Below are 72089 nucleotides of genomic sequence, written 5' to 3' on the forward strand. Positions count from 1 at the left end.
CTGATGGAATAAGGGTGATGTAGTGACAGCAATGGTGTTCCCATGGCAGTCAGTGTGAATGATGGGAGAACCAGACCTCTAGTGCAAAATCAGTTGTTCACCAGCATAATGATACTGTGCAGTACTTTATCTAAACAAAAATTGTGGCCAGTGATCTTCAGCCCTGCTGCTCTGTCTCTGCTGGGACTCTGTAGAGAACGTGATAGAGCTGAGCACCTTTAGCACCCCTGTGTGCAGAGGACACAGCACCGCTGAGGGATGAAGCCTTATTGTGCAGACCTGGGAAGGACTTGCTGAGCTTGATTCTGTGGGATGAAGGAAAAAACACAAAAAAATTGAAGGAAACAGATTATAAATGACCCGTTTGTAGCCCCGCTCCTACTGGGTGTGACTTCTCTCCCAGCCCTAAGCCTTCCTGAGAACGTGGCTGAGCCTTAGACATGCATCCCCACTCTGTAGTAGGTGAAAAAGATCTTAGAGAAGAGCTTGACTGCAGGCTAGAACTTCCCCTGGCTGAAGTTTAAAATATAAATGAACTCCTTCTCCGATTCATATATGTCATGGCTCAATTAAGAGCGAACAGTCTAGATAGATTGGTGAGGGGAAAACTTTCTGAGTAGCTTGCTGGAAATTAAACTGTCTTTAACATATTTGTTTATTTTGTTGTTTTTTTTTTGTTTTTTTTTTTTAACAATATAGTGCTTTTATACTTCCCCATAACTCTGTCACAACTTTGTAAGGCACTGTCGTAAGTGAGGAGTTTGTTAATTAGATTATTTTTTATATTCTGGAGTTAGATACTCAGTGGTGAGATGCTGCAAAATTATTTACTTGAATATAATAATTTCTTCCCATTACTGCAGATTTTTTTTGCTCAGTGTGTTTTGATGACTTATATTCATGATCTGCAGACTGCTGAAAGGGAGGATTTCAGTTTTGCCTGTCTCTAATCACTGTAGTACATAATAACAGATGGCAGCCTTCCTAAACTGCCTTGTTAACCAAATGGTATGAGATAGATATTTCAATGATTTCATCATCCTGATTAATAATAATTATTATTATCAATAATTGAGAATGAATCTTCAATTTCATATGATATAAACCTCTTGACCTACATATTTGGGATTCCTAGGAATTCTGGTTGCCTCCATTTTTGAGCTGACAGAAGACAGACTATAAAGACTCCTGAGTTTCAGACCAAACTGAGCAACATGTATTTGAAGATTAGGCTGCTTTAAAGGATATTATGTTAGTCCAGAAAAATAACTAGTTGCTTTTTAACATATTTGCTCTCCTTACATAGTTTGCCTTTTGTTCAGTTCAGGTATTGGTGCTTTTTTTTCCTTATAGTTAATAGAGTTAATAAAAATTTGCATTGTGTTTCAAAAGAGCAAATCTGTCCATGCTTTTATCATGGCATATATGAACTAGTTATGCTTAAAATGAAGGAGCTCCTTTTCCCCACTCTCTGAAGAAACAACCAAGCAGAGCAGCAGTGACAGACAAGAGGGAACGCTTCCTCTCTGTGCTGACTCTTTTATCTTACTACAGTAATATACTGTATTGCTGACCTGAAGAGACTTTGGGGGTCCAAAGGTTATTGGACTGCAATCAGTATTGGATTTGAGGTCTCCTTCCAGCTAAAAAAATCAGGATTCAATAAAAGTTGAGCTGAGACCAGGTCTCTACTACAGCCTCATGGTCTGGCAGAGCAATTATTCTAGTTTCAATTGCAAAGCACTCTCCTATTCTAATATTGATACATTTTGTGAAAGATAAGAGTTTGCACATTGTCTTTGTTCAGAATAACCTTTAAAATATAAAACAAAGGAATTACTTTAAAAACATTCTTATTCATGAGCTATTTCTCAAATCATTATCTTGCGGCCTGACAGTGCTAATGAGACCCAACATTCAATTATTTCAAGGTCTTGAAGACAGTGTCCTCATGTATCCCAGAAGGAAATAATCTCTTGTTTAAAAATTAATAAAGAAAAATTACCTTAACTGCTACAGGTGCTGTATCAAAGTCCTTATCTAACTTTCAAGAATTTTAAAGCCAATCCTTTAAAATTTTATTTTAACAAGTTTTCACCACTGTTAATAGTAGAAGGAAACCAGTTATACCAGTGTAAGGAAAAAAAAAAAAATGGCTCAACAATGCTTCAAAAGCATTTTAAACCAAGGTTTTGATCAATATTTCTTAAAGATTCTGCATCCTCCTGTAACAGGCTAAGACAAGTAAGAACAGGTGAAAGGGTGGCATAGCTGGCTGTAAACAACTGTTTGTGATTAAAAGGCTTAAAGGACATTGACTGCGCTGAATGTAAACATTGAGTAAGATGCTGAAAAAGATTCAGGCATTATTCATTTCCTGAAGACTTATAATTAAGACAGTCTACCAAATTAAGAAAGTCATGGAGCTGCCATGAATGCTGCATTAGGAATCATTCACGTTGGTCTTCTTACATATACGTATAAGCAAAAGGAACAGGAGTACCCAAATAATGAAATTTTTTTTGTCTAATTTTTCTAATGTAAATTTGCTTGACTTAAAATGCTCTATCATTGATTTTTGTTTTACTCTTTTTTCTCCAGTTAAACTGACTTTCAGGACTTATCATCTTCTTCCCATGAAAATTCATGTACAATAAAATCAACCCACTCTGAGTCTTGCTTTCAATAAGCTAGTCAGAACCATGGGTCTTGCAGAGCAGATGTTGCCATTTGAATTCCTTGTTCTAATTGCTATTTATTATTCCACTAATCTTTGTGGAAAACTTTATCACTAGTGTATGTATATTTAGGATCACTGGCAAAGTTATTCTATAGAACCAGTTCTATAGAACTGATCCTGGCAGAACTCTTCCAGTTAACTCTCTCTTTGATGATGGGTCACCACAGAGAGCTACTTTTTCAAATGCTATAGAACAGAATTATTGAATCATTAAGGTTGGGAAAGTCCTCCAAGATTATCAAATCCAACCTTTGAACAAACACTAGCTTACCAACTAAACCACAGAACTAAGAGTCATATGCAGTTGTTTCTTCATTTTCAGGGATGGTGACTCTGCCACCACCCAGGGCGGCCCATTCCAATGCTTAACTACTCATTCAGTGAAGAAATTCTTCCTGATGTCCAGCATGAACTTGCCCTGGCACAACTTGAGGCCATTTCCTCTTGTCCTGTCACTGGTTGACTGGGAGAAGAGACCAACCCACACCTGGGTACAACCTCCTTTCAGGTAATTGTAGAGAGCATTAAGGTCACCCCTGAACCTTTTCTCCAGGCTAAACACTCCCAGCTCCATCAGCCACTCTTCATAGGACTCATGCTCCAGACCCTTCACCAGCTCCGTTGCCCTTCTCGGGACATGCTCAAGACCCACAATGACTTTCTCATAGCCAGAACTGGGCACAGGATTTGAGGTGGCTTCACCAGTGCAAAGTACAGGGTGACAATCCCTGCCCTGGTCCTGATGGCCACAGTATTTTTGATAGAACCCAGGACGCTGTTGACGTTCTTGGGCACACAGTGGCTCATGTTGAAGCGACTGTCGACCATCACCTCCAGGTCTTTTTCCACTGAGCAGCTTTCCAGCCATTCTGCTCCCAGCCTGGAGCACTGTCTGGGGCATTGTGCCGCGAGGGCAGGAGCCAGCACTTGGCCTTATTGAACCTCACACAGGTGGTCTCAGTCCATTGGTCCAGCCTGTCCAGATCAAATGTCAATGTGTTGATGTCCAATTGACATTAAGTGTTCACCAATTATGAATTCATTTCCATGTGCTTTCTTGACATAATGCATTGCTTTATTCCTTTTACCGCAGGAAGTAAAATCCTGGCATAACTCTAAGAATGTTGCATCTACATAGGTTCTTTGTCAATCAAACTTGAACTCTTGTCAAAAAATTAATTCATATGTTTATGACAAGAGCTATTTTCTATTAGATCCTGTTGTCTGGCATTATATTCTGATCCTTTGATTATTTTTCAATTAAATTCCATACAACCCTTTCTATTATTCTCCTCTCACTGATATCAGAAAAGAGACAAATAGACACCTGGGCTATCCCACTTGCTGTCTTTGATAAAATACTTTTTTTTTTTTTTTATGAGAAACATTTTGATATTTCTTCATTGATACTCTTGACAATTTTTCCTTCAATTTCAAGCTATTTAAACTCACTTTCTCTTTCCTAAATCCTTAGTTGAAATCTGTTCAGCAATACAAATGAAAATATAGTAAAAAATATTACATCATATGTGGCATAAAAGCCACAAGAACCTGAAAACAGTGCTTGACTTGCAAAGCAAAATACAAGGTCTCAAGGTTGACCTGTATTGTCAGCAAACACTAAAAAAACTCTTGACAATACATTCCTACTTTTCTCACTTTGTAATGAATCCCCCAAAGAGGTCAATTTTGTACTGTCTAGCTTTATTGCAAATGCTTCACACAACTCTACTGTTAATTCTCTACATGTTATATCCATACTGCAAAGGATTTTCCAGACTATAGATGGTGACCTCCATCAAACCTCCATTTCTCAAAATAGGAAATCCATTTAGATTTGGTCTACATGAAAAATTTGCTATTACAGTAATTTTAATCAAGAATAATTATTAAGTTCACAATGCAGAGCAGAATAAAAATTATTTACTCCAGAAGAGAGTCCTGTCCAAGACTAGTAGGAGTGGGACTTCCCTACAAGAGCAGAGGGACCAGGAGCCTGGCAGGACAGTGAGGTTACCTGTGTAGGGTATTAATTGACTCAGACCCCATGTCAGACCCTCAAACAAGATAAACAGAAATGGTCTATCACAGTAACTCTGGTCAGCTGAGAGCGCAGTGACATCCAGGCACATCTGTAGTGGCAGAACTTAGTAGCTAGCAGACATTCTTGTAGGAATTCCACCATGCTTTCAATGAAGCAGTCTCAGTGGAGAAGATGATTGTGTAGGTCAGTGTCTGTAGCTGTCTAATGCAAGAAGGATTTAATGTGTCTAACTTTTGCTTGTGTAACATGCAGCCATGTTGCTGGATTTCAGTGAAGCAACAAACTGTACCAGAGTCCTGAGCATCTCAGCTTGTAGTTTACTGTAACTGATGTTATAAGGGAAAGTCTTGGTTGGGGCTGTGAAATTTTACCAAATGTTTAAAATCTGTTTTCTTAAGCATTCTCAGGAGTTCCGCTTTCATATGAAACAGAAAAAGCAGTACTTACCATGCTTCCATCAATAGGTAGAAATCTCTTCCTTCTTTTTCACTGGTTGAAGATTAGAATTTCAGGAACATAATTCTGTGCTGAAAAAAACATGTAATTTTGTAGCAGAAAAGGATTTGTTAGAGACATCACCATTCTAAGCAATCCAGTTGTAAGAACTTAGTTACCGCTTGTCAAACAAGATGCTATAATGGCTCATCTGCATGTTTCACCTTCTTGCAAAAACAAAGTGAAACCAAAGAGGAGGTTTCTGCTAATAGATTTTATTTTACAACTGCAGCAGGCACAAGGCAAGCAGCTCACATAGACTCATATACTGTGGATGTCTGATAAGCAATAATTTGCCAACTGTGATAACTGAACTGTTTGTAATTGTAAGACTATATCCTATTATAGTCTTTTTAATTTTGTCAGTATATTGTTGTAGCATACTTATTTCAAACTCAGGAGATTTTGAGAAAATCTAATTATTCAAAAAATTCTGGATATGAGGAGGCAAAAGTGCTTCAATATTGCTCCCAATTCACATTCTACTGGGGTTAAAGTTCTCATAAGCAGATAGTTCACTAACTTGAGATTCAGGGACGTGTAAAGATTTATGGTCCCAAACTCAGGTGACTTCTCAAAAAAGTGGTATTTTCTTGTGTCAATAGTAAATATTTTTAAGAAGTAAAGTAGTTTTAACTCCATCAACCTTAGGCTATCTCCTTCAATGGTAGTGGCTTTCTAAATGTTTTTAGTAAAAAGATATACAAACATCTATTAAAATCCTTCAAAAAGGCTCTAAATACATATGAATTGTCCATTGGACAATTTTCCAAGGCCCTGTGGTTTTGCTTAAATGGACTAGGTATTGGCTTGTTTGCTTACTTAGAGACATGCCAAAATCTTCAAATTTGAATCTTTCAAGGTGAGAGCTTCTAAACACCAATGAAGCAACCTTGCAGCAGGTTGCTTTCATGGTTCATGTAGCTCCAGGCAAGAGAAGCAGGACACTTTTGCAGCACACTGGTCATTGAAGACCAGAAAACATTTCTAGAAAACAAATGTTTTGCACTTGTTTGTACTGGGACACTAAGAGTCAGTAGCTTTGTTTCCTGGTTCCACTGAGAAATAGGTACAGTTTGTCATATTTTAAAAATATCATGCAGTTTGTCATTCCTAAACAGCATCCACTTGCATCTGCCTTTTTTTTCCTTTTTTTTTTTCTATTTGGAAAACCTGGTGCTATTATAATACAATAATAATGTTCCTAATTATACTGTTCCTGGCTGTAACAGATAAGTGGTGAGCTAACCAGTTTAAAACAGCTGTGTTGTATCACTGAAGCTGTCAAGTCTGATTCTTAAATATATTTAAGAAGTCTGAGCTTAAATATATATGTCTTTCTTGTTGTATGCATATATATACATACCCACAAACATATATGAGTCAACATATGGGGAGATACCATGCTCTGTATATCTTTATCAAAAATATATTACATGGGCACACAAATGGAATGATATGTGTAATGAATAGATATAGTCCTTCTACACACATAGAGCTTTACTGGAAGGGTAAAAATATTAAGAGCTTACCTCAACACCAGTGCAAACTCACAAATAAATAATCACTTAAAACATTCACAGCTCATTTGTTCTCTGCTTATCCTTTTTTCTTTTCCCTTTCACTGCCAATGTCACTGATGTATTTGGCTTGACCCCACCTCAAAATTTTGCCCTCATGACTGTGAAAGACAGAAAGGTGATATTCATATTCTTAATATTTTTTTTTTACTAATGTAAGCCATAGACAATTCTCAATTTTCAATATCTCTTTTCCAATGAAGATAGTAAGAGCTAAGTGGTTTGTAAGCGCTAAATGATCATACTTTGTTTAATGCGATTCTTCCATTAAGATGTCTATTAGCAGCACCATCTTCAGTCGTACAAATAAGTATAAAAGAGGACAAATCTCCATAGCCAAAGATGCACCTGTAAAAACTGCAGCTAAATTGTGATTATAACTCCATATGTCACATCACACTAGTTTTTTCTTTTGAGGTTGATGTCTTTTTCTTTTTGCTAGTTTGTTTTGGTTTTTTTTTTTTTTTTTAATTTGTGAGTTGGTTTTGGTTTTGGGTGGCTTTTTTGTTTCTTTTTTGTGGACTTGTTTGGTTGGCTGGTTTTGGGTTTGGTTTTGGATTTTTTGGGTTTTTTTCTGTTGTTGTTGTTGTTGTTGTTGTTTGGGTTGGTTTTTGTTAGGTTGGGTTTTGGTGATTTGGGTTTTTTTGCCTGGTTGCTTGCGCTTGCTTGGTTGATTGGTTGCTTGGTTAGTTTTTTGGGTTTTTTGAGATTCTGGGGATTTTTGGTTTTGGGATTTTGTTTGTTTGTGGAGTTTTTTTGACTGTGTAAGAATGAATAGCTGTATAAATACCTCTATGTCAATGGAGTAAAAGAAAAATAAGTATCAGTAACACATTAGGTCTTCATATATCTAATAAATTGTTCACATAAAACCAAACATATCAGCATCTGGCTATTTTCTTTGACAAGGGAACACCATTTTTATTTGACTATGGATTTTAAACTTGTTTGAGACTTCCTGGAGTCTAACACAGTCTGGAAAGCATACTTATAGCAGAGGAACCTGGGTTCTTTGGGAAAGAAAATAATACAGCTTTTCCCTCTCTCACAGTAACCAGCATATAACACTAATTCAGCTAAGAAACAAGAGAGTACTACTGCCTGAGCTTTGCTGAATCTCATTTCTATGATTTCTTCATAGGATAATGTTATTTTAAAATCCCTGACATAGATAATGTATTCACTTTTTTCTTTTCCTGTATTGAATAAATACACTCATATAGAGCACTGTTCTCCACTCCAAGCAGCAATTTGTGAAAGCAACTGCATCCATGTTATTGACAAGTCCTACGATTTCTAGTCATTATGCATTTGTAGTGATTGAATGTGACTGTTGGGAGAAAGGCATAAGTTAATATTCACAGAAAAGAAGCTTGATGGACCCAAGGGATACAGCCTACATGTGCAATAGGACTCAGAACAAGCGGACAGACCAGTTTATTCTCTCAGTGTTTGCATCTTGCTCCGATGAACAGAAACCATGAGTTAGCTGGGTTTTCTTATAAGTACTGTGTTAGGCTACAGACACATGTATGCAAGCTAATGGAGAGCAGACTAGACCTACTGGTCTCGTTCTTCAAGGAAGATGAGTTACAGTTACATCAGCCAAAGGTTTTCATGTACAAAATATTAAATCCACACAGACATTGTAGGCTACTCAGAATTCCAGTGAAACATCCACTTAAGAGTACACACCACACTGAGGGAAAAGAAACCTTAAGTAGGGATGTAAATATTTTTTTAATCTAAGCAAAATATTTCCTAAGCAAGAGACTTCTTGAGTTAATAATTTACTATAAATATTCTGTCTCTGAAATCTTTGTCTTCCTCCTTGTATCATCTCCCTCCAGCCCTGCTCCTGAAACACAGTCAGCAGCACAGGCTACAGCACAGCTGAACTTCTGCACTTCCTTTTAATAAGGACAGATATGCAGGGAACCAGAAACCAGAGTAATCAGTTTACCCAGCTAGAGACAGGCACTCTTCTCATCTGAGAAAAGCATGTTACTTGCTGAGGTAGATATGGTATATCATTGCTAACATTATTTTAGGCACAATTTTTCTACTTCCTTGATGTTTCTATTTCTCATCTATTTCACATAACAAAACAGTTATAAACTTTACATCCTACGTTGAAATATTTTCTACACATTGTACTTCTTAATGTTTTAAAATCATGTGGTCTGACTTTAGTGTAAAAATCACCAATGTTGAGTCACCTTGACTTGGAAGTAGCATTTTAAACAATTTTCTAAGCCCAATGATGAAACAAATATACAAATATTGCATTACTTCCATTAAGGATTTCATAATGGCCACCTCCATGAAAAAAGTGATTAAGGCAATTTGAGTTCACTAGCTCTATTTATGTTGTCTATTTCTTTAATATTGCAAGAAAAATGCATGGTGTAGATGTTTATCTTTACACCAAGAGTCAAGCCCCAGGCATTCCTTTGAGACTTTTTCTGGTATCCTGAGAAGACAGCACAGAAGGGTGTATCTGTGGCAGCAGTTTGAAATTTGCACCCTCTGGCAGATCTCTTTCCATCCACCCACACTGGAATGATCATTTCCCAAAGTAGACATGCCACCATACAAAGTATAATAAAGACACAGCAGCAAGACCAACAGTGGGGGTGGAGAGTGGGGGAAGATGAGGAGAGAAAGAAAACCCACACTACATTCTCTGCCAGTCACCATAAGAAATGTTGTCTGGGAAATCAATTGCTCAAATGCCACAAATGTTCATTCCTTGGTATTAAGGTGTGGCCTGAGCTATTTCTTATAAAAAGAACAGCAGCATAGTCTGCTCTCAGATAAGCTCATGCATATTCTTTGGTGGGAGGAAATTTGGGCTTAGATTTCTCTTGGTTTATATTGACAAAGGCCAAGCTTATTGAAGCAGGAAATTACATATGAGGACATTATACTTCTGTTTTCACATCTTGCCAAAGAAAAGTCAAACTTTGTCTAAGTTTCTGGAGCTCAGTTTACCATCCCATGAAATGTCACCATTTCACCTTATTTCTACACCATAAAATGGACAAAGCTTGAGATGCCCAGATGGAGAATGCTGCAGAACTGAGAAGTTATTTTCTGACATTCCAATGGCAGCTGTGAAAACAAAAGGAGTTCAGAGTTTCCAAACTGAAAGTTATCAACCATTCTAGGAGAATTTTCATTTACTCTCTTTTATCTATACTTTATGTATGGTCAAAAGTTGTCTCAAGTAATCTATTTTCTCTCCATGATCCAAAGGTGGCCATTTTCCTCTATGAACTTATTTATCTGTCAAGAAACAAATCCTCCAGATCTGGTTATTGAACAAGTATTGAAGAGTAATACTCAGGTTTTACCTGCCAAATTAGATCTCCTCACAGACAAATACCTGCAAAGTTTGCAAGCTGGGATATTGGTAAGAGGAGCAGAAGCAGCACTCCTTTAGCTAATTCTAAGCACACAAGTTTCATTGAGATTCTAGAACTGGTATGTAAAATTAGAAGAGATTTGCTTTTGTGAGAATCTGCAAAAAAAGTTTGAAATTACTTCCATGCTGAATTTTCATTATTTATTTCCACTTGTTTCATTTAACATAATTTATTTTCATCACATGTAGGAAAAAAAAATGCTCTCTTAGGCCTGCTTATATACTTATTCATGACTGAGAGATGACTTTTTTAGGAATTTTTAGACTATTTTGCTTTGTTCTATTTAATCTCCCACTGAGATCAGTCAGAGTTATATACCACATCCTTAAAAAGAAGTACAGATATAATTCTAGTTTAAAATGTCTGATAACTCATTAGTGTGGGTGCCCATGCTTATAACTTCAGGGAAAGAAATAATGGTTTGTCATGGGCATACCACATATCTTTTCAAGAGGCTTCCAGTGACTGCAGCTTGCAACTATTGCTGTAAATATAGCACACTAATTTAAGCAGTATGTGTGCTTCTCTGTTGACCCTTACTCTGAGATAGACTATTAATACCTTATCTGGAGTTTCCTGCAGGCTACTGCAATGCAGTGGGTGGGCAGCAGGTGGGAAGGGGTTGGGCATGTGGGAATGCAGCCTACTTCCCTAAAGCCCACACAGCCCAGTCCAGTGCAGCCCAGCACGTTCTGCCAGGACAAAGCCAAGTAGGAGTGATGAGGGCAGCACCAGGCAGCAACACAGAAATGGGAAGTCCCCTTCCCGTGCTGGAGTTGCAGCTGCTCTCATTGCTTCTAGGAAGCAGGGCTCATTTCTGTAGGTGCATCAAGCATGATTTGGTACTAAATTTGTGAGAGCACAGGAGATGAAATTATGAAATTAATATGTTAATACAGGCTGAAAACTTTACTTCCTTAAACTTCCCTCTTCTGTCCCAGAGAAAGGTGGTTGTATGGATCAAATCACAGATGGATTTTTTGTGGTTATGGAGGGTCCTTGCTGAAGCTGAGTAGTAGAGTTAAAATGTACCTCTGGAAAGCCAAGAACTGACTCTCCTTAAGACTTGAGTGCCTGACAAGCCTGTATAGCAGAATGCACATGGTTTAACTTACAAGTTGTCTTTCTGGTTCTCCAAAATGAGGTTTTTAAAAATAATGAGAGAAGAGACAGTATTGTGTTCCCTATTATTCTAGCCAAATTACCAAGCTTTTTTACTTAAAAGTAATATTTTCACAATACCTTCAGTTAGTGTGTTACCATGCCAAAGCAGAGGAGCTCAGAGTGGCTGGTAGCATTTCTTGTTCCAGCTCCCTCTTTGGCTCAGCATAGCTGTGAAGATGAAATCTCACTTTTCTAGGGAGCTGCAGCCCATTGCAGCACACTGGGAATGCCTGCCAGTCGCTACCCTTGGCTAGAGGCATGTGTTACAAATGTTCTTGTATGTGACTTACAGCGGGATGTACAGAGAAGGAGTGTACAGGAGGGGTACAGAGGTTCACTGAACACATTCTGTCTGTTGGATTTTACTTTTGTTGGTATTGCCTTTTTTTCAAATGTTTTCATTAATAAGGGAGGGAGAAGAGCAAGGAGGTCCTGATCAGACATCTGGAGCCTTGTTTTATGTGTATAAAAAGGGTATATGCTTTAGACAACACAACCAGTTACACTAAGAATCAAACAAAAGACACCAGAGAGAGGGAAGGCAAAATTTCAATATGATCAAATACTATCAATGATTTTCCTGTATTTAGGTCATCACGGTATCATTACTGAAAATTAGTAATGGTCAGGATGTCTTTCGTGAGGTCTCTAATAGTTGTTTTATGTGGATATGGAAAATAGCAAACAATGACATTTTCCCCTTGACCACTTCTGTTTGCAAGAGTCAAAACTATAAATATATTTCAACTCAATGGCTTGCACCAGAAATGCTGGAGGATTCATAGGCTCCGGATGGGCTCCCAGCTGGCCAGCTGTGTGATCTTGAGAAAGGCACTTTGCATCTGTTTTCTTCCCCCATTTCCTTTGCTTATCTAAGCACTGGTCTCATTGAATGTAATAGGGTGCCTCCCTTTTGGCCTCCAGTTGTTGAAACAGAACGAATTTCAGCTTCTTCTCCCCAGTCTCTCGCTTTCATTTTTATCTTTGTTTTCATCTCTAAGAAAATGTGCCTCCTGGATCCCCAAGGGTGTTTCTGACTGAAACACCCATGTGAAGCTTGTCAGCAGAATGGTAGGTCTCTTAATGACATGTAAACCTTGTACAAACAGGCACCCCAGAATACAGCTCCACCCGGACAGCCCCAGTGATATCCAGCAACGCTGCCAGTGGTGGGCCAGCTGGAGCTGTGTACCCTGTGGTGTGTGCAAAGGCTCAGGCATAAAGGGACTCCTTGTAAATGTCCTGCAGATCTCTCACATCCATCATATCACTGCTTGCACTGCTTGCAAGTCCAGGGGGATGTACTCTAACCTCAAGCCAGTGAGTTTCCTCCTCTTATCCCTATCTACTCGTGCCGGAGAACTTGAGTAAGATGAAAGCACTTCAGAGGAACAAGACAGACTAAAGTTTCCATTAATGCCTTGTATCCTTGCAATAACAAGGTATCCATTAGAGAGCCTGTAGCAAATACCCATCAGTCCTTTCTCTTCAGTATTTCCCACAGGCTGCACATTTTCTTTCAGAAGCTGGATTAATGTGTTTTACAGCTGCATTTAAACTGGTGAATTCACCATCCTCATGTGAAGAAAAACCAGGTTCTGATCTTTAGCTAACTTTCTCTATTAAGAAATATCTTCTTATTTTGAGATTTAATTTGTTTAACTTCAGCTTCCAATCACTGGATAGTTTCTGACTTACATAAGGAACAGCTTCCAGACACTGGCTGAAAGTTGAGGTTAGATAAATATACATTTGTCAGAAAGGCTGAAATGTCCTTGCCTAATTATTTTCAGCTTCCAAACCTAACTGTGTACATACTGTGAACAAGTTACTTTTCATCCTTCTCTTCATCTAGCCAAACAGGGTTGGTTTATTTACCTGTTTATTTTCTAATCTCTAATTTATTTGTCCATCTGTTGTGGAATTCACTACAGTATTTCCAGTGGACACCATATTTGAGTACTGATGAGATGCAGTAGCTACAACCCTAAGTGTAATGATCTATTTACACAAAATAATGTTGCATTATTGTAACAACTTTAAGGTCAATAATTAGCCTTAAAATGTTTAAAACATATTCCCTATGCCTTATCACCTGTTTCCTTTTTCTGTCAAGAAGAGACAGGACTGATTTTGGAGAAAGACTTTCAGTTCTTGAGCCTGGAAATCCTTCTACTAAGGGTTAATTTTTTTTTTTTTTTTTTTTTTTTTTTTTTTTTTTTTTTTTTTTTTTTTTTACTTTCCATTAAAGAAAATGTTTAAGCATTTTTACATATATATATATATTTTTTTTGTGAGACTGGTTTTATGAAGAATTCTACTACTGAAGTGGTTGTGTGCCACATAGTTTGACCTTTTCATGGCAGTTGGATTCATGTGCCTAAATGTAACTCTGATAAGCTGCTAAAATGGTTCCTTTATATGGTACAGTCTTATAAACAACTCCAGGTCCTCTTTCTTCTTTTGTTGGTAGTAGAAGATTCAGTCAATTATAGCAGATTCCTAGGCCTCAGCTACACAGTGAGTTTTTGTAACAGAATTTTGGTTTCTAAAGCATTTGTCGCTTTTTTTGTTTGCTATTTTATAGTAGAAATGCTGTAAATTTAGACTTTTACCAGTTAAAGTATCAATATTGGTATCCTCAATTCATTAGAGGTGAAAGTAAATGCAGACATTAAAAGAAAAGATATATAGTCCCAAATGTATTATAAATTCTATAAACTGAGCATGAGAGATTAGTTTGGCAAAGCTCAGTGAATGTTTTCAGTGAACACTGCATTTACTGCCTTTCTACACCTTATTCTAATTAGTTAGTGCATGCAACAATTCTGCTAAAACAATATAGGAGAAATAATACCAGTCACTGTATAGGTGGCAAAAATTCCAGGTGGCCTCTGTTACTTTAATTCCACACTTTTTTTCTGAATCTCACATCATGGAATATTTGATTACATGATCGAGTCCCTGAAAAATTTAAAAATATTTAGGTGCGCTGGCCTAAAAGGTGAACCAGATCCTAGTTCAGAGCTCCACTTACAGAACTGGGCTATTTTTCTTATCTCCTGTGTAATTTACTGTTAATTAGCAAAATATTTTTTTCATGAACTAAAGGTTCTGCTTAGCACAGACTATACTGAGTGGAAACTAGGCTGAAGACTCACTTTATGGTTAGCTTTTTCTGCAAATTCTCTCTGTATTCTTTGTCCATTGTAATTTATCCTTTTTAAAGAGTCTTTTGGGTTGGATTCACCGCACCTATCTTTAGTCACCTAAAAATTAGTCTCCTAGTCTGGGTTTGAGGTCTAATTTTTTTTGACACACTATTGTTAAATGCTTAAAATCAATTTTCAGTAAGGTGAGCAAATACCCACACTTCAAAGCCACCAGCAGAACCTTTTCAAATCGAGGAGTAACTTCAAGGAGGTCCTTTGTCTTCTCTTGGTCTCCATTACTGAGATGACTCTCTAAGAGTCAAGTTAGACCCCTGCACACATGAAAAATTCCAGTGATTTGAGAACTGGAAACATCAAACTCTATTCAGAAATAACAAAAGAAAAAATCAGTAGCAGGGAAGCAAGTTTGTAATGCAAACACTTAACAGTTCTGCACAGCACAAAATACAAAGTTTCTGATGCCACATGAGCATGTCTTTGGACAGCAAATTCTCCAGCATGTGCTCTCTAGACTGTTTGGGGTAGTATTTGCTGTGTAAAGTAAAGATGAATCATGGCAGTGAGTGAATTCATGTATGTTGCTATTTAAGAGATAGGGCACTGCAAATGTGTTGCTACGTACAAAGTTGATTCATCAAGTAGTTAAATCATTTTCTTCCCCTTATTTAGTGCCTCTTACACACAAGAGAGCTCTTGCTCCTTCACCTTATCCCCATACAGAACTTATTATGCACACATAGGCCCCTCATTCACTCCATATGCTCCATAGTGCTTTCCAAGAGAATTATAATAATGTGGTTCCAACTATCATGCCAGTATAATTAACCCTTGGTCTTTTTACTGTATTTTGATACACTTGAAATATTACCTACATTTTCAAATCTCTGCACATTAAACAGGCCTTTCCTACAATCATTTTTCCTTTCAATTTCTCTAGTTCATTTCAAAATAATCACCAACTTATCAATATGCTCAATTTGCAGAGTTAATGGAATCTCCAAGGACTCTTGAGAATCATCCCTTTCATTATTTTTCATCAAATAAATAAATCAAGGCGACACATCAGAATGTCCTAGCACCTGCCCAGTGTGCCCATGCTGGGGAAGAGGGAGGAAATAAGCTTCTCCTAACACAGCTCTGCAGTTCAAGAGGCTCCTCACTGGGTTTCTGGACACCTCTGCTCATAAATCTCCTGAAACTGAATTTCCTGCTGCTGCTTGCAGTCTGCTCTTTTCTCCTCTAATGCACTTCCAGAGTGCCATGATACTTGTCCCCTCCATGGGTGGATCAGAGGGTCATCCCCCCTCTCACTGCAAGGACTTAAGCAGTGTAACAGGTCAGTGTTGATTTCTCTTATTTTGCTCAGCTTTTGCTTCCATTGTCACCTCAGTCAGTCCTGTACTCTGATAAATTACGCATCTGCTGGAAGGGTACTCAATGGGGCGTGCTATTGGCACCTCTGCAAGTGGCAGCTTGGTGCCTACCACCAAGCAGTGGTAAGAAAAACGATGGCTCTTTTAATTGCACTAAATAAAGCTCTGCTAAGTGCATATTTGCTATGTTAGGATCTCATTTTCTCTTACTGTTTTTTCAGAAAAGCTTCTATGCTGATAAAATTAAGTAATGTAACACAAGGATTCCCACACAATGATTAGCAAAAATATAATAATAAATTAATTTTAAAAAAAGAAATAAACATATTTCACTAGAGAAAATAAAACAGTGAAAAATAAGAAAAATCGTTTAACAACTCCACTGATTAATTAAAGCAATAAATATTTCATTTCTTTAAGTGAACTAAAATTATGCCAGATTTCTTTATTCCAGTTGAAACAGCATTTAAAAGCACCAGTGAAAAAGAGAATTTTAATAAACTGACATACAAGTCAAACTTCCTGCCCTCGATTTCTCCATTTAATTTAAAACATCATACAATGGGTGTATATGACAAACCATGAGAGGGACAAGGGAAAGAGGAAATACATGCAACTTATTGAATGAGTTATGAGTTGATCTCCTACAGCCATTAAATAATTCTCACTGGAATAAATGACATTGATTATTGGCTTAGAATAACTCTGAGTAATTACAAAATACAGATAGAATAGAGAGCAAGCATTTTGTTGTTGCTTTTCTAAGATTGGCTATTGGATATTATCTCATTACATTTAGGCACCATCCAGGAAAATAAAAGCTTCCTTGTCCTTGGAGCTCTGGAAGAAGAACGAGGTTGCCCTTTTGGTCTGGTGACACTCTTAAAGAAGGAGATAAAATGTTTCCCTGCATCATTCATTATTTTGTTTTGAAAGGCTGTTTTGCTGGCTTTTAATAACAATATATTAAAAAAAACCCAAACATTTTCAAATATCGAATATTTTCTAGGAAAAGTTCTTTGGGGTTTTTGGTTTTTTGAAATTTTTTTTAGTTTTATTTAAGACAAAGCTGCAAAACAAAATGCTTTGCTTTTGAAAGCTTTCATTTTTATAAGTTGTCTGCTTTTTTCCTTTTGTGGTGTGCCATTTGTCTTCCTCCCTTTATTTTTGAAGCCAAATGGAAAAGATGAAAAAGGAAAGAAAAAATAAATTAGAAAAGAACCTTCAGAAAGAGAAAATTTGAAAGTCAAATACATAAACAGAAGTGTCTTTAGAGCAAGTAGGTGAGAGATCTTTTTTTGTAACCCCTGTATCAGTTGTTGGCGCCTAGGAAGAGGAAGAGCTCTATGGCAGATGTTTCTCTACAGCTGGTCTACAGCTGGTAGACCATGGTGGAGCAAAAATCTGCACTACAGACCAGAGGTCCTTGTGCCTCAGAGGGTGTCCTTGTGCCTCAAAGGAAGCTGCAGGCCATGGAAAACCCACACAGGAGTAGGTATTTCCTGAAGGACTGCAGCCCACTAGGAACCTGCACAGGAAAGGTGGGAATGTGAAGGAGCTGCAGAGAGGAAGAGCTTTGTCCAGGCTGTAATCTCCTCCACCGACCCTATGCCTTTGGGAAAGTGAGAGGGGTCTGGGCTTGAACCTGAGAAAATGAAGAGGAAAGGTGTTGGTTAATGCTTTCCCTTGTTTCTCACTACTCAAACCTGTATTAACTGGCAATAAATTAGGGTATTTTCCCCTTCATTGAGTCTGTTTTACCTGTGATGGCAATTGTTAAGTGATCCCTTGGTCTTTTTCTTGACTGAGGGGTTTTCTCATCCTGTTTTCTCCTTTTGTCCTGTTGCAGAGGGGGAGTGACTGGGTGGCTGGATGGATATGTGGCCCTTTGCCAAGGTTAACTCATACTCCATTTTTTAAGAGGTTTTCTAATTGAGTTTATATGTCTAACTGAGTTTATATGTTTATATGTATGTGGCAGGCATGTGCCTGGTGCATCAGCTTGGACACATATTTTTATGCCTCTTTTCCTATCCAGTCTTTTGAATTGCTCTAAGACTTCCCAGATCTTGTTTGTTTGGTAGTTAGAGATAAATGCACAAAAGGGCACAGATATCTCAGGGCACAGTGCTGCCACAAGAGTCTCAGCCCCAAGTAAAATGCTGGTTTTCCCACAATGAAAGGAAAGACTTAGCTATTGGCAAACAGGAGTCACCGCAATGATGTGATGAATGGGGACACACCTAACCTACATAACAAATCATGCCAAGAGGGATATGCCTTAAAATATCAAACACAGTGGGATTGACCCACCCAGACTTTAACTAGACAAACACGAATAACATCTGCACTGAGAAGGCCATTATACTCTTTCTATACCCAAAGGAGGGCAATAGGCATTTGTAAATGACAATTCATGCACTTATTTCAATCATGTTTTATTCTCTCAATTAACTATTGAGATGCTTAGATTTGATGCCTAGCATTTAGACTGTAAAAATAATTTCAGACGAATCCCATCCCTACAAGGTGTTAATATGCTTAAATATGCAACAGGCTGCTTAGGAAAGACAGAGAGTTGTGGATGATATGCCAAAAATCAGAAATATTGGCATGGGAGTGGGGACCTCTAAGTGTAAAGTACTCAGAAACTACTGACACAGATGATCAAAGAAAGTAAGGGAAGTGTACCTTGGATTCCTCCCAAAGTGCTGATAGTCAGGGCACAGTGTCCATCAAATGTGAGGCTGGCTGTCTTTCCACCTGTGCCAAGCCAAGAGACTTTTCTTTCAAAGTGGTCTCTTGTCTCAAAAACATCTCAGTGTCATTACCTATGACATAGTTTATTAAAGTCTGTGTCTTCTGGGACCCCAAATGTCACAAAATGCAGCTACATCCCCATGCAGAGCACTCCCTTTATACGCCTCCTTGCTCTTCTGGTCAATCTTAAGGTGCAGTCAAAAATGTTGGCTTTTAATTCATAATCTTCATAAAGTTTGAATCCTGGCTTTTTGTCCCTTTAGCACTACAACTGAAAGTAAGGGACCATTGCCAAAATACTGCAATGCAACTGGATCCAGTGTTTAGCAAATGAGCTAATGGCCTCAAGTATAAACTTGTTTTTGGAACGTGTCAGTGGTTCCTCTGAACAAGAAATCATACTAAGTTCCTGCTATTTTGTAGTGTAAACAGGCCCTTAGAATCTTCAGGCCGAGTCCTCGGTTGGCAACATCAGCAAAGCATGGCTGAGCTCTTCTTTCAATGCAGAAGAGATCCTCTACTACTGTCTCTCAAATTTAATTTTTTTTTCTCCCTTGAAATTCCTGTCATGACTCCAATAGCAACACGTTCACTGAAACTTACAGTTCTCCAGCATCTGATACCAGCTGTCAGGCTGTGTTTCATCAGACTGAACTCTTTGTCCAAGTGCTACCAGCTGGCGTTGCTTCAACCATCTGGGATCACAGTACTCTAACCTACAGACTAACGAAGCTCCAGCAGAGTCATGGCTCCCTATCCTTTCCTACAACAGAATTTACTAGCAAAGTGAAGCAAAGCAAAAGCCACTGCCCCTAATCAAAGCTCAAATCCTCCTAGTGCTCACAATCTCCAAATGTCCACCTCCATCAGAGGGAACTTGGTGCTTTGCAGCTTTCAGATGTTGGCTGCTAACTGCTGGCACAATTTTGATTCCCAGACTCTGTTGTTGGAAAACACACTATAATGTACTCTGAGGACAGTGCAACAAGACTTCCTCTCTTTCCTGCCTCTCCATTCATGGTTACTTGTGTAATTCAGTGTTATTTGTCACTTTCCAACCTGCACACTTATACCCTGCAAAATTTTACAAACTCTCTACTCCTTCCTCCCACTTTTCTTTCATATCCATTAATTGATAATCCATATCCCCTTCTCAAGTTTCTTTTATACAATCACTAATATTACTTTAGGAGGCTCCAAAAGTGGAAACTTAAAAATCTGTGTTTAAAATTACCATGGGGAAAAAAGCCTCCTTCCATTCAATATGTTTTGGACATCTGGATATATGATGAACCTTCCCAACCCACCAAATTTTGATTCTTTATTTGATCTCATTAGTTAAACTCTTACCAGTAATCTTATTATTGTTATTGAATGCCAGTAATATTATTGGCACTGTTGAAGAGCCTGGGAATTGCCATACTGGATCAAAGCAGTGATCCATCTCTCCTAGTACCCTATCTCCAAGAGTGGTCAGTACCAGCTGCTTCAGACAAAGAAACACTACATCTGGCAGTTTGGAGATAATCTGCCTGCAAGCTAAATTTCCCTTGTTTAGCATTGCAGGCTGTCTTATGCCCCAAAGCCTGGAGATTTATATCCCTACCAGAACACTTGTTTATGAAGTCAGGTACTGTCCTTGCCTTGTAAACTTACAGATTGGGATAAAAACTGAAAAAGCAGGAAAATACAAATGCTTATGTCAATGAGGCTACACTCAGTAATCATTATCCTCCATGCTGCAAACTTCCCCAAGGTTACACAGTGGACTGGTAGCAGGGGCTGGAATAAAACTTTGGACCTCCTCACCCTGAACTGATGTTAGAGGATGATGTTGCATCTTAAAGCATTTAAGATGTGTTAAATGTTAATTCTGTAGGACTGACTACCCCTTTTTTCCTCTGAAGTACTCTGCAGAGGTCACTGTATTTCACTGTTTTAATCCAAAAATACTAAACTTCCAAAAAATGGCAGATGTTAATTTTGGTAGTAATAAATCCAACCATTATTACTTCTCAAAATATGTGTTAATTTTGGGCTAAGACAGCATGGGAGGCCAGACCTCCCAGTAGAAATTGCTTTGGATATATAGGGAAAACTTCAGATTTCTACAGAATTATCATAAAGCTATAAATAATAGACCTATACATCTTGCACCACACAAGAAAATATTTTTGTTTTTTTTTTCTTAAATACTGTAAGAAGCATTTTTAAGTTATGAGATTTTGACAGAAAAAAGATCTATTAAAATAGAGTTAGCAAAATTACCTTTTTCCTGTTAGCACAATGAAATGTATTTGAGCTTCAGCAGATTAATTTGAAAACTAGGGATCTTATTGTCAAAACAATTTTCAGTGTTACTGGTGTTTGATCATTGGAAGAACAGGGCCTTATTCTTATTCACTGTACACAGGAAGCAAATCCTTATTCAAAACCTCCCTCCAAACTAGGTTCCATTTATTTTTTAGAATCAAATACTACTTCATCTATGCTTCTGTTACATGCATTTAATAGTTTATGCATTGCTTTTCAGTAAATAACACATATTAAATAACCATTCATTTCCAATATATAAAAGACCTCATCATTGCTATGTATATAAATAGAGGATGCATTTGTTGCATTAGTTGCCTTTCTCAGCCTTTTCTGCACCAGCATGTCCTGTAAATTAAGGGAATGTTCAATTAAAAACATTTTCTAGCTTTTCTTAGGTGGAAGATGTAGAAATCAATTCAATAGCTAGCTGGCTGATTCAGCAAGAAATCAGCCAGCCTCCAGGAGTCCCTTTATAAATGTTTTCCTCTCTAATAAGGTAACAAGCCAGAGAAACATGCCACATGGACTGGGAGATAGGGAGAGCTTATGCAGATCAGCTGCTCTGTTCCTGGAGACTGTAACCCCTGATTTGATGCAATTTTTATCCTGCACCCACTGCTGCCCAGTTAATTTGTCATTAACATATACTATGTGCTCAGTACTATTCATATATTGCAGCAGGGCCTTTAAATTTTCTATGTTTCACAATGGAAAGTGTGTTCAATTTCATACAATTCTTCTCAGTTTACAGTTTCATTTGCATGAGGCTTCATTATCTACATTTCAGTCATCACTTTGAAAAATAGGCACTGTAAAATTTTAAGAACTGATATAAAAAATCCAAACAAATGAAGTTGTGAATATGAGAATACAGAAAAATTAGCTCCAGAAATAATTCTTCCAGTTGAAAAGTACAGTGTATTATCTCTGTTTTCCTCTTTTCATCTTCCATATACCTTATATTCAGAAAAGGATTCCAAAAAACAATAAAAAATTATGTAGTATTAAAATACTGAGACTTAAAGAGAATAAATATGGGATCATATCATTGAATAATGACCATTTGAGAGTTTTAGTTAACACATATGTTTTCACAAATATGATTTACTAGTTAAAAGGGATTATTTATTCCTTTTTTGAAACATTTGTATCCCTACTCAGTGAATTGAGCTCCTAGCATCCACCTTGTTAGCCTGCTTAGCCTGCTTTTCATTATAGTCTCTTCTTATTTTATTCAATATAAAAATCCCAACAGTTAAAGATATAAGATAAAACAACACTTTTATCTTATATCTATAACAACAGTTAAAGATATAAGATAAAATTTAGTCAATTTTTGTGTGTTCCTTTTGATTTAGTGAAGCAGCAGTGTCTGTATTACATCTGGCACTTCTATTAAAATTTAACAGATCCTCAAATGAAAGAGAACCATTTTCTGGCTTTTGATTCATTTCTCATTTGCCTAAAAAGTTACAAGCCTTTGTAGAAGCTGTAAATTCTGGCTAGAAGTGGGACAAGATTTTTTTTCTTTTTAGTCCATGAAAAAAAAAAGAAAAGGAAAAAAAAAGCTGTGTCTCCTTTCACCTAAGTGTGTGCTTCAGCCATTGTGTTTCCTGAATTTGGAGCCATTTGGTACAGTGCTAATTTATTTTACTGACTGAGCACATGAATCCCCACTTCAGAGGAGCACGGATGGTGCTTTGGCTCAGAAGGGAGCTTGCATAGCAAGTGGAAAAGGGGTATCACTCCAAATGATTAATTGTAGTCCTCAGAAGGGTCTCCGAATATGATCATTCTTTATAGAAAATTGGATTAAAATTTGACACTTCTACAATTTTTTTTCTTTGTAGTGAAATTTTCATTTTTCATCTGTTGGCCAAATAATTCCATGTGCAGTCATCCCTAAATTAATCTTGAATTAATTTTTAAATTCACTGTCCTCTAATATATAATTCAACATAAGAAAACCCAGAGCAGTCAATCTTTCATTAGACATGGGGTGAGAAAGGGTCAGCAGACACTCCTGCAGTACTAAAAATAAAGGCACCACATCTGGTATGGAATGATGTCTGGAATTGCAATGCATATGCATCCACTTACTTGTTCTGCTGAAAACACAAACTACAGAGTGGCTGCATGTTGAAACATGAACCAGTGTAATAGGAGCTTAAACCCTGGAACAGACTGTTTGTATATGTAGTCAGTTTATTAGCAAATGTGCAGGCCTGTAGAGTACAAGGACCATCGTTTCAAGCCGATCTGTCACACATTTAACAAGCTGTTTGTAATACAGTCCATTTCAGATAATAAGAGAAAAATCTTTCCCATAGGTACAAAAAATACACGATACTTTTAACATATGGTGAGCTCTGGTTTTGCAGGTATCCTACATTAGAAACTGCTGTAGCATGTTGGCTTAACTCGTTGTTTGTTCCCAAAAATCCTCCTTTCCTTTGCTGAACACTTTACCACAAAGCATGCTATAGCGGATGTTAAAAATGAGATTCTGTGCAACTTGTGTTCCTAATGTCAGGCACAGCCATGCTCACTGAGAATAAATCTAACCCTGGTGCAAATAGCTCGCACTAAACCTACTTTATATACCACAGCAGGGCTGAATGGACAGGAATCAATAGCAGAGGGGCCTCCACCACTCAAGCACAGCTGTGCCTCTGTGCCTTTCCATCAAGAAGGAGCAAGATGCTGGGGTACCTCTCCAAAATGATACACGCTGTCAGTAACCAGCAGGGAGGTGCTGGGGAATAAACATTCTGCAGTGCCTGAACCATGCCTCAGCTTCTAGCTAGATTTGCAAATTTTGCATGGGATTCAGGGATTTCGCCTAGATAGAGCTGCCAATGCAGCAGTGCTGCTCGACCTCATCTCCCTGCCGGCAGGCCCAGCCGGAGGCCCCGAATGCCCGCCCCACAGCCGTGCCTGACCTGTCCCCAGGACACAAAGCACAGAGACCCGGTGGAGAGGAACAGGAGGGAAGGCTCCTTCCTCCACGCCGCCCAGCCTTGCTGGTGGCCAGCAGGGCCAGCCCCAGGCCGGCCCTGTGGCTGGGCCTGCGCCGCGGTGTCCTGTGGTGGTGTGGGCGCCCCTGCGCGCCTTCCTCCCTGGTGGGGGACTCCATATGCTGCCCCACAGAAGGACAAGGGCAGGGTGGGAAGGATGCTTTCCCAAGCAAAGTCTCCATCTGACTCCTGCCTTGCATCTGTTGGCAGGAGGTGAGAGCTGGGCTCCACTCTGTCCTACTCCAGCATTTTCCCAGCTGCTGTCAGGCTGGCTTCAATATATAAACTTTTATTTAAGCCTTTCTGTCTGCTGTGGACAAATGCTGAGCAAGGAGGTCTGTAATTTGCAGACTGTACCCAAGCTGGGTTTTAATTCGAAACAGATTCAGTAATTGTGCTGTGTTTCACCTCCAAGTCAGGAATTAAATCTCGCGCATGTCAGGTGTTAGTGGTTATGAGCGGACTTTCCAACCTCCGGAGGGAGCATGGGGACCACAGCTGCTGCACAACACCCGGGGGCTTTGCTCCCCCAGGAGCAAAGAGAAATGCCTCATCCCAATTGGCAGGGCTCAAAGATGTTTCCAGCACCAGCTGTACCCTGTTCTCTGCCTCTCTCCCTAGCAAAATCACTGAAAGGATTTCATATTGAACCACATATTCCACAGTAACTACTGGCCCTTGTCAACAGTCTTAGAGAAGTAGCCAAAGGCTGCTCAGCATGACTGCATTAGTGGGACAGTTTCCCTACATTTGAATGGGTATTGTCTCAGACCAGGAATGAACAAGCCTGTTCTGCTTCAAGTCCATCCATCTGAGGACAGCAGGTCAGCTCTGGAAAGCTATTGCTCCCAACACTGTGGAGCTGCTCCTCTTCTCCAGAGTCATTCTGTTTGTTGGCAGACATCCTCCTCCAAGTCCAGCCATGCAAGGGAATGAGATTTCTTTTCCCCGGTACGTCCCAGTTACTCTTTAAACCTGCCAGAGTTATTGCCCTCATAGTTTTGCTGGCAGAGCAATTGGTTTTAACTTTCTTTAATCTGTTTCAGACAAAATCAAGCTGTGGGTTTAGCTCCCACAGCTTCCACAGATGATCTGAGCAAGTCCATAAACTCTAGATACTTGTGTGTCTAGATCCAGAAGATAATGTCTACTCCCATTGCAAACTCCAGAGGATGAAAGTTTTGCTCCTTTGCTACATTAATTCCAACTAAGCGAAAATAGGCAGGTACCCACTGAAAACTGACAAGTGGTGAAAATATTTAGAGAAACGTGTTTGCATGCAATATCAGCTCAGATCATGTGAACTGACCCACTAATCTGTTGCCATACACATGTCACAGAAACTTGAAGGCTTCATACAGCTTTGATTACAAAAATGTGCATTTTCTCTCATCATAGTGATTGAATGCAGAGGGTTTGTTTATTTTTCTTTTTCAGGCATAATGGAGTTTTGAACACTAAAATTGCTTTCTGCCCTTTCATAGCTCTTTGACTATTTGAGTGAAAAAAAGACACACCAGAGAGTGCGGCCCTGTCAAAGGGAGAGGTATAAACACAGTAAAAAAGCAACTTTAATGAGCATGTTTTAATATTAAAGGAAAAATGTGTTTTCACTTAAACTACCTGAAAATCCACAATGAATCCATTCAAGTTAGTGGCATTATTTACCATATGTTAAAGGTGAAGAACCTACCCTTGAAATGCCCTTCTGACTTAGTACTTTAAGTCAATAACTACATTGTCCTGTGCTTCTCTAATTTTTTCAATACATCCTTCATTGCTTGAAGATGGCTGATTATGAAAATTATACTTTTTAAAACTGAAATCACACAGTGAGTGAGATACACTTGATGCACCCTCTTAGCAATTTTTGGTGTTGATGAATTTTTCATCATAATTTTTAATATTTGCTTTGGGTATACAGCTTCAACAAAATGAATTTAAGCAAGCATGAAAGGAGAGCAACTGAGGCAGAGATTATAAACAAAGCTGTTTCTTTAGGAGAGTTGCCAAGGCATGGGGAGGAGTCTGTATTCTTTGATTTGTTTGTTTGTATTAGTAAATGCAATTTGACACTTGAGAATTTTTCTGTGCAAGTTGACACCTATGACAATATGGGACTATCATTCATGATGGCCAAACAAAACCAGCCATATGTTTCTGAGACCCAAATACGGAGAAGGGGAAAAGTACTAGTGCTAGAAATTGAAAAGAACAGCTCATGAGAGGTCTTGATCTTGTGCTGAGAGCTCAGTAAACTTTGAGGGCCCATGAGAGAGGATAGGCAGAAGGTTGGAGCCATAACAAAAACTAAAGTTTTTCATGGTGTCGTCAGAAGGTCTTTCCTTTTTTATACACACAAAAGTAAACAGTGGCTTTTTTTTTTTTTTTTCTTTTAATTGCAGAGCTGTTTGGGGATGATGAGGAGAAACACTCTGACAGGGCAATTAATCTTATCTGCCTGTATGTTTAACTTGCCCATGCCATCTTTCATTTCAGCCTAAGTGTCAAGCAACCATTATGTAGAAGTAATAAAAAGATCCTAGAAGGCAGAACACTGCCTTTTGCTAGTCTTGTTTTTAGTTTCTGCGATTTTTTTTTTTTTTGTTCTTAAAATGCTTAAAATTACACTACCTTCCATAAATACCTGCAAGTTTTGGCTCTTGAAACAACTGTGATTTCCATGGCATTTGCCATTTTTTGCAAGGTTGGCATTTCTTATGTGACTTTCTCCCAGACTGCCACAACAAAACTGAATTCCTTTAAATCACAGTCAAGTCAATCAGGGAACTGAGAGTGAGGGAAAATAAAACAGCAGTGAAACAACACGTTAGTTCTTGCTTTTGCTAGTTTGACCAGAAAGCTAGAACAGACAGCAGGGGACAGGCTAAAGACTCTAGGTCTGGTTGAAACAATGATCATCTTGTTTTGCTTTGCCATGGCCTCGTAACTGCACAGCAAATAAACAACAATGTGAGTACAGCCAATTCATATGATGTCTAGTTTTGATTTATGAAAGCAATAACCAAGTGAACAAGAGAATTCAAACCTTTTGGTTGCTTTTTAATTTTAGTTCCTTTCGATTCTATTTTAAGCTTAATTTGAAATAGTTTTGAGGGGTAAAAGCAGCAGGGGGGCCCTCTTACATCTTCATGAGAAGTGTAATACATAGTTTTTAGTTTTTGCCTTGTGTGAGGATGCATTTTCGCTTCTCCCTATTACTTGATTAAGATATTCTCCACAACATTATGTTAATACTATAATTTGGATCTTTACCTTTAGATATTCAGCTGAGGGACTGACTTTTCAGACTAAGAACCCAAGGCTCCAATTAGAGCTTATAGGAGCTATCTGTTCTCAGTGCTTCTGTAAATCAGCCTTATGACAGATCTGTGAAGCTAATTGCGGCTCTAAAATTTAAAACTACTTTACCATTTTTCAAAGGAGCTTTGGTAAACCCTCAATCCCTCAAGGAACTGCTTATGCTATTTTACTGTTAATGAAAAGACTTATCAAAAAAGAAAGTAAAAATATTAATATTGTCCAGTCAAACGAATATCTGTGAACATAGCTGATGTGCATTGAAAGGGCACAGACTAGATTTGTCATTGCCCTCAATCTTGTGTGTTCATTCAAATTACTGAAGAATTTTAAAAGCTATTGAAAGATAAAGTAGAGCATTCCTCATCCACCCTGTGCTGGTGTAAGCATGCACACAAGATGTAAAGCAGCAGAAAACCTGACTCCATATGTGTATGTGCAGTGCTCCAAATAATATGGAATGATGCTGATCTCAGCAAGAATCAGACTGCCCAAGAACTGAGAGTGGCTGAGCAGGGAGTCATAGCTGTCCCCCTCAGAAAAGATCTGTTGTCTGTAGTTGGTATGAGGCTTTATTAACTCCCTGAGTATCCACAAATTCCAGTTTATGTCAGATTGAGATATTGGAGATCAGAGATGCCTGAAGTCAGCTGAGCAGCTTTATCTTCAGCTGTGGGCACAGTGACCAGTGGGGCTCAGCTCCCTCCCCGTCCAGCAGCAGTAACCTCGTGGGGGCTGGATGGCCCTGGCACTAGGGGACTGCCCCCCAGTACAAGGGGAGTCTCAGCTCCTGCTGATTCAGGAGCCCCGAATTTTATAGAAGCAAAGAACAACAAGCCAGCCTTGTTTTTCAGCCCTGAGAAGCCACATGTAAGGCAGGCTTGCCTGCTTCCAGGCACTAGAGAAACTGGCAGCAATTGTGGTGGGCTGGTATGTGCCCACCTTGCCAAAAAAAGGTGCCTCCAAAAACATGTCTCTTCACAATAGTGCATCCTGTCATACCAGCTACAGAAGGCCACCTGCAGACAAGCTCATTGCAAATAATTACTGGGTAATTTCTTAAGCAAATATTGTAATAGTTCTTTAAGTATAAAATTATTTTCCTCAAATCACAGTGTGGGATGAGTAAAAATACATGTGGGTTTTAGTTACAAAGGGAAACATGCCAGAAGTACAACAGTAAGTGAACCTAAAATCAATAGGGTTAAATGAAGACTGTTTCTCTGTTAAATAAAGGTAGAATCATTGCACACCAATCCTCTTTCCATGGAGGCAACTGATACAAACTTCATTCTATGTGGAAGGATGTAAACCAGCATTTTGTGGAGAGCACTTTGAGGACCCTTGCTCTTATGTGATATTGAATATAATGTTCAAACTCTGTATATATCTATTTTAAGAACAAATTAAAAATTAAAATATTAAAATACGTACACATCCAGCAGTTTTTACTGATTATATGACATGCCAATATTGTAATTTCAAACATTCAGAAATTTTTAATTGGGTCTCCAAAATTTCCTGGACTGCTTTAAATATTTTTTTTCTCTTTCAGGTTTTATCACTTTGTACCATTTGATACCCAAGAGCATGGTTGTACTGGTTTTTCTTTTTCACTTTGGTAGCAAAACACCTTTTTTTTTATTAATGTGCAGTGTAAGAGTCTTATGTAGATCTCAAGTGGAAGACCTACTTCCAAATATCACAAGACTTAGAATAAAGTAATGAAATTTGACAATATTGTTTTATGATCAAGATATAGACATACAAGTGTACTTAGGGTACACACATTTATGACTGTGAACAATATAATACAATCAGTTTTGTGCATGATCACGGTAACCAGATTTTCATGAGGCCCCAGCTGAGGACCTATCAAGCCAGGCTGCACAGATGATTTCTGCAGTCTAGCCTAGCATTGCCATTAAAGTCACTATCTGTTAACAGTTATTACTTGTATCACCTCACTGCACTAACAGTTCTTTTCTGTTCTCAGCTGAATGAAATATCACGAGACCCAAAATACCTTAGTGAGAGTGATTGAATGGAAATTGTCTTCACAATCAGTGAATTCAAGTTTCATGAATATAAGGCTTAGGCTAAGGCAGATCAAAAAAAGATCTAAGGAGTCATGGCACTCCAGTGATAAATAGCAACACCGCTGGCAGTGTCTACAGCACTGGGTGAAAACTTTGGTTTCTGGGCAAGGCCTCAAAACAAGATTGGTCAAGCACTAGAACAGGCTCTGGAGGGAAGAGGTCACAGCTCCAAGCCAGACAAAGTTCAAAAAGCCTTTGGACAACATTCTCAGGAACATGGTGTAGTTTTTGGGGTTGTCCTGTGCAGGGCCAGGAGCTGGACCTGATGATCCTGATGGGTCCCTTCCAACTCACGACGCCCTATGATTCTTTGAATCTATCTCCATTCATCCCAGACCTATCTTGTTTTGACAGGTAGTACACACCACCACTGGTGAGTTCAGGTTGTCCTCAGCATCTGGTTGCTCATTATGGGATGGCAAAACATAGTACTGCAACATACTGCATTGGTTCTCATGGGTGACATACACATCTGGGGACGTGACCTGAGCTGTCCTGCTGACAGCACTGACATTGGTGGTATGAGAATGCAGCTACACTGCTCATGACACCTTTATTGCTAGTGCCATAGCACATGTGGCCTTGCAACCACAGTGGCCTCATGGAGAGTTCAGCCACATCCTCATCTACACCCCAGTGCCTGCCAGGAGCGTATGTGGGAACTTCAGGACCCCTTGCCACTGTCTGTAAGATCAGCTGAACACTATACAAGGAATGGAATCAAGAGCAGGTGCTGTGTGCCTTGCTGCTAAGGAGAGGAGGAGCAACAGCCTGTCCAATCCTTTTGGCTGAGTACTCACAAGGAGCATCCAGGACCAATGCTGTCTGAGCAAAGCAGCCATCACTTAATCATCAAGGCCATGTTGACTTCCTAATTTTCTACCACATTCTCTTTTTGCACTCTTTAAACTGTTATGATGCATCTTTCCCCTATTTGTCAGAAATATTGCCATATTGGAGAAAATAAAAATCTACATTACTAGGAAACAGGAGGCTGACTTCTCCCACTACCCATTCTGCCTTACTTACACATTAGTTTTAGTTCTCATATCTAAATATGGTTATTATTTGACTATTTTGATGTTAATCATGACAGAGGTTTCTTGTACTTCAGCAGACAAATGTAGGGAGCTAGTATTAATCTGGCAGTGCTCATTATCTGCAACATTGTATTAATAAAATCTAAGACAGATCTGAAAGATGAATATCCTTTTTTAATTTGCAGTTACAGCTACCACCGAACTAAAAGTGTCAAGTTACAAATGCCAGGGCTTTATTTTTTCAAAGTGGGAATCTGTGTTTGGAATAAGCAGATCCCATTGAAAGATTGTACTTTAAACTTTAGAGGTAATTTTCAATACTATTTACAGTGAGCCTATGGTTCAAAGTTAAATATGACTTTGAAATAATGTATTTAGTCAAGACCTGTGTCTTACACCTCAGATACTCAGGTGCACCTTAGGATGCTCAGTTTCAGGTGCTGAATAAAGCCCTTGCTCTGAATGTGCCTACTTTATTGTCTGATATCTGTAGAAAGAGGTGGAAATCCTATAAGGCTTCTGGAAAAAAATTAATTAATAAAAAAAATTATATTTATTTGACTTTGCTTAAACTTTGGAAGATTAGAAATCTTCAAAGAAATGTAACAAACTGCATTAACTACATAAAATAATACTCATTTAAAAGGATTACTTTAATTGATGTTTAAGTTAAGGTTCCAGTTAGGGGTCTTCATCTTTGCAGTATAAATAAAGGTAATATCTCCTTGGAATATTTTATATGGTATAAGATTATTCATGTTAGGTTTGGGCCTGGGCTATAACCATTTCTGCAGGGGCTACATGATGGAAAAACTAGCTGCTCCTTTGTTTGGTGACAGATGAAGTAATGGAAAACTGTTTTCCAAAGAATAAATGCTGTCAAGAAGAAGCTATGCTGTCCAAGTGGTCCAACACTGAATGGACAAACAGTGGCACTGATTTGAGTCCATCTGTGTATCTGTGTAGCAGAATGAACAGAGGAAGTCGAGGAAGACCAGAGAGCACCTAGGAGATGCCTGGGATATGATGCTGAAGAGCAGCTATGTTGGCATTTGGGGGCATACTTCCAGTTAGATGAGGTTTAGAAATTTATTTACAGAAAATGCATTCTGCTGTTTGATTCTTGTGATGCCCAAGGGCAGAGTCATTCTCAACACTATATATAAATACAAAGAAGGTTTGTTAAACAAAAAAAAAAAAAAAAAAAAAAAGAGGGATTAATCAACTCCGTCATTGGCTTTTGATCTTGATTGATTGCTACAACTAGATTAAAATGGAATATTATTGTGAGCAGTAAATTACATTTTTTGTTAAAAAGAAGAAATGGAAATGTTTCAAGATGACCCCATTGTTCAGATGTCTTACTCTTCTATAGAGAAATCAATTTTTTTTCTCCTTTTCTCTGACAAAATGTGTGTATTGTGACACCACACAAACTCACAACTGGGTGAATTCCTTCCTGGCATTCCTTTTCCTTTCTCCCTTCCCTTACAACTCAGAATATTCTGTGGTTCTGTGATTATCTTTGCTGCAAATTTTCCAAATATCTGTTTTATAGTTATGTACATGACCTATAACAAAAATGTAGAAAGAATACCAGAAAGAGAACTTTTTTTTTTTTTTCACATTCACAGTGATCTATTATTATTATTGCCAGTCTGATTGCCAGGATTGTAGTGCTAGTTCCTTGGTACTTATAGAGGAGCTGATCAGATAAGATAAAGAAAGATACCTTAACATGAGCCTGGTACATGAATATTATAATAGTAATAACAATACATTTATAATGTGTTTTTTATTCCAATATCAATTGCAGAAGAAGAGAGAACCTGGTTAGTTTACTTTTTCTGTGAAGGTCAAATTTCTATGTCATACATTCAGGAGGTGCTTGCTAAATTAAAAAATATTGCAGAATTGCACCATATTCTGTGCTGGTTCTGCTCCAGCCCTGGATCTCTGTCAGGGTCATGAACCTTCTGTGCAGTGTAAATAATTGATTTTTCACTATGGCTGTTGAATGAAAAAAAAAAAAATCAGATCAAACCAATTGTTGTTTTCTTAACTCCCTCTTCCCCTAAAATTTCATTTAAAAGACATGATCCAGACTACCTAAAGCAGAAGGGATAAAGTTCACTTCAGAAAAGCAAAATAAATAATCTAAAATTATAAAACTAAACAGAAATTAAAAAGCAAAAATCAGGGACTGCTTCCTTGTGTAAATTTTGGGATACAAAAGACTCATGTAAAACCTCTCCATTGGCTCCTAAAGGAAAAAAAAAATCCATGTCCCACTGTTGAGACTGTTCTCTATTCCCTGGGTTAGCATGGGCTGTGCGGGAGCAGGACATAGTCAGTCTCCTTCCCTGATGCTGCTTCACTCAGTGCAAGCAGCCCACGTGGAAGTGACAGACTTTGAGGCTTACAGTTAGTGCATTCTCATGGTACTTGTCATTTGGATCAGAGATCCTTTTCAGTGTTTTATAAGAAGCATAAAATTTCTAGGCGGAGGCATTATTGCTGTAGCATGTGGTGGTTTAGAAGATGCTCCAAGCCACAGCTAGGGAAGGAGATGACCCCAGATCTCACCTCCTCCTTCACTTCCCCTCTCATGGAAGTGGCTGAGCTTTGGCCAGCTGGAGCCATGCTGGGAGCTTGACTCAGACTCATAGGGGAAAATCAATTTTTGGTTGAATTTGCTGTTTTTTAAAAATATTACACAGCTCTATTAGTATGCCAAAACCACACTTGTTCACCACACAGACTAGTTCTTGCTTCATGCTCCCCTGTGAGAGGTCTGGCTGCTGCAGACTGAAAGACATGAGGTTAAGGAGCCTCAGTGGGAGACTAGTGTAACAGCAAAACTTTGAAAGAGTCCAGCAGACAATTCTTAGTGTAGCTATTGAACCCACAACACTTCAGCTTAGCAACACTGACTTTTGGGGGAAAAATAAGACAATTTTCCCCTTTTCTTGTATCCTCAGTCAATTTTAAAATGCACATAATAACTTTTATTCACTGAAAAATATTAAACTATATTAATTTCTGGTAGACCTAATAAAACCATGGTATTTACCCAAGTGATTAATTTGTCTCACTATGAATGGACATTGGCTCACTTGTAAGCTTCATCTAAGAATTGTATTTAACAATATATACCTTCAAAATTGCTTTGACAATATTAAGAAAAACTTAAATAAGATGGAAACTTTACTAAATAGCATTGAATTTCATGCATTTGGATCCATTTGCATGCAGCCTGGATCTGATTCCTTAATACCTATAAAGCATGGATGTTCAGAACATGTGGATGCAATCTGCTGTATTATAAAAAGCATTTATGTACAAAGAGGAGAAACTACCTGATCACAGTTCCAGGGAAAGTCACCACAAGAAAAAAAAGTGCTCAAGAGTTAGTGACTCCTGCTGCTATACTCAGATAAGTGAACCGTGTCTTGGTTCAATTTCTCAGCAGGAAATCAGAGATTTTCTAAATTACTCTGCAGCTAAATGTGAAGAAAAAAATTAATTATATTCCTTTTTTAATTATATTTTTTCCCTGAAAAATAAATTTTGTTGTTATTATTTGATATCTAAAATTAAAATAATGTGGAGAAGCAAAGTAGGTTTAAAATGCATTTTATTGGTATGAAGACAAATTATTATGCACATTTTTTGTAAACAGAGAAAGATGCACCCAGGGCTCTCTGTATTTGTTATGCATTAGCCTGGAGCCCTTAACTCTGCAGCCATTATGCTGACAAAGCTGCCCTCAGCTATAACAGAAGTTTTACCTTTCCTCATGTGTTCTTTGCATGTACACATCTGCATCCAGTGTGAATGAGTCAATGTGCTTCGGGATTCAGGTCATAAGTAGTAAATTAGATTGAAATAAGGAGCTACCCAGAGAAAGAATTCAATATAAGTGCATATATTCACAATATGAAACAGCAGCTTTTCTTTTCAGTGCTGGGCTTATCTTCTATCTGCAGCTAGTTACATTAAGGCATGAACATTCATTCACATGAGATGCCTGATGCCATAAATCTCAAATTCTCTCCTTGCTTCCACTCTTGCCTCCATTGTGCTGGCTATGCTAATGAAAAGCAGGTTTTTGGTTTCATATGTACGTGCATGTGTGCAAAAGAAGGAGGGGTTTTGTCATATAGGCACTTGTTCTGCTCGGCACAGAGATAGAAGCCCACTGAAGTAGAAAAAGTATAATATATGCCATAAATCTGGGGGAAAGGCATGTAGATGCTTTTCTGGCCTCAACTATTTTTATAAAAACATAGAAACCAATATATCATTGAAAATAAAGCAGTGCATTGTGTTGTATTACACAGTGTTTACAGAGAAAAGTGAGGTTTTTAAACACGTGGCAAGTATTTCAGACAAAAAAAAAAAGAGATTTGAAAAAGCAAGGACAAGCATTAGAAAGAGAGGGGGAAGGGAAGCTGGGGACTTCTCATTTGCACATGTAGTAATGCAAATTTGATCCATCTCTTATCTAGTGGTAACAGACTTGGCTGGTGGAGCACAATAGCACCTACAGTTCTATGGCCAAAAACAATGACGTTTAAAAAGAATTTATTTGATTACAGAAACACTTCTATAAAGCCACGTGTTCATTAGCAGATGCCTGCCACCTACCTCAGAACCAAGGATGTGAAAAGCCTGAAAGCAGGATGGAGCCCCCTGATTTAGGGACACAGACACACTTAGGGGCAGTTAGACTCCTTGTTGTTAAATCTTTTGCTAATGCAGAGAAATGTGTGGACTCTGACAGCAGCAATTGATTTCCTGCTTTTTCACCTACTATCATATAGGTCCACAGTCTCCTTTAAAGCAAAGCTCATTCCTTTGGCTTGTGCCAGTTTACCTCTGTAATAGCTGGGACCCAAATATTGTTGACATAGCTGCAGAGACGGACCTGATAGATTAGTTTTCTCCAAATGTCTCTAAATATCAAGCATAACATTAACAAACCAGATCAAATTCCTCTGAATTATCAAAAGTGATTTGTCTCCACATTAAGTGATTTTGCCTTGTGTAAGGGTTTTAAGAATTAGACTATTGCAACCCAGGGCTGCTGAATTAGAAGCAACTGGACAAGGTCTCTCTGGTACATACTCATCTGTCAAAACTTTTGTACTTCACAAAAAACAATGGAGCTTTTATAAAACAGAGAAAAAAAAAAGTGTTTGCCTTTCCTGTCTCATAAGTAAGTTTGCTGAGGAAAGAGAGGGTTGGAAGTGAATATAAAAATCAGAGTTGGAGATAGAGATAACAGAGGAATATACACAGCTGTAGTTATTTACAAAAAAAAAAAAAATAAAGCTTTTACAGGAATAGATCTTCAGCTGGGTAGCAGTGCTGGGCAAGAAAAAAAAAGTCTCACAGAGTCTACAAACCTCTTGCAAGTAATTGCAATACCCTTCCATATGAGCTGAAATCAGATACAAACTAATTACGGCAAAGGCAAAGACGGGCGCAGCCGCTGCGGCAGCGAGAGCTGCCAGGTGCAGCCGCCGGCGCTGCCAGATGGGCACAGTGTGACTTCCCACCTCCAAGAGGGCTGGGAGCCTGGCCGGGCTGGGGGAGGTGGTTTGTACAGAGCACAGCATATGCCACAAGGTATTCAGAGTGGGGTGGATGTGCTGCACTTTACCTGTCATTTCTGTGCGGCTCTCTACACGCGGCCCAGTCACTCCGTGCTGAGGGAATTCGGCAGCGGATCAGATGCCATGAAACTCTCACATGCTTCCACATAATTATTTTCCCATGAGCCCTTTTTTATACCCATTCAAGGAATCCACTCACCAGAAAACACAACCTGCAACTCTGCCCGTGGCCAGCCTGCTCCACCAGGAAAGTTGTGTCCGTGACTTCAGCCCTTTGCCCGCTGCCCGGAGCTGCCCCCTCCCTGCTCCTCTCCAGATGCTCACTGTGGAGGGCTTGCCAATACATTTTGCCCTCTTGCAGAACTGGGAATTCTTGCACTCACTCTGTACTCAATCATGACGAAAGATACTTTTGGCCTTACAACTACAGAAAACCTGAGACAGGTGTCAGCTCCCATCTCTTTAAGTGACATAAAAACTCCCCTTAATATCAGCAGAATTTCTCATTGGGGATAAGATCAGAGGCAAAAGGGCTCACTATGCAGTTAACAATTGGGCAACATTGGATAATTTTCATTCTATAATTCTAGTGTTGCCTTGAAAAACTTGAACAAACCTCATAGCTTTTAATTTCATACCTACATTTTTTTTTTTTCCTTTGACATTCAGGACTAAAATGTGCATACTGCTAACTCCATCATTTAAAAGGAGCTATCCCTGTTTCCCCCATTCAAACACTTTTCAGCAAATCATATCTCCTATACATTTGAGGTTGCCTGGGATATTTCGGTACCATGTTCTGAATTTGGAGAATTGGACTGAAACCTTAGTGTAATGGAAAAGACTGCTGAAAACTTTGCTAAACAGATGATCACATTCCTGAGTTTGTTTTACTTAGTTAGCATTTTTGCCTGCTGTGAGGTGTTTTCCTTGGATGGTTACCTACAAATACAGCACTGACCTCAGTGTGCATGAAGCAGGCCAGCACAGGCAAACAGAGCCAATTGGACATGCTCTATAAATCATCACCCACATCCTTCCAGCAGCAAAAATAAAAAGGAAAGGAGGAGGGGGTAAAACAACTGGTGAGTGTTCCACATGAGGAAATGGAGGCTATTTAGTGTCACCAGCTGGAAATACTCAGATTGCTAAGGAGAAAGGTACCAGCATGAGCTAGCTCTGTGCCGGATAAAGTATTAACATTATAAATAAATGCTATCATCTTACAGATGTCTTGTATGGGCAAAATAATAGGCCTAAAATGCTCTCTGCTATAAAAGGCACCTATTTCAAATGGCAAGTGCAGAAATGTAATGTTGTGACTTATGAAATCAGACTTAAATCCAACATTAAATGCTGTCTCTTAGCATAATTCACTCTAGTTCTGCCACTTTGAATGTCTCTGAAGTGATTTCTACTGCTCTGCTGGGCCAAATTCTAGACAAGCACCTGAGTTACCTACTTCTAAAATAGATTATTTTCTCAGAAAAAAATAACTTGAGGAAAACAAAGATTTTTTTTCAGGTGTTTGGTTGTCCCTTGCATTTGACAAGAGACTGAAATTTGACTTTTCTATGTACCTAGTGATTTTTCATTTAACCAAGTTACAACATCAAACTTGTTGCAAGTCTAGTTCAGTCAAAACTTCTGCATTCTGTATAAATGAGTATTAATTAAGGACTGAGAAACTAATCTGAATTCTCAGTCTTCTTCCTGGCTCATCTGCTACTTTGAGTTCCTTGAAAGTATTCTCCATGACCCTTTGTAAGAAAATCTCTATCCTAAGGGACCTATCTCAACAAGAGGGATCACAGCTGAAAATCCCAGGTGAAAACACACATCTAATTACTTTTAGAGATCTGGCCCAAGTCTCATTGTGCTCTTTAGCATGTCCTGCTGTATCGGTCTAGGAGTTCTTTGATCATTCTCTTTGCTAACACTCCTTTTGCTTTGAAGAGAGGGTCTTACTGCTTTCCACTTGGTGATAGAGCACATATAATTAAGGGGTGCAACAATTAAGTCCTTTTGGCTGTGTTTGCCTTAGCAAATACAATGCACCAATAACTTGTGCAGCCTCAAGGCCAGCTGCCATGTCATCACATCCATACAGCTGAATTGTCTTGTCTGTTCCCCACCACACTCTGCATCCAAAACAGGGAGAGTGAATCCAAATTGCCATGGAAAGCAGTCCTTGGCTTGTGCTAACCCCTGAACTGTACCCAGGCAGTGGCTGGGACTGCTAGCTGGCCATGGCCAAAACTAGGTCAGGGAAAAGTAAACTGTATGGACAGCAGTGTGCCAGGGCAAGGACCTGTGTCCCAGCTCATTTCAGTTCACTCAGGTCAGCATGGTCCTTGTGGATTTAGCTTTCACATAGAGCCTTCACATATTGAGATATGTTAGATTCAGCTTCCCTGACTTTGGGCTGTCTTAAGTTAACAGTATAATTTTGCTAGGCTCTCCATGTAGTCAGTGGAAAGACACTTCCAGAGAATTCAGATCTCCTTATATTACACAGCACACCCACAAGAGAAGCCCAGCTAAACAAAAAAAAATGTTTGATGGATCAATGGGAAGGGGCAGTAAAAACATAAAAAGACAAAGAATCTACCACATAAATACAGTGTTTCTGCTTCAAAAACATGATGGATACTAATGATCTTCTTGAGTTTTGCAGGGCTGGAATGTTATCTGTGGGTAAATATTTCTGACTGTGCTGGGCAGATCCCCACATCATAATTGCCAGGTGGCTTTAACCTAGAGGAAAGATTACAGACTCATTCTCTTTATAAATCACTAGGTATAACATCCAATGCATTCACCTCATCAGCTGGTACAAGCTGAATATAAAACTATCCAAAGGATTTTGATGCAGGTCATTTTCATTCTCCTCCTAGATACACATATGAGTTGACTGGGGTGAACTTACAAACACTGAAAATCTTGTCCATCAGCAGAATGGCTAATGTCCAGAAAGTCTCTCTTAGGGGCATTTCTGCCTGTGTCTGGTTTACCAATGACCATCTTTGGTTTCACAAATTCATGACTATTGTCAAATTGGAGTGGTTTACAGAGGGAGAACACTACCTTATGCCTGCAGGCAGAGAGGCAAGTGCTCTCACCAGAAGCCTCTAAAGTGGTATTCTGCTAGGCTCACCTCAACAAGAAATATGCTAGGAGGGAAACTCCCTTGGCTAACAGTAATATAGTAACTTATTTAATGGTAGAAATTCTGTCTTAAAACAAAATGTTTGGAAAATTTTGATTTCCATCTTTAAAGGAAATGAGATTGTTTTGCCTTTTTTAGTTTTTTTTCCAGGAGAAGAAATGATACCAGAGAATAAAACCTAAAACAAAGCTGTGAACAAAATACATATTTGCTGCTTTATTTTTTTTTCCCTTACACAAATTGTAAGTATAATTTTCTGCATAGTTCTAGTTTAAGCATTTTCTTAGTAACATACTAAAAGCAGTTCCATTTATTATTTTGCTCTTGTAATTTCAAAACCAAAACCTTGCCTTAAAACCTGGCATTTGCTATTTCAAAATCTAGCTTCTCTGCATGAATCTCTCAGATTCACTTTTCATTTTCTTTTTCTTGAATTGTCATCTGCAAATTATTTGCACACCATATTTGCATCAAATATTTTTACTTTGTATTCTGTTAATAATGGTAATGATTTTCAAACTTAATTCACAAAATGGAGAAAGCAGTAGCTGGTTTCACTGACTTAGTTGATAACGAAAATTAAAATGGTTAAATTTATTGCCACTTTTACAACAAAAGCCTGGTCAACTGGAAATATAATTATATTTATGTTTGTATATATATGTTGGTATACATATTTTATCCATATAGCTCATATATAAGTATGGGTAGAATTGATGTATGATTTCAAAACCGATTAGGCACTAAACAAAAATGATAAATTACCTCAAATAAAGAAGGAACTAAGAAGTCAGGAACAACTATTTTACATAAAGCTTAGTAGATATGTGGAATAAGTTAGCAGGAAAGGCAACTGCAGCAAAACATAGAAATTAGTTGAAAGACAGTTCTATGGATATTTTTTCCCTCTTTTCTCCTTTCTCTCTTCAATATGAGTCAGCAGTGCTCTGGCAGCCAGGAGGGCCAAGCCTGTCCTGGGAGCATCAGGCCCAGCATGGCCAGCTGGGCAAGGGAGGGGATTGTCCTGCTCTGCTCTGCACTGGGGCGGCCTCACCTCCAGTGCTGGGGGCAGTTTTGAGTGACACAATACAAGAAGGACATTGAGCTGTTAGAGAGCATCTTAAAGAGAGCAATTAAGATGGTGAAGTTCTATAGAGAAAACCACGTGAGGAGCAGCAGGGTTCACTTGGTCTGTGTAGCCTGGAGGAGACTGAAGAGAGACGTCACTGCAGTTACAACTTCTTTGTGAGAGGAGGAGTATGGACAGGCACTGATCTCTGCTCTGTGGTGACCAGGACCCAAGAGAATGGCCTGAAGCTGTGTCAGGGGAGGTTTAGGTTGGATATTAGAAAAAGGATTTTTCACCCAGAGAGTGTTTGGGCACTGGAACAGGCTCCCCAGACAAGTGGTCACAGCACCAAGCCTGACAGAGCTCAAGAAGCATTTGGACAGTGCTCTCAGGCACATGATGTGACTCTTGGGGATGGTGCTGTGCAGGGACTGGAGTTGGACTTGATGATCCTTGTGGGTCCCTTCCAACTCTGCTTATTCTTTGAGTCTGTGATCCTATGATTCTGTGATTCTATAATTCTGTGATTTTCATAGAGGACCAAAAGATTACAAAGCATAGTGAAAAAGCACCAATAAACTGAAAAAAAAAAAGATAGACTGAAAAAAGTGATGCTTTTGAGGCCAGACCACCTTTTCCTTTTCCTTAAAACATCTTATATTCTTGATATGGGCCTCATTTTCAAACTGAACTACAGGCCAGCAAAACCAACTTTTACTAGGGTGATAATCCATGTCCTACTGGCAGACACAGTGACTTGTCCAGCTGAATCCTAGTCTTCAGGAAGGCAGCCCAGTCAGCAGCCTGACTCACACTCATCCTTTCCATCCCTGCAATGGGCTCCTTGCACAGATCACAACCTGCATCCAAAACACTGAGTTTTGTCAGATGGCAAAGTGCCTTGAAATGCTCATGATGTAGGTGCTGTGCTGATTCCCTGAACTCCCACATTCCACTGCTCATTTATATCTCTTTTCTGAGCTGGGATTTATCACCTTGTTCACAGATCCTCCCTGAGTTGTCCCTACTTGTAGCACCTCCCTCCCCAACAGAGTTGATGTGGGGGACTTTGCCATTTTTGTGCATCATTCCATAAACTTGTTTATTGGATTCAACACCATGTTGAGCTGAAGGTTTCTAGAATGAATGCACAGAGTATCTTCTTGCTCACAGGACTCTTCACACTTCTTATCTTGCTTAATAATCCTGTGGCAAATCTCCAAACCATGAGGTTAGGGCAGGTTTGCATTGCACAGAGGTACAGTTCTCTTGGTTAAACTGAATTATCAGCTATTGTTTAATACAATGTTTTTTTATGTTTACTTTTTTGGGCATTCATTTAGGGATATTTAAATGAAACTCTATCACTAACTTCTGCTGCTATTTTACTAGCTAATGTGCTCTGCACATTACAGCTGTCAACCCTGGGATCAGCAATTTCCATGGCAAGGGATGTGCCCCATACACTTTGGATTCCCAGCTATGAGCAATGTAACTATGTTTGGCTAAATCATATAAAAGACTTGCAGTCTGAGTCACATTTTTAAAATAGCTGAAAGATTTTATTCTTACCACAGGAGAATTTTCACTTCTGGCCAGTTATAAATAATGATATTAAAATACACATTGGTGTAATCCTCATTGCATATAAGATCTTGTCCATCACATGGCTACCTCATTCTAGGCAATCTTCATTCCTCAGGAAATCTTAAAATAGTCAACACCAAAAATCTTTTAAAAATATCAAAGTGATCACTGACATCTTCCAAGAGATTGGTATGGTAACACAATAAAACAAAAATTGAAGGGGCCAGATTTTCAACTGTGATGAGCTAAAGTATCTAACATATACAGCAACTGCAAAGAATATTTTAGAGACACATTGAGCAGACCTTAGTGTAAAGTAGTTTCCATCCCAAATAGCATTTGAAATTCTCATTTAGAGAGACCTATTCTGTCACAAAGTAATAGATGAAGTGTCCTGTTAGTCTGTGCTATGTAAGCCAAAGATTTACCACTACAAAGTTTATAAACATGAAAAACAATGATAGCAATAATGATTTTCTTTCTTTGTGAAACTTTGACTAATTTTACATGGAAGGATATTCTGAATTAAACACCTCCTTATTTCAGAAAGGGAGTGGTAGCACCTCAGCCCTTGCAACAGCAAATAAAAGAATTTTAACCTCACAGCCAAACATTTATGTCCTAGTGTCACTTAACCAGTAGTCCTGAGGAAAGTAAAAATGAAAACTGCTATAAAAGTGTCAAGAAACTGTAAATACAATCTGAAGAATTAAATTAGCTGAATACAAAGCAGAGAAAAATAATATCCTGAACTCCAATTCTTTATAACATTTACTAGTTTATCCTTCCTTTTCCTGATGCCTGTCACTGTTTTTGTTTTAAAACATTTAATAGAATAATAATAATAACAAAAGATAAGTATTAACATGAACAATAGTTCCTAAAATTAACTTGAAGTTTGGCATATCTTTTCCAGATCGAAAGAAGTCACAAAGTTTCTCTGGTTTTCCGACTGATCTAAAAATGATAATTACTTTTCCCTTCAATCCCTGCTTCAGGTGGGCTTCTTTAATTCAGGGTTCGATATTATTCCTAGTGAAGTTAATAGAAATTTGCCATTGCCTTCATTGTAGCAGGACCTGGCCATTACCTTGCAAAGACAGTTGCACCTACTGAACAAGATTAGCTTGCAGCTAATAAGCTAATAATAAGCAGCTTTATTTCTGACTTGGGAATTAGAAAGTTGATTTAAAAAATCAGTTATTCAAAATTATCCTAATTTTAAGACTAATGGTGACTCTAAGATCAAATGTTCAGCCCTAGAAAATAAAAAGATGATCATATAGAAGTAAAATGAATTAGAATATTATTTACATTTTGATGCAATTTCTCAGTGGAATTCTGGTGGATGAAATCTTCCCATAAAAGGGGAAAGGGGAAGGTTTACCTCCCTTCCTCCAGAACAGAAGACAGGAACCAGTCCCTCCATTTTTATGTGACACCAGTGTGTTCTTATACAGAGTCTAAAGACAAAGAAACAGTAAAAACCACTCCACCCCAAATAAACCCCTAAAATCAAGGCCAGGCTACCTGTCTTCCAGAGAATCCAATAAGTCAGCAAAGTGCTTCCTGAAGCTCTATTTATCTTCTGGGCCATGTAACTATGAGCTCTGAGATGGGATGAGTAGGAGTTACATATACACTAGCTGCCATATTTCCAAAGAACTTACGACATTTTTTTCATCCCATGTGGTGAATGCTGCAGGATGGAGGTGCCGAAATTGCTCTGTCTCATACCAATTACTCCTCATACCCACACAGGAAAACATTTTCTGCTTGCTATCTCAGCCTGGGAAACTGTGAAGTTACATCAGTACTAAATTCTATCTATCTGATAGAAGCATAATTTTGCTTGTTTTAGATGATGCAGTCCTGTTTGTTCATTAAGCTCCCTGGTCTACATCATCCCCATTACTAATGCAGACACCAAAAAATCTACCAGACACGGGACAGATATTTAGTGATATCCTCCTCATACATCCTTTCAGTTTAATAGCAAGCAATTGATAGCTACTGGTAAAGGACCATTTTTTAAGGAATCATGCGCTTAAATCATACAAGTTTTAACTAAAAGTCAGTGGGGGCTAGGGCATTATTCATAAAATCTTTAAACCAGTGTCTATGAAAGGCCAAAAGAAGCTCACCATCAGGATGCCAATTTATTTCCATTAACTATTCAGACAAAGGTATCCACTCTGTACATGTCCAAAATTAGATAAATGAAATTTCAGTTGTTTGCTCCTTTTCGGTTTTCTGTAACCTCATCTGTGTTGTATAGAATGGTCTCGAGCAGCCCCCTGTGATTTCATCAGGCCCAAAGCAACCAGCTTATCTAGGTACTCTCTTTTCTTTATTCTGGTTTGAATTCTAACCCTTTGAGTGCAAATGAGGATCATGTTATCCAACTGAAGCAAAATAGCATTAAATATTTTTGCCTCTTTGCAACTGTTGTTCTTGTCCCCTTAAATAGTGGGCCCGTAGCTTCCTTCCCACTTTTCACTTGCTGCTAATGTGCTTATGAAATGTTTTATTGTTTCACATTTTATTGCTTGTTAGTTTAACTCTATCCATGTCTGGCTTTTTTGATTTTCTGATCTTTTCTAATATTTCAAGGACTAACAGTTGCTGCAGTAGTCAGTTGTTGCACAAAGGCTCTAGAGGCTGACCCAGTACACATCAGAAGCTGGACTTGAAAAGCTCTGTAGGATAAAAAGGTGACAGTTAGCTGCTACACATTGGCTAGAAAAATAATTGTTTAGATAAAAGAACATAATTTACTATAATTGCAAATTAATGGCATGCCCCAGTCCCAGGTGCTGAGAACCTCAGTTCCCATGGAGCACTATGGAGAACTACACAAAGAAAACTGCTTCCACTGCTTGCAGTGAGATTGCCATTTGGCAATGAAGACTTCCTTGCAAGAAATCAACAGCAAAAAAAAAAAAAAAAAATTCAGCTGCTGATATAAGCATTTTCTTGTTGCATCCTGGGATTGCTGGGATGCAACATTTTCTTGAAGTCTGGAACAAGTTGAAGTTTAAGCCACAATACAGCATAAGTAGCTGACAGCACTGGAACCTGTCTCTGAGGGTTGCAAAGTCTTTAGGAAGGAATGTTGCTTTGGCAGGTAGACACAATGGGTTGCTGAGAATTATTAAGGCAGGTATCTAGATAATGATTCTCAAACTAGTAATGGACAAATAGTAATGACCTGACATGTCTTCTGCTTATAAGAAGACCTATAAAAGTTTTTATATTTGTAAAAATCTTAATTATAATCAACAAAGAGCAAAATATCTGTTGCTTCAGTTTGACATTTATCTACAACAACTGTCAAGGTTCTCTCCTGGATAATTTAACAGCGCTCCTACTTAATAACTGCAATTATTCTAAATCTGTCATAAAACTGTAGAGCTTAACTAGACTATGAGGGAACACATTATAACATTTAAAATATAAGATATTTAATGATAAATTTTAATGGTGGGATTCTCATAATGTCTGCTGTGTTTGCAATCACACTAAGGTCAATATTGCATTTAATTATACACCTGAAAATACAGATATACTGGAAGCTGACAAAGGGACTTTGGTTCAGACCAAATCATAAGGACACCAAGGACTAGAAGTCAAAACAATAAAGAGAAAGCAATAGACAAGCAAAGGGAGCAATTAACAACACTCATCACCCTCTTTTGTTAATAGTAGGTTACAAGTGCCCTTCTTTTGGACAGTATTCAATGATATTTTCAAGTCACAGATCTCATCTTCCTCCAGACAGATTCCCCTAAATATACAATTCAGTCACTTCTCTTTTTACAAATATAGATAAGGAAATGTGTATTTGTTTATATTCACATATTTTCATTAGGTGAAGAAGTTTTCTAAAATAAGAAAAGCTCTTAGTTTGAGAACTCTCTGAATGAATCATTAGATGTCAGAAAATAATATTCCAGCTCTGGGACTATTTGTCAATGCAGACCAGTTACAATGACAATAATGGTTGTTTTTCTTTATACAGGAAACTAGCCAAAACCAAATGATATGATACATTGATTTCAAACTGGATACATGTCAGAAAAGCACCACAAAAAAATCTTTCCGTCACAAAATATAAGGCTAGACTTGAACTGGCATGGCTATAGAAGACATCTTGTCTTTTTTCAGAAGAAACCATGTTTTTCAGGGTTCTTGGACAGAATCATATACAAAGATCTTGAGCTTCTCAAACTAGCTAGTCCATTCTCTGTTGAATAAATGGTTCAGTCTGTGAGATAAATAAGCAGTTTCATTAATGTTTACCTCTCTTGAATGCAAATAAAGTAAAAATTAATAAAGCACAAGTTCAATATTTAATTCACTTTTCCTGCTTTTTTTGGTAGCTTTCCTTGTGTTCAGCATGTGCTTACCATTCTCCTGAGCAGTGCCTTTAGAGGAAGCAGTTACCTTTTACTGGTATTTGTAACATAACTTGGCTTTCTTACACTGAAAAATAGACTACTAAGGAAGTTAGTGCTTCTGATCATCCACTACTTGGTTCCTACCGTGTGTATCCTGGATACAGGTCGAGGAGGTGGGTGCACAGCGATTCACAGAGGCCTGACAAAAGACATGAGAACAAATCCCAGTCCTGAAGTGTTTCAAGGAAATGTTTCAAGAGTTGTGGCTTAAGGAATTCAGGGACTGCTGGCAAGGCGAGTGCTGGAATGAGCACTCATAGTATTTCAGGTGTTACACATTTGCATTGAAAATACACAGAGAAGAGCTGCACAGGTGGGGGACTGTAACTGTAGTCCTAGTAATAGGGGGAGTTCAGAAATGTTCTTCCTGGGAATCAAGGCTGAAAAAAGATCACATGTGAATGCTACCTCTTGCAGGTAAAGCCCCGGGTATTTTTCCTCATGCATGTCCCATATGAGACACTCAGGGTGTGCAGGGTTCATATCTGTGTGCTGTGACTCTGCAGATTCTCACTCGCAGTCTCCACCTTTCTGAGAAAACAAAGGCATGCAAAGCCTTTCTCTGACCTGGCCAGCACAGCCTGGCACATCCACCCCTACAGCCCTCCAAGTCAGCCTGCCCATACACAGACCTTCCTACAGGAGCAAGCTCTGCTGCCACAGGCAGAGGGTGTGCCAGAGACCCTTCTCAATCCAGCAGCACAGCTAGCTGCCTCCCAGGGCCAGCACCTGAGCACCGGTGCCAGCACAGACACTGCCACACTATCCAAAACCAAGTTCTCACTGAAGCCAACAGGGAAGAGTGATCAACATCTTTTAATATAAGAGCCTTCCTCTCATCTACTACTTAAATTATGTCAAAAGTGAATGGGTAAGATTTGAAGCCTTCTTTTTACTGTTTATTATGAAAAACCACACATGGTAGAGCCAAATTCCCTTTAAATACCAAAAATTACTTTTGGTGACCACAGAATACATAAAGCAGACCATGGTGAATTATGATGAAATGGCATCAGAGCTCATGCACCTGACAAACTGATGCCTAATAGAGACATGCTGTCTCCAGCTTATAGAGAAATGGCCAAGGTTATATCACTAATAGCAACATAAAGGGAAGTGATTACAGGGCAAGATAATGGGGGGGGAGGAGGGGAAACCAACCAAAAAAAGAAAATGTAATATCCTGTAAAAATCAAAATAAAGCAAAACACCTTTCCAAGGAAAAGAAAGCACAAAGGGGAAGAGAATAAACAAAAAGAAATGCAGAAACTATGGATTAAAAGAAAATTATCTGGAAGGAGAAAACAAATGAGACTACAGCTTGGGGAAAGGAAAAATATAATAAAAGAGTCTGCATTTAGACTCATGGAATTGATTTTACTTGCACACCTAATAGCTAAATATACAGTATTTCTCTGAAAATCTTTCATGAGTTAGTGTAGAATGAGAACAGAGTGGAAGATGGTAATTTCAAATAACGGTTGATGATGTCATTTGAGAAAAGTCTTATTCCTCTGCAGAAAATTCAGCCACTGGGTTTTTGTAGTTAAAATAAAAATACTTTCCACTAGACTTTTTTTATAGTGAGTTATAAAATCTACAAGAAGAAGAACAAAAGCCAAAGCAAGGCTTATGCAAGACTGGGTGATGTGTGTTGCTCTACAACTGCTGTTGTGTTTTTAATTTTCTTCCATTGATTTGCTTCTACTTGTTCATTTCCGCTTTCAAAAATTTACTGATATCATCCATGGGTTAACCGAGAACAGAGCCACTGTTATCAGTAGGGAAAATAGATTGTCTGAAAACAAGCCTTTTACAAACAGAGGAAATATCATTGCAAAATATATGACCCAAAAGCGCTTACAGCTGTCTTAAGTAGGAGTTGTTTGGTGGCCTAAATTAACCATAGTTGAATCCATTTTGTGACAAAATTAAGAGATGATCTTTATTAAGTGAGGGCTGACAAGGGACCATAGGTTTTAGCAAATAATCCAATTTCTGGACCATGGGAGATACACATTTGAAAAATTTATAGAGCAAAAGCTTCAAGAAGGGTGATAGAAGATTTCAGCTCCTGCTGCTGTTTTTGTGAACACTTGAACAGTGTCAAGGGCACAGTTCCCAACACACTGGTACCTGCCATATGTTGGCGCCCACTATATGTGTAAAGATATTCACCTCTGGCATGAAACATCTTGGGACAATGTGAAGTGTTATAATATCAGCTCTTGAGTACAGGATTTTCATGTTACCATCTGAATTCAAAATGCAGAACTGCTTCAGATTTACAAAGAAGATGTTTCTGGTATGGACCAGAAACAACACAGGGCTCCACAGTGCCAGGTGTGCCGTTATATCATCACAGTCCAGCACAACCAGCACAAATGGCCCAAACCCTGGCAAAATGAGCAAACATCCACCAGCCCACCTGAGCCCAAGTCAATATCTCACCACAGAGCTCAGCAGTTTGACCCAGCACACCCTTAGTGCAAACTCACCCTTCCTTTTCCTGCTTCCTTGTCATGACGTTCTTGCAACATCTGGATCTGTTTTTAGTTAAGGACAGGAAAAGAATGGAGTGAAGTTGCTGTTATTAGCCTTACATATCAGTGCCACGGAAGAGCACAAAGAGTTTGCCTGTATTTTTACATACTCAGTCTGCATTTTCACTGTTTTCTGTCTCTTCCAGTTCCTGCAGAACTCCCAGCTGCAAATAGGCCCACGATAAATGGAACTTTTGCATCAGCCACAGCACTTTGAAACTTGTAAAACTTCTCAGACTTTCCATTTCCATATAAGCTACAGTAATTCTTGCTAAACTTTGTATTTAAAATAACTGTACTCTGTATATATATTTCCCTGCATTACGTAATAGTAAGAGAGATCTGGTATCTAACACAGGGCTGAGTGGTTGGGGTTTTTTTTCAGTGAGCTACAATAACTCCATATGCCAAAACATTAAAATAGCTCCAGGTTTTTTTTGTAAGTGGGAATAAGGCATATGCAACTTTCTCCATATGAATTTTTAACCTGCTATCGCCCAAATTTCTTATGTGAGTATGTAAAGTTACTCTTGTTCAAACAAAAATTAACCTCGAGATGAATATTTACCAAAACCAGATTTTCCACTGGCAACATAACACAACAACTTACTATCATGTTTTTAATAACAAGATACCTGGAGAAATCTTTATAGGAGCAAATGTTAGAAATGGGCATGTTGATTTAGCTAACTGACCATACAATGAAGCTGATTGAAGGTTTATTTCCCTAAGCCCGTACTGCCAACAAAGTAAGGGCTTGCAACACTACTTTTCATAATGGAAGAAAATACTCCTGGATGGTATGCTTAGTTATTAACTTTAACCTTATGGGAAAACAAGACACATGGAAAATGCTGCAACTCTTAGCCAACAGGTCATAGTTTACTTGAGGATGGGTTCCTGCTTCCAGTTACAATTACCACAGTTGTTTTGGCAATCAAACATGAGGAAAACACTGCTGCTAATTTACTAAGCATCATACTCACCTACATCATTCTAGACTTCAAATCTCTTATCTGACTGTCTGTGGTCCTGCTTACTGACTTCATAATTAATTTTCCATTTAGGATTTTGTCCTGTTCCTTCCCCAGCCAAATTTTGCTTGCTAAGTATGCGAAGCCAGCTGGGAAGAATAAGGATGACCGAACAGGTTGTAAAGAAGACACTCATGGGGCTGAGACACAGAAGGGCCAAAATAGAGATTTATGGCCCCTAAGCCCTAAGAGAGGGAGGTGATGGATGAAAAAGAAGGAGCAACCTGCTGAGAAAAGTGAAGAAAAATATTCCCAGAGGAGAGGAAGTCTAATTTTTGAAAGGCTTTTTAGCAGCGAGCTTTTCTGCCCCAGATGAACCTCCATGTTAGTGTCTGCAGAGTTTCCCCCTTCAGCATATATGCCTTCTCCAAGCTGCCCTCCCACACCCCATCCCCCAAGTGGCCACTTTCACCTCATTTTCAGCAAAATGTGAGAAAGGGTAAGGGTGGAAGGGATTCCAGCGGGTACCTGGGATTCCTGGTCAAGCAGGATTATCTTTGCGCATGATTAGATGCAGACAGTTCTTGAATGTGTCAGTGGGGAAGAGAGACTCCACTACTTCTCTGGGCAATCTGTTCCAGTGCATGGATACCTGCACAGTAAAGTGTCAGCCAGTTGAAAATTGCAAATTTGGAATTCCCAGTCCAAAGCTGAGTCACCATGCTGAGATACAGCCAGACTGGCTTCCACCTTGGCTCCTGGGCTCAATTTCCCATTGGTCCTGTGTCATTGCAGCTCTGAGTCAGTTAAGAGGAAAACATGGGGAGAAGAGATGCATACGAACAGAAGCCCTGCTGAATTTGGACAAGTTGTAGTTTTATTATGCTCTCTTCCTATGTCTCCACTCCTCTTGACTTTTACTTGCCTTTTGGTTAGCTTTTTGTTGTGTCACCTCTGCGTCCACTTCGGCTCCCCTCCATTGGCATGAAATGCTCTGCTGCCAGAGATGAAAATGCTGAGCCAGCCTCAGGGGTCTTGTGAAGAATGCTGCTCCATTGCTCCATACAATTTAGCTCAGTGTTATTGCTTGTAAAATAATCCTCTTTTAAATACAACCACCTTACAACCACTTTACAGCCTCCCGTAGCAATGAATTCCACATGCTTCTTAAAGACCACATACTTCATTTTATTTACCACTCATCATATTCTTTGTATAGTTATTACAAGCCAAACAGGAAGAGAGATACACGCTTTTATTTTACCATTTCACTGTACATTCCACATTCTTAAACCCTTCAGTCAGCCACCTTTTATCAAAGATGAGCAAGATTACTATTCCTATTGCTATTTAAAAATTAAACATCAATCCTACAATTATGCAATAAATTCAAAGATTCTCCACAGCTTCTTCAGATAATATATTGTATATTTTGTATATGCAGCTATCATAACTTCATTCACTCATTAAATCAAGATTCTGCATATCCTTTTACTGAAAGATTTTAATTACTTATTTTAAATAATCCAAAATTTTCTTTGGAGAAATATACATTTGAATTAGGAGTGCGTGAAACTTGTACATGGGTCACAGATCTCTAATAAATGTGCCATAGTCCTTTCTCTATCATATTTCAGTTGCCTAATATGAATATTAAAGCATAATAATTCATTTTCTGGGAAATTTGTTCCACTAAGTATTTCAGAACTGTTCTCCTACCAGAAAATCCACCTTGACCTACCTTGCAAGCCCCCTGTTGAGTCAATTTAAATAAATTAGTATAGCAGCTTGAGTTTTCATGAAAAAGAGAATTGAAATAACTTCTAATTTGACAGCATGTTTACATTTATTTATTCATTTATTTAGACTTACTCTCATTACATCCACGCTCTTCTTCATCTCCCTCACTTTAACACATCTCATTTGGAATTGGAAAAAAGAGTGCATATGAGACCCACAAAATATGAAACCTGTCCAAATGGAAAGTTCTGGCATTTTGGCTCCTGCCATTAAGCACCTGGAACTGTAACCCTCTGGTTAATATGTGCCAGAAGTCTCTGACTTGGCCTGTGGGCAGACATCAGATCGTGCAGCCATGGTCTCCAAACAAGGTGTCCTGAGTACTGGAAGCAGGAGATGCTTTAAGGCAGAGTCCTGTGGCAGAAAGGATGTATGTGTACTGGCTGGTAAGGTATGAAAAGGTAGACTGTGATTTCTCTCTTTAAATATACCTGTGTACTGCTCCTAAAATCTCAGACTCTTGACCACTGGCATATAATCTTCTGCACCTTCCACAGATAAGTTTTCACGTTTCTTCTACTTGAATTCTTAATGCTGTTTCATGTTATCTTCTTGTTAAGACTGATTACATTAGACTTGATTAAAAAAAAACATAGAAACAAAATCATATATCACTGTGCCATACTGTGCAATTTCAATTATAGCAACAACAACAAAAGGCAACAGACATTTCAGAGTCATTCAGAAAACTTTTTTTTTTTTTTGTTCCTATTAAGAAGACATTAAAAATCTTAATTCCCCACATTCTCAGTTTGGCTTCCAATAAAAGGTACAGTTGATTGAAATGCTAATGATGGAAAAAGGAGATGAACAAGGAAAGGATTTTATGAATCTACAAAGATGGCTTTGCAAAGACACAGAAAAAGCTAATTATTAGAATGTCTGTCATCAGACATTATCATGTCTGTCATCTGGTACTACCAGAAATGCTGTGTGGTGACCTCCTGGTGTATGCTAGAAATTGCTCACTTGCCTCTACAGGAACTCATCTAAATTTCATAAAGATGAGTAAATGGTGATGGGAATTTTTATTTTCAATTTACTCTTTTTGTCTTGAATTCTAAAAAAAAAAAAAAAGGTTGGTGTAAACATTTACTTCTTTATTTATTTTAAATCATCATTGGTTTTAGGCTATGGAGAGACTGTTATGGTTTAATGTAAAAAGTCTTACCTTCTTATAATTTAAATTTTATACCTGCCTTTTTGGTAGTAACAGGAATTCAGCAGGGTTTTTCTTCATGGTTATATTTACAGCAGTGGGGACCTGATAATGTTACAGCTAATTGTCCTAATGACAACCTAACCCAGCATCAAACCCTGTCATTTCTTCTTAGCTCACCTCCTCCTTCTCCAGATACCTGTACATGTGTAAAACAATGCTCATCTTTAGTGGCAATGCAGCCATACAAAGAGCTATCCTTTTCTGAGATTTTAGTGGGAAATCCAGGAACAGAGACCTTAATTCTGTGTGGAAGGATAATGTTCTAGAGACTAGCAGTATAATCTCAATGGTAAATTATTTCCTGTATTACAGCAAAAAAAATTAACATAAAGCTTAATCTTTTAAAGCTATGTTTCTTTATGGCTCACGAGGTTTTCATTTAGACAGCAAACATCCATAAGAAGAAGAAAATCTTCATTCAAAGAGAAATCAGTCAAGAAACTCTCAGATTCAAAAATGTTAGATCAAAATGCTACAGTGCTTGTATACAAACATTTGAAAAAATTGGATTCCAGTTTGCACGAAGTAACTTGATTCATCGATTATAGACCCACAGAATCATCAAGGTTGGAAGTGACATTCCAGATTATCCAATCCAACCATCAACAAACATCTAAAGCATATACCCAAGTCCCACATCCAGACACCTCTTAAACACTTCCAGAGATGGTGAATTCAACACATCGCTGGGCAACTTATTCCCATTCCTAGCCCCTTTTTCAGTGAAATTTTTTGTCAATATCTAATCTGAAGGTAATTTCCTCTCATGCTTTCAGTTCATACATGACAGAAGAGACAAACCCCCATTTCAATACAACCTTCTTTCAGGCAATTGTAGAGAGCAATGAGGTCCCTCCTGAACCTCCTTTTCTTAGACTAAACAACCTCAGTTCCCTTACAGGACTTGAGCTCCAGACCCTTCATTAGCTTAATTTCCCCTCTTTGGATGCTCTCCTGTACTTCAATGTCATTTTTGAAGTGAAGGGCCCAGAACTGAAAACAGGACTCAAGATGTGGCCTCACTGGTGCCAAGTAGAGGGGACAACCACTGCCCTGGTCCTTCTGGTCACACTATTGCTGATACAGGCCAGGTGTCATTTGACTTCTTGGCCACCTGGGCACACACTGGCTCATGTTCAGACAGCTGTTGACCAGCACCCCAAAGTCACTTTCTGCTGAGCCATTTTCCAGCTACTCTGCCCCAGCCTGTAGCACTGCCTGGGGTTGTTGTGATCCAAGTGCAGGACCCAGCACTTGCCCTTGTTGTACCTCATACCTTTGGCCCATTGATCCAGCTTGTCCAGGTTCCTGTGCAGAGCCTTCCTTCCCTCCAGCAGACCAAGACTCTCATCCAACTTGGTGTTATGAGTAAACTCATTGAGGGTGCCCTTAATCCTCTTGTCCAGAACTTTGATAAAGATTAAACAGGCCTGGCCAAAATGCTGAGCCTTGGGGATCCCCACTAGTGACCAGCCACCAGCTGCGTGTGGCACCACTCACCAGCACTCTCTGGGCCTGGCCATCCAGACAGTTTTATTCCAGCAAAGGGAGCACCTGTGCAAGCCCTGGGCTGCCAAGTTCTCCAGGAGAATGCCGTGGGAGATGGTGTCAAACAAGTTATTGAAATCGAGACAGACAACAGCCACAGCCTTACCCTCAACAACAAAGTAGGTCACTTTGTCATAGAAGGAGATCACATTGGTCGAGCAGGACCTGCCTTTTTTAAACATATGTTGGCTCGGCCAGATCCCTGCATGTGCTGTGTGGTGGTACTCAGAAAGATCTGCTCCATGGCTTTCCTGGTACTGAGATGAGGCTGATGGGCTGGTAATTCCACAGATCATCCTTCCAACCCTTATTGTAGATGAGCATTATATTTGTTAATTCCCAGTCAAGTGGGACTTCTTCCATTAACCAGGACTGCTGGAAAATGAGTAAAAGTGGCTTGGTGAGCTCTTTTGCCAGCTCCCTCATTACTTTTGGGCGCATCCCATCTGGAAAAAAATTAATTAAATTTAATGAATTTAATAAAGAGCAAAGGCCACTTTGGCAGACTTGTGCAATCCTATGGTATTGGTTTATGTAGCAGGGACTTGTGAAGCTAATAATAGTAGAGGCTTCAAGCTTTAACTCTTCACTGGACATGGACATACAGCTTCCTTGTAAAGGTTTTGTGCTGTTCAGACCCACCTCTGCAACAGAGCATAAGTGTAATTCCCCACTATTGAGATAGTGACAACATGCAATGGTGAAAGACAGAGTGACACCTTTTTCTAAACATAAATGAAACTTCAGAAAAGCTTTAAACACCTTAGAGGTAATAAAATATGAAACTCTGAAAAACTTCTAAGTTAATCTAAAAATAAGAACATGCAAATGTGAGAAAAGAGTACATGAAAGCTGATTTGCACACAGCCAGTGTTAAATAATACTGGTACTAAATCCAGTTTGGGGGACTTACTGTGTTTGTTTGCTTGCATTATATATTTCACACCTATTAATCATATCTTCATGTCTGCAGAGGTGGAATTTCTCATAATTAGTGGAAAATATAACAGCTTTATATAAAACAGGCTCAAAATGAAAAGTGTTTTGACGCTTCCACGTAGGTGATAATCCTGATAACTTTATATGGACACAGTCCAAGCCTGACAATGAAACAAATACCAACCAAAGAAAAAAAATCCAAAGAAAGAAAGAAAAACAAAAAAAAAAAAACCACCCACAAAACTGTTGGACTTTTCTTTTCTTGGTATGTAGATGATTTTCTATGGTTTTACATGAGAAGTGATTTTATAGCCTTCTTCCATCTGATTGTCCATGCACTTTTAAGTATTGGCAAATGTTGAACATATGTAGGTCAAAGTCACTCTTTTCAATTATTTTTCATTTTTATGTGCAATGGCTGTATAGTAAAGTAGCAGAAAAGAAGTAGTTTAAGCCCATAGCAACAAGACTGCTTTTGGCCCTGCAGGAGAACCCTGTGTCCCTCAACCTCACAGGAGATTACTGTACCCTGTACAAACTGTGAGCACGTAGATTTGGGAGAGGTTTTTATTAGGCAGATGTGCACAGTGGTGTGGGTTTTATACTTGTCATGATTCTTGCAAGCCCTCAGTTTCCTATTTGCAAATGAGAAATATTGCAATTATTGCAGCACTTATAAGCATAATTTGAATTTTAATTAATGTCAACTTTGAGAAAGCACTGAAATGGATATGTAACTATTCATGAAGATTGTCCTGTAAATTAGGCGTATTAAGTACCTTATAGGAATCATTCACAGCTTTCCAAGATCAGGGCATCAATGCCCATTTATTTCCCTACTTTTACCATAAACTGCCAGCCTTCTTTTTTCCTTTGGGTTTTTCAGATCCATCCAGGAGCAGTGCTCATGCATCTGGCTAAGAGTGAAAAATTATTTCTTCCAGGAGAAGCCTATCCCAATGTGGGGAGGATGTGCCTTGTCACTACATGGGCAAGAGAAAGAACTAAAATCCCCTCTATAGAGCAGAGATACTGAAATATTATACTGAAATACTGAAACAGTGACTTACAACAGTCCTGCCCCGAGGGGCACTGATGCAGAACTCACACAAAATTACTAAGGTGCTATATGTCTTACTCCATAACTCCAAGCTCTTTGCCTCAGCCAATATTGTCTCCTAGGGAGACAGCATTTGAAATGGTCTTCTAACAATGTGGAGTTATAGGCAATCAACAATTTATATACACCAATTTTCTCTTTTTCTTAGAAGTGGTCTTTCAAAAGAAAATTATCCACTAAAGTTTCCACAATTCTTTTCTGCAGCATTTGCTTTCAAAATATTTATTTTTAAAAATGGGTTTACCATAAAGAATGTTCAGGACAACAAGCAAATTTTGCAGAATAGTTACCTATCTAACTTTAAAAAATCACAAAGCAAAATACACGCACTCCCCCTTCCCCTCAACATTTAAGACCAGTAGGAATCCCTGTGCTTAAAAATATTGACTCTTTAAGATATGCAATGATTTTCACCTGGTAGATAAATGTACTTGGCCTTTTTGCTATAAGGCTGTTTCTGCTTTCCATTAACCAAAATAGCTCTAATTATATTTTCTTGCTTTTCACAGTAACTAAACTCTATGAATAGGTGTATGAAAATAGACAGCTATAACAGACAACACTCAAAACCTCATTCACTTTACTAATTGCAGATGATTATTATAAAAATGTGTTAGTGCTTACTATGACCTGCAAAGGGGAAAACAGTGAATCAATCAAGATTGCAATTATGTTCTGAATACCATTAATAACCAGACTAAGATGAGCATTCAGCAGATAATTAAGTAAAAACATACAAGTTTGTTGTGTTGTTTTCAACAGACCCCACAGCAGTTTTACATCCTGTAGTTCATCACCCTTGGGTGAGCTTTTCCCAAGCATTTCTTCAGCATTGCAATGCCACTCCAGAGAATTATGAGGCCAGTAAAGACAGCAGATTTTCCAGAAACGTCCCCAAAGCAAAGAAGTTGGTAGTGGTTTGTTTGTTTGATCATCTCTCAAAATAAGCCAGACAAAAAGTAACAACCTGTGAAGAGACACTTGCCCTCTGCAATAGAGAATAAGCAGTTGTGCAAAATAGCCAGCAATGAGCTAGAAAATGCCCAAAAGCATCACCCTCTTAATAATCCTTGTGCCGGTTCTAAAGCTAAATTTCAACCTGTCCTCATCAGTAATGCTCTGAACTGAGTGGTGTTTTGCTACAGTCAGCAAAACTGTGCTTGCATCAATGTAATGGGCTCTTCTGCAGCAGAGCACTGAATAACTGACCTCCATGGAGCTCTACTTCCCTGATGAATTTGCTCTTTTTCACAGCATTGATTTTGAGTTAGAAGAGGTTTAAATTATCATAAACATTTCCCCTTTTATATTTTCCTTAGGTTACTATTGAGAAACTGTATTCAACCCTGTTCTTGTTAAGTTGAAGATAGATTTTCCCACTTCACATCTGTTTTATTTCCTTTAACCATCTCAGCTGTTCACAAGCTTCCTTTGCTTAAGAAAAGTTATGGAAAAGAAAAAAAAAACACAAAAGCACAACAAAACAAATTGGCCCATCTCCCTTTCTGAAAGTTAACAGAATACTGAAAAGTTATTTTCAATTGCTTTTTTGTTTCATTTTTCACTTTATACCCAGCTGCAAGAAAGCAAGAAAATGTAGAATAGATGCTCAATTTTGTGTTCTTCAAGGAGAGCACAAAAAAATGGGGAAAAAAACCAAAACCAGTTTGAGCCTCTCTCAAAAAATGGTAGGCGTGTTTCATATTAATACACTCAATACCAAAAAACAAACAAAAAGCCTGCAAAAACATATTCTGATTTTTTTTGAAATAGCAAGTGTTATGATAATAAAAGTATTTAATAAAAGTATTAAAATATCAATGTTAATTGATAAAATTGATAAATAATTTAAATTGATAAAATAATTAATTGATAAAATACTTTAAAGTGGACAATTCCAAAGTATCAATGTTTTAATTGAAAACTGATAATAGAATTTAAAATAATATAACAGTATTCTTGAGGCAAACATAGTTACTTTATTAGGAAGGTGAGTTAAGCTTTCCAAAAATATTTTGTTTTGAGACTGTGTGAAGAAAAATTAATCCTGAAATTCCTGTGATCATGCAATGACCAAATGAGTGGCTCCATTCCTTCTATAGTGTGCAGCAGCTAAGAGCTCTGGTAGATTCCTCAGTCAACAAGATGGGCCAGATCTGTTCTCATTCAGATAGGAAAAGTTCCTAAAATATCTGAATTCCAGTTGTGCCTGCCTTCTTTGCAGGTGGATAAGGGTGGACTATTCCACTTCTCCTAACTTACAAAGTTGGTAAGCACAACAGGTGAGATTCATGTTATTTAACGTCATTATTTATGTTTACAGAGAATTTAACTTTCTGCTGAGTTTAGTGATGATGCCCTCATGCTACCCAAACCTTGGTACATAAACACAATGCCATACTCAAGAGAGAGAGTCACTTATTGGAAAAAAACTTCCGATGTATCTTAGATGTTTACCTTAGCACAAAAACATTAGTATTTGACGAATAATATCCTAGAATCATCTACTTCTTTCTACTAACTATTTAAAATCCATCAGTATTTATTTAAATAGGTACATTTATACTATGAATCTCTGAAATAATTGAAAGATATTTTCAGAAGTCAAGCACTTTCCGATGAAACTTTTTTTTAACATTTTCTTTTTGAAATTTTGAAATTTGAAATTTTCTTGCCTCAACAAATTCATCACTTTCCAATGGAGTTTTGTTGATTATGTAGTCCTAGAAGCTTTGTGATGATTAATTATAAATGAGATTATAGAAATTTAATCTATTCCATTATGAGACTATCTGCCTTGAACCATCTCAGCTGAGTATCCACCACTTGTTTCCCATACTCCAGTACTGTAAGCATTGTCTTTGGGTAGCTTGCATAGTTTTCTTCCTGAAGCTGCCAAGAGCATTCAGGTCTTTATGTACCAAGAGACCTAAATAACTAAAAGGAAAGCCATCAGTCAGCCTTTCTGTTTTGGTGTAACTCCAAATCACACTATAATGACTGTTAAACCTCTTTAGAATGTGAAAAGAACAGGTCAGAGCTTGAGGAAAACAAGGTTTATGGAGTCAATTTGGAGCACCATAGCAAGAGTCAGTGTACTGCTGGAACTATCACCTCCATGAGATATAAGACTGGTTACTTGTGACTATTGAAGGCTCCAAAGCTTTTTTTTCCATAAGTGAAAATGCTAACAATGGTTTTCTATAATATCTGAGTAAAGCAATAGCACCCTAGCACAGCACACATCTAAAGTGATTATCAGGGTAAGCAATATAAGAGATTGTGATTCTGCACTAAAAATAGGACAGCGGAGAATTTCTGTTTTAGCAGCAGGAAGATTTAAGTAGGGTGTGCGTAGCCAAGTGACTCTGAATGCTGACAGTTCCATGTACCCTACCATCCTGCACACCAGGGGCTCTCACCAGCCTCTGCCACCTTCCACTCTTGCCTGCAGGACAAGAGTGCAGGAGCTGCACACAAGGAGTGGCTTTTTCAGTAGATAGGCATAATTTCACAGTCGAGTTTTTAAGATATGTGTGTATCTAAAACTGCTCATAGGACAGGTAAGAGATTCCACAGGAAGAAAAAAAAAAAAAAAAAGCCTGATTAAAATTGATAGCAACTATTTGCCTTGGAGTTACACTTTTAGAACTGTGGACAAGATGTAGAAAAATTTGCTGGTACCTAAATAGCAGAGATATTTATCAACCTCACTTCTTTTTATTTACTTCTGTGATTACTAATCTTTTGAGGAAAAGATTTGCAGACTAAGAATTATTGTTCTTACAATGAATTGTCATTCTGGATTAAAGTATACTCTGAAGGACAGTCAAGAACATGACCATTTTCATGATTAGTTAAACCCTTCTATATTTAACCTTCTAGTAATAATTTGCTGTAGCTGTCACTGTGTAAGACCAGTGGTCTTAAAAGGGCTGTATATAGGTGTGATATTTTGCATTAGACCAGATAAAACACTAAAACTGGCTTTCTGGTACAGAACCTCAGAAAAGTGAAGCTGATGTGGCCATTTATGTAAATCCTGAGAGTCAATATAGTTTACACAGCTACACTAGATGCAGAATCTGTATTGTCTGTCCTGCAGCATATTTTTAGACTTCTTTCCAATAACAGCCCTGGCCAGAATAGCTCTTGTGTGATACTTTGTGCTACAATATCTATTTGGAATAGTTTTTTTGCTGTTTCATCTGTGAACAATCAATTTTGTATTACAGGGTCGTTTTTTGTGTTGTTGCTTTTTTTTTTTTTTGATCACTTGGTGAATGTTGTAAATGCTACAATTCTTCCAGAATAAAATAATCTGTATTTTAAAATACACTGCCCATGAAAGAAGTTATTCCAATTTAATTACTGTTAACTCATTTATTCTACTAGAGCTATCCCCATCCACTTCCTTGCAGAGACAAATTCAGAGACAGTGGGAACGACTTCCAAATACTGTACACAAATGTGTTAAATATATTTATAGCCTTAATCAAAATCACAGTTCTGCATTTACATTTTTACAACTTTTTAAAAGAAACATAAGACTAGATATTTGTCCTGGGATTGTTTCTTCTGGGATAGCAACTTGTTAAATATTTCATGATATATCACAAGAATTGGTGTTGATGCCAATTTTTCAGTGAGACTAGCTCATGTAATTATATTCTGCTTTTGTAAATTACTCCTGAAGTTTCAATTTTATGTTATCCATTTTTCTTCCTTATTTTAAGATACTGAGCTTTGTTTCTGTGTACTGTTATATAGCTGAACTTACCTGTTTCAGATTCTTCTAGTGAGTGATGTGGTTTTAATAAATACAGCTTGTTTTGAAACAGCCATATAGACATTAGTTATTAGACTTTCACTTTAAATTCATCAGATGAAAGATGCAATCATAGTATAATCTATTGCTCTGCTGTTCTCCAAAACAGCTTTACTACTTAGGAAGAGCTTGAGAAAATGCTTTTCTGCCTAAAATATTTCCCAAAATGTTACAGAAATAAGATATATAGAGAAAAGGTCTAATATAGATTGAAATTTAACATTTTTTCTTGCAGAAACATTTTTTAAGGCAGAACTGCTGTAAGTCATGCTGATGACTGTAGATTGCATTGTGTTTGACTCTTTTTCATTTTTTTAGGTAGTTTTGGACTAATATCTACAGGGAATCTTCCTTATGAGTACTAGGAATCTTCTGATGTAAAAGTTAGATTTTTTTTATTGTAAACTAAGATGTATTAACCTCAGATGCATTCACTTGAGAAAGAAAAAATAGCCTTGAACCTTTTCAAATCATCTTTTTCTCTGATGTGCTGGAACACTCCTTTGCTAATACATAGTTTCAATATTTTCCTCCAAATTTGTTTCATCATCCTTTTCATTACACACTTTTGTATTAATCAATACAGTAGCTGCAAAAGAAATTTGGAACTGTGTTTCTGGGTTTAAAACTACATCTGAAAAAAACTTCTTGTGGCACGATTTATCATCTCTGTTGGGTCCCTCAATGCAATAAAAATAAAAGAACCTGAGGTGAAATTTATCCTTCGTAGAAGATTGTGCCTTTAAGTATCATTGAATTCCAGTTTTGATAAGTGGGCCCTCCTTGCACAACAGTGAGTTTTGCCATTAACCAAGACAAAGATTACATGGTTCCTCAGAAATCCTTTTCAGAGTAGAGCTGGTACCAGAAAGGGATGAAATGTGCACTCTGGTGATCAGCACTGGATCTGTTTGGGAAAGATGCCAGTCACCAAATCTTTCAAGATGGCATTTTGTTCAAACACAAAATCAATAAATGAAAATAAGTTCAAGCAAGTAAATAATGTCTTCTGTGAGTAACTGAGTCAAGGGAATTGCAATTGTAACTTGTGTTTCCTCCTGTTTTTGTCTCATATCTGTGCCATCCAAGGGCAAGAAAACAGTCTCCTCAGAGAGTCATCTGTTGCTAGAGAGCAAGGTGGGACCAAGTGAATTAACTCTCTGATATTTTCCATTCTGACAATAGCAGGACAGTGATGCTGAAATCATTCCTGCTCTTTAAGGTCCTTCTGGTTACTCTGTGAACAAAGCAGTGAGGAGGAGAGTATTTTAATTCAAGATTATGAATTTCACGTATTAATAGAATGGTTCTTCTGTTTGCTGTTTAAAACATGAGTAAATGGAGAACTGAGGGAAAACCAAACCTTTAAATTAGGTCTCAAGGGAAACAAAAATGTAATCCCTGCACATTGTAAATAAAGCAGTCTATTCCAGCCATCATATTTGATAAACAATGGAAATTACAGCAAACACTTCAAATGCAATCAATTCAGACATCACAAATTATTCTTCAGAGCAAATACTCAGGGTCTGTGCACAGACATTTAGTGACTGATATGGTTTTCTTCTTATGTGATACTGGTGAGCTTCATGAACTTGAATGAACTTGGAAACAGAATCCCTCAGGTTTGTTTGAGGCTAGAGGCAATTGCATCCCCCCATATAGGAAGAATTTTATATTGACTGTGCAGTTATCAACTAGGATGTCTGCACTGTCATGATTCATTTCTAATTACAGCTCAATATGAGAGAATTCAAGAGAATTTGAACTGTACTTCAGAGAAGAATGACATGAAAGGTTCTGATTTGACTCTTTAAATTTTCTCCAAGCAAAATGACTAGAAAATTACAAAAAATCCAAACAGTTTGTTTAGTGTGGCTCAAATTACAATATCTATGCATATCTACATTACAATCCTTTTTGGGGTTCTCATTTTTTGTGGCTCCCTGTTTATCTTTTTTCCTCTCAGATTTTCATAATTTTCTGTCATTTCCTGGCTTCATCCTGACTCTTTCTGACAAACCTTCTGCTGCTGCAAGGTGTACAAAACATGCATATGCATGGACTGAGCAGAAAAAGGGCAAATTTGTCAGAAGTATGATAATTGCCCTACTTAATGTTGTATATATGCTTTCGCATTAAAAGCATGGCACCAATCATTTAAATTCAGGTAATTGGTACAATTGTGAGAAAAAAAAAAATGAACACCTGGCAAGGTAGTCCATGAACTTTTAAATTTTCTGGTTTAATATTATCCAAATCAAGAAGATGAAGGAGAGGAACCCCTTCAAGGACACCAGATTAGGAAGAGTTTACACAATTTGATGACAAAATCCACAAGGAGAAAAGATTAAACACTTAAATACACTAATTCTGTTTCCAACTTGAAACTTTTTCCTTTCTTTTGGCTGTTGGTCTCCCTCAGCCGAAACAGCTGTGTCAAACCTCTATATCAACACTGGCACTCCAGAGGTTTGGCTTCCCTTCCACAATGCCATGAGAGAACCAATGGCAACAATTCTGTGACTTCCCCAGTGAGAAAAGAGAGCCTGCTGGCTCACCACATTATGAATCAACAGTGAACTTCTTTCTGTAGCCCTGTTAATTATTCTGAACACTTTTCTGGACTGCACAAATATGAAAAGAACATGATTTTCTTGACATGTCCGAATGGGATCATTTACTGATGCTGTCTCCCTATTTCTTTCTCTCTCCCTCTGTATGCATACATGTACACCTGTTTATACAATTGCATGCTCTGAAGAGGTCTTCTTAAATACACAGTTAAAAGCTTGAAAGATACAAATGAAAAACAGCCAGAATTTTTTCACTGCAAATTTAACTTTGATAGGAAGCTTGAGAGCTACTTTCAAAGAACTAATTTTAAAAAAGAATTGTTAAAGCCAAAAAGGTATCTTCCTTTTAGGGAAGGCAGCACATACAGTTAAATATTTTCTTCAAGGTTCTGTTATGGCACATTTAAATTATAACCTATTTTAATTTGTGTCTACTGAATTTCTGTCTTAAACTCTGATTTAAAATCTTCCATGAAGATTTAATATTATTAGTTATAGCAGGATTACATCTCTCTAGAACTGGAGTTGTGCAGAAGAACAGGAGAGGGAAATCTGTGGAGGAAGAAATACTAAAATGGGATCTTTAAAATCAAATACTAAACATGACTGCATCTTGACAGACTTACCATCCTTAAAATTCACGTACTTCCATCCTTCCAAGATAATCACACAGTAAAGTAATTTCTTTTTTGTTCCCACTGTAGAACAAGTAACATAACAAACCATAGCAGGAAATGCTAAAAATAGATACTGACCAAAAATGTAACTTGGTGTGCTTTTTTGTTTTTCTTGCTTGTCTTTCACACACATGTTATTTTCAATTGCTTATTTTTGCATTTTAAGCAACACTGACATCAGAATGTTTTCCTTTACATATATACACATATACAAACATACACACATGTCTATAGTGTAAATATATCAGTGTTAGTATTGCATTACCCTCATCATAGCCTCACAATAATATATATTCATTGTTTGGGAGAATGATGTTTGGACAAAGTAAGAAAAATTTCTAGTATTCCACCTGAAGGGCTCAGTTGCTTATTAAAAAGAAAGGCAAGTTTAAAACAAACATTACCCTTGCAATAGCCTCTTTGTATCTACAAATGCCAGCTTGGTCTCCAAAGGATATTTCAGAATCTTAACAGATTTCACATAAAACTGATGTGGAAGAGTAGGAGTGCAATGGCATTTAACAGAAAGAGCATCCAAAATATGCAGCTGCCTACAGAATTAGGGTGGTGATTGACTGTCAGTATATATGAGAAAAATGTCATACATGGCAAAGCCATTATGCTTTTTGGCCATAGAATGAAAATGGGAGGGATATTGTACTACAGCGAGGTGAAATGTGGCACTTTCTGTGGAGGAAGGGTTGCTCAGTCCATTGCAATCATATGTGACTTTTGAATTAGACCAAATACAACTTATCTGAAAAGAGTATAAAGGTCTAGAGTGTTTGTTCTCATCATAGATCCAATTTATGCCAGGTATGGAGCCATGATTTTGGAACAGCTGATAGGATACCACCATCCATAATGAATTGCTGTTTTTATACCATGTAGAGAAACATATTCTAAACCATTTACCTACAGAAATGACTTCAGGCTTGAGCCCAGCCCAGCTCTGAGGTGCTGGCCAGCTCCAGTGGGTCATAGCCTTTGCCCCTGCACCTCCCAGCTCTGCTGGCTCTTATTGCTGCCCACAGCAAAAGCTGGGTGTCTGTCCCCACCACCACATACCCTGCCCAAGGAGCCACACTTGCATTGACCTCCCAGCAGTGGAGAAAAGCCCATTCACCGAATGAACATAGCTGGTAAGTGATGAAGGTGACTCACTGTATGAGCACTGAAACATTTCTGTTGGATTTTAGTATTGCTAAAGTGGCTTTCTTCTGATTTATGCAGTGTGCATCTTTAACTGCCCTTTCCCTGACAGCTGAGTACTTTTAAAACTAAACAAATACACAGTGTGTCCAAGCATGTCATCAAATGACCTTCTGCTACCGTTATTGATGAGTTACACCTGTTTGCCTACAAATACCCTCCTTATCACTGTCATGTGAGTAATCAGGTAAATGTTTGAGTAAATAAGGCTGCCCAGCATGAGGCCCCAGCAGCTCTCTTCACCGGATGCAGAGGAAGACCCTCTTACAGTTTCCTCTAATTCAGACTCTGGCATGGCACAAAGGAAAAGACACACACACACACACACACACACACACACACACATAAACACACACACGCACGTTGGTATTCATGGGCACCCCATCAAAGTAGTCCTTGATAACTTGGGTCAGGCTGTGAGCAACTCAAACAGCCAGGTGGGGTGTCCCAAAGCCCAGCTGTGAACAGCAGCATGGATAATATCATGGCATCAATAGATTAGCCTTCTGTCTGCACAGGAAAAAGGCTCTCGAGTCTGATATTCACCCACCTGTGAGGGAACCTGAGACCTGGGGGCTTTCCAGCTGCTGGGGCATTCTGTAGAAATGCAGTGACCAAGGATTGCAGTATTTGTTGCCAGACTGCCTCAGGTAGTGTCAGAACTAGCTAAATAATGCTTGTGTTAAGATAGTGTATGTTTGTGATGAATGCACAGAATAAAAGAAGGATTTGAGAGCCCAGCTGAGCAAAGCAAGCAGTCAGAATTTGGTAGCTCCAAGAAAACACACTCAGGAAGAGGATTGGCAAGAAAAAAGAAGTAATGGGACCCCTTCCCCACCCATGCCAAAGCACGTCTAGAACACACAAAGGAGCAATCTCTGTCATTACAGGCATTTTGTGCAGTCTTTTTTCAAATATTCCAGAGGAAGTGTGGCGCTGCCCTGCCCCTGCTTTAGCCCCTCTCTAAATATCACCACTTAGCATAGCCTAAGCGGAGTCAAGGTTGCTCTTTTTTTTCTTTCTTTCTCTGAAAATTATTGCTTTGTTCACTACTGAAAATGATAGAGCCAAGTGTTTGTTTTGCTTACCTACTCAAAGAGTAGGTAAATTATTATCTGAAGTTCATGCCACAAATATATTTAGTTCTTATCTTTAGTAAACATTTAGTAACAAGTGAAGCTCTCATTATCAACAAGAGCTACGTACCTAAATCCCTTCCCTCCCACCCTGATGTCTTTTACTCCAGAGCTGATAAAATTCTTTCAGTTACAGAGCTCTGCTCACACAGAGACATGTGAAAAATGTGTGTGTCAATTGTGTGGCAGAGACACTGTACATTGCATTGCATTAAATGGCTCACGATAAAAATTGGTATGAATGATTGGAATACTAGAATGAGAACAGCTTTGAGGATATTGTTCAGTACTGCAGCATCTTCTAGTGCTGCTATAAAGACTTACAAACAATTCCATATTATGAACCCTAATTTCAGGAATTTATAACCCGGATGTTAAAAAACCTGCTCTAGATAACATTTAGAGAAATACTAAGTTTAGATATAAATTTTATGGAATAAGTGCTTAGATAGATCTAAAAAATCTCTACTTGTAAATCAATAATTTTCTATCTATCATTATTTATGTAAGAGGTGTCATACTGGCTTCAGAAACTCTTTCTAAAGACAGAGGGCATACAGTCTAATTGTTTGCTAATTGTTTTAATGGGAAAATTCAGTGTTGGAGATTTGCTTTCTTTACGCATTAAATCATGGTGTCATATTTAAAAAAATAAAAATTCTCACATCTGAAATTCCAGAATTCCTTGCTATGTGCCTTGTAGGTCACCAGTGAAAATGAGCCTGTCCACTGTCTCTGCATTAGCACTGGAAATGAGCTGCACAGACTGTAACTGTCCTTGAAAGAAAGGTTTGGGGGTGTAATTATTCTCTATACTTAGGGATCTGGTGCTAAAGGATATTAAAACAAAAACCACTGTTAAACAAAACCACTGTTTTTAAAGGGGAGGATATTTGAGTCTCTGGGCTTGTGTATCTTTATGTGATCTTCTAAATTAGTCAGAACAGCTACCATCAGGGACATGGCTTGTTACCTCTGCTCTGACTGTGCAGAAAGCCCAGGTCTGGCAGTCCATACAGTGGCCAGGACAAACCCTCCTGCACAGCCTGTGGCACAGGAGTAACACCACCTGAGGCAGGTGGTGGAGGAACTGGGCCTTCAGCATCTGCTCAGATTTCAGAGCTGAAGAAGCTCTTAGTCATCCAGATGATTGCAGTAAGGTCTCATGGGAGCAGCAAACATTTGTGGGGATCTCAGGACATGGTAGCTACCATGCTCATGTGTTCTCTGTTCCTGCTCCAGATCCTGTTTGTGTAGCTGAGTATTTGCCACTGCTTGCAGAGGGACTAGCACTTCATCCTCTCTTCCTACTGTTCTCTCAGCCTAGTATCTGCACCCTGCTCCATAAATTCAATTTAAATCAAATGGAGAAATCATGGAATGGCATTTGGATTTGCTAAGTGCAAGAAAGGATGCAAAGGACTCTAGAATAAATTGATGCAAAAGGCAAATGGATCTCTGCACTGTTCATTTCCCAAGTACAATGAGATTTTTCTCTGTTTATGGCTTGATACTTCACTCAAAAAACTGTAGAGAAGTAGTAATCATCTGTAGTCAGGAAAACCTGACTGCCAGGAAGAGAATATCAGCAAACGTAAACAGGTATGAGAATAATTTCTAAAATCAACAGAGGTGTTCAGACATGCTACATCAAAATGGTGTTGTTTCAGATAAATGATATGATGTTTCTTTGCTTAGAATGTTGTGAGTATTTTGGGTGACATGTTTTTAACATATCAATTATTCAGAGCTATTATTTAGTGTAATATATTTGGCTTCAACCTTTTAATAAATAGCAAAACAGAGGAACATTTGCAGTAAAAACCAAGAAAATAATTAATTAATTAATTAATTAATTAATAGTTCTTTTTAGACTGTCAAACAGCAACAAATCAGTGGGAAAAAAGTAGATTAATTTGAGAAACAAAACAAAAAACAAAATAATAAATAATAATCGACATAATAAATGAAAATAAAATAAAAAATAAACAAAAATACAACTTAAATGATGAAATTTACAGGGAAAAAATGTGGTTTAGTTACTAGAAGTACCCTACAGGTCCATATGGAAGGAAATAACTGTGACCCATCAGGATGTGGAGGGTCGGGCAATCTGGTTGCAGGTAAAGTTGAGTGAGCCAGTGTTGGGTGCACGAGGTGAAAAGAGAGAGGCACTCTTAGCTCTGCACTCTGCCTTAAAGAGCTGCTTGTAAAGGTGTTGATGTAAATAGTCACTTGCTTTTCACACACAGTCTCCATATCCTGCATCAGCACTGGGAGTAGTAGAATAAATTATTTTGTGAGAGGGGAGAAATGGTTACTAAAATACTAAATACATTAGTACTAAAGTACTAATGGTTACTATTAAAGTCTATTAACTATTGTAAATGTGTTTAACAAAAAAATAAAATAAAACCCCTGTGTATTGCACCCACAGATGTACAACTACAGCTTTAGTCACATAGTCAAAGAGTATAAAAATGAACACTCACCTATCCCAGTGACTGAACATATCACTGACATGCATATCAGTCAGGAATGCCATATAAGCAAAAAAAAAAAAAAAAAAAAAATTGATGATAAGTGAAATGTTTCCTGGCTCAAACACAAATTCCTCAAAAGCTAACATTTATCCAATATTTGGTTCAGAATATAATATTGCTTGACAATTCCACTTTTCATGCTTAGTTTTTAGACTTTTAAAACACTGAAAGGCACTTCCAAAAGACAGCTACTTTCCAATGCCTCTAGCAGGGGTCTACCCCTGTTTTGAGCATATGCTTTCCCAGAAAACATACATAAATATATCCTAAAACATTCATATCACTGTATTATACTGAGAAATGTTTTAAATTAGGAACAGTTCTGCAGAAATTAATACAGCTCCACAGACAGAGCCACAGCTTGTATGCAGACTACATTACTAATTACATTAAACAATTCTGTCTTCTTCCACTTTCCACTAGGAGAAGACTCAAACTGGACATATCTATATGACTTTTATGCAACAAAGATGGAAAATTTAGGGGAGTAGATCATAAACTTCAGCATTGGTTTTTTAGTGAGGGTTTTGATAGCTTCAATTTCATAAGCAAAAAGGTACAGATCGTATCAAATATTTATTCCTGCTCCTTGTAAGTGCTCTTCATCTTCTAAGAAGACAACTTGCAGGAGAAGCGTATTTGGTCCAATGATCATGAATTTTGTATCAAAGTTATTAGTTCATAGCTCTAATGCTCAAATAGTTGTTCTTAGTGCTCTCAGCTAATTGGATAAATATTTTCCATTTAATTTACAATACTTGTGACCTCTGTGACAGCATCAGAAATATTCTTTTGAGAAACAGGGCTCTTTCCTGGCAGCAGAGGTACAGGAAACCCTATGATCCGGCAGCTACAGAAGCAGTTTCAGGCTGGATAACATTCTCGTTATTTGGCAATTTTCTGTGTGCTTTGCAACAGGGAATTCCTAAAAAAAAAACCCCACATATGTACTTAACATTCAAACAGGAAACAAGTTGAGGGGAAAAAAAGATCAGGAAATTCAGACTAATGGTCATAATTCCCTCTCCGTTAAGTGAAGCAAGGTTACTATAACCACAGATGAACATTACTGCAATACTGCAAAAGAGCTAATGCAAGAGTGCCAGACGATGCCATCACCTGCGACTCAAGCCAAATGGGAATGTGGATTACAAAGGCTTGGCTTGAGCTGGTGATAATGGGAAGCTCAGTCTGAAGCAAACAGCTCATCCTCCTGGCTTTGTTAGGTTGGTGTGTCTGGGGATGCTGGAGGAGCCTGGGCCTGAGAGAGACCTGGAGCTCCAAGTGATATGGCAATCTGCACGTACCCTGCGATAGCCTGAATTTGGTCACTTGGCTGGCAGAGTAATTGTTATTGCAAAAGAGTGCTGCATTAGAAAAAGGGTGTGAAAATTGATGACTATTGATTTGGTAAAGGCAAGTGAGCATATATTCTGAAATACATACTCTAGTATGCATACTTTTGTGATAAGAATCATATTTATCCCTTAGACATTTATGGCTTCTTTAGAAATTTTATGGTTGTATAAATTTGTACTTAGGCACCTTATAAAAGTAGAGTTGTGACAGCATAATAGTCCATAAAGAAAACACAGTTTCAAGAACTGGACTAGAGATTTTGTGGTTTGCCATCTTAATGCAGTGCCACTCAGAAATACCAAAACCAGATTTTGAGATCTTGAACAGCCTTTCATGAGATGCAACCAGACCTTCTTCCTTTCTAAAAGCACTCATCAAAAGTGAATCATCAGTTTGATATCAGGTGGACCCAGCTGCTTCCTCTCTATATATACATTCAGAGACTATGAAAAAGCCCTTCTAAAACATTACCAGCAGAAAATGCACTGGGCAATTCAAAGGTTTCCAGTACACAGTTTTAGCTCTGTAATTTTTTCCCTCAAAGTGCCAGAAGATATAATGCATTAATCATTTGTCAAAGTACTATTTTCAAATCCAAGCTGTTTATTATTTTTAGTTATTTAGTTGCATGAGGACAGAAAAATGTCTTTTATCACTTTCTAAAATATATCCTGCCTATTTCAGATAAAAAGCAGATCAGGCCAAATGTTCAGCAAATTAGAGGAAAAACATTCACTTTCAAGTTGTTTACAAGGTGAATTTCAAACATACAAAAATATTTTAGGGTAAAAATATTGTTATTTATTTACACCTAGAAAATAGACCTGGCAAACTGCCTTAACAGGATGGTTGCATCTAATTTTGAATATTGTATTAATAAAGCCAGCTGTAAATTGGGATGGTGGCTGTGATGGATAATTGCAAATATTAGGCACTAACACAATTAGTATTAAAAGGAGATGTGGCTTCAAAAATTTACTCCTGTAGTTCTAATTTGTAGGTACAATTTATAATGAAATAATAATAACCTGAACTGCAAAACCACAACAGTCTTCATATTTAGTCAAATGATGCTCCACTAATTAAGTTTGCCACAAAAAGATAATTCCTTGGGAAAGCTGTACAATGTTTGTAAAAAAAAGCATTATGAAGACAA

At 38.2% G+C, this 72089-nt stretch overlaps 1 long non-coding RNA gene across 2 annotated transcripts; it reads right to left on the minus strand.

Annotated features, from left to right (window-relative positions):
* Positions 1-51904: 51904 nt before the first annotated feature.
* LOC128805582 (uncharacterized) lies at positions 51905-54591 on the minus strand. Of its 2 annotated transcripts, none has more exons than XR_008436487.1 (3): positions 54496-54591; positions 52205-52348; positions 51905-52127 (listed from the first exon to the last, which is right to left on the minus strand). It is a non-coding gene; the product is annotated as an uncharacterized LOC128805582 (long non-coding RNA). The 2 variants fall into 2 exon arrangements; XR_008436486.1 differs by lacking the exon at positions 54496-54591 and adding an exon at positions 54272-54477.
* Positions 54592-72089: the final 17498 nt, after the last annotated feature.

Source organism: Vidua macroura, chromosome 3, assembly GCF_024509145.1.
Source record: "Vidua macroura isolate BioBank_ID:100142 chromosome 3, ASM2450914v1, whole genome shotgun sequence".
NCBI lineage: Eukaryota > Metazoa > Chordata > Aves > Passeriformes > Viduidae > Vidua > Vidua macroura.